Here is a 72089-nt window from a genome sequence, read left to right on the forward strand (position 1 = left end):
CTCCCGCATACCTTACAGAAATTGTAACCATGAAGGAGAGAGAAACAAATTTTAAAAGTCACCAGCTTAAAACACAGGTTTACTCATATGAGGAACTGACAGTCTAACCAACAGTAGAGTTCTCATGGGCACCAGGATACCTTTTCTCCATGGTGCCTCTAAAATAATGTGTCCATTTACAATTCTCCATCTAAATGAAATATTATTCATGACTGAGTCCAAAATAAAGATATTTTCAGATGCACATTGCCCAAGTTTACCAGTTGCATAACATTGATGTAACAAATACAAAATATGAAGGTTTAAGGTAAATAACTAAATACAGAAAATAAGGCCAATCACCAATATCTTTGAAAAGAAAAAAGTAAATGAAGGCTGGGGGTAAAGAGGAAGAAGGTAGAGCAGGTGCAAGAAAGTCTCAACCAAACAGATGGGGAGTCCCTGAACCACCAGAGAAGTCTGAGAATTCCTATTAGGGGCCTTCAAATCCCTGTTGAGTTAAGTCATTGGTTAGAAGCAGCATGGGTGGGGGGTTGTCTTATTGGGAACTTGTCAATTGGCATTGGATTCTTAGAACATCTCCCCCCACCAAAACAATGATACCCTGTCAGATCTGAATAGTGAGGTTCCGTGGTACCCACACTGCCAATGAACTTAATTTGCCAGGTAAAACTTGAATTTGTAATTGTTCAACCTAGGCCTGCAAAAACCCAGGAATACTGTTTATTGATCTCAAATGAAGAACGTTGAGGAAGCAGTCTCAGGTAGGCCAAAAGAAATGTGGAGTTTTCAAAACAGAAAAACACTTTTAGAGCTAAAGAGTTCCTAATGATAGGATTCCTTTCTCCAGAAATCTCCCAAAATTTTAAACCTGCACATACATAATAAATTTTTTTAAAAAATGATACACTATAGGGAGATACTGTTAAGACCTCTATTATATGGAGAAATTATAATGTGCATATTTCAATAAAACAAAATATTCCTAAATTCAAGAATATTTAGACAACACAATTTATAAACTTGGTTTAATTGGCTTATAAAGAATCCTCTCCTAAATAAAGTAAATTGACTTCAAAGAATAGTACCATACAGATCATATTCTCTGATCACAATACGACTAAGTTAGAAGTTGATGAAAAGGGATTTTTAAAAAACATAAAAATTTTAAACCATTCATATGAATAACTATATAACAAAGAAGAAATCACTGCAATTAAAATAGAAAAATGTAATGATAATAAAATATTACATCTGAAAATTTATGGGGCAGAGTGAAAAAGGGAAATTTGTAAAAAAAAAAAAAAGGCTAATGTTGCCAAAAAAAAGGAGGTGAGAATTAATGAGCTAATAATCAAAATAAAATTATTAGTAAATAAGTAGCAAAATAAACATAAAGTAAAAGGGAGAAGCTTAAATGAAAGAACGGATGAGTTAAATTAAGAAGATATAATAGAGAATAATGATCCCCATGAACATGACCTGAACTCTAGGAGTTTCTGCTGCTACTAAGGACAGGAAAAGGCACAACTGGATCCAGAGGGCTGCAGCCCATCCTGGGTCAGGACATCTCCAGTATTTTTGTGGTGCTGTCAGCAGATGCCTCCAGTTTTCAATCACCCAAGCCTCTTTGCGATGTTCAAGTCTCTCAACGAGCTACCTCATGGGGAGTCCCCCAACATGCTCTCCTTTCCTGTCTGATGCACAGAACCTGTGAGCACAATAAAAAGGTTCTTGTTTTACAACTCCAAGTTTGGATGCTTGTTATGCTGCAGAGGATAATGGGACTGTCCCTTATTTATAGAGATTTTAGGCAACACAGTCTTCATCTCTTAGATCATTCCATGACTCCAGCATTCACAAAAATGGCCCTTCTGTTTGCAACCCACTGGACTCCCAATCCCTGACTCCTCACCTACAATGACATCCTGATCTCAGCCATCTCTACCCTCCTCTCTGGTTAATTAAACTTAGGGACCAGGTAAGAGGGACTGGGATGAAGAACAAAGAGGCTTCATCTTACATGCCCTCCAAGAATCTGGTAAGTGCCACTTGGTGTTGTCTACATGCAGGGCACTGAGCAGAGCTGCAGGTCACAAAATCACTATGTAAAGCTTCCTGTCAAACATAAGTGCTGAGAATTTTCTCCCACAGTTGGGGAAGAGCTATGCAGGTAGCTGGTAGGAGGACACCTAGAGACGTTGCTAACACAGTCTCTGTGTTTGGGCAGAAAACATGCTGGACAATCAAAGTGAACAGTAATGATAGGGCAGAAAGGCCTGTGGATCCTGGGCACAGCAGAGGAAGCAAAGAGGCCAGAAGTGGCCTGTGCTCAGCTTACCTGTGACCCAAGAAAGAGATCACAGGAAATTGTAAGAAACAGTGAAGCTGCTCTTCTCTGGTGCCTGACTTTTCATTTTCTTGATTCTGCTATCTCCACCATTGTTCATGTCATGGATCCCCAGGAACCAAAGTCCTGACTGAAGAAACTCAAATGGATCTGGCCTGGTGTTATGGTTCAGCTGTGGTGTTCCCCCTAAAGCTCACATGTGAGACAATGCAAGAAGGTTCAGAGGAGAAATTATTGGATTGTGAGAGTTGTAAACCACTCAGTGAATTAATCCCTTGATTGGGATTGACTGAGTGGTAACTGAAGTGGTAGGATGTGGCTGGAGGAGGTGGGGAATTGGGATGTGTATTTGGTGTATATATTTGTAACTGGAAAGTGGAGACTGTCTATCTGCTTCCTGATCATCATGTGAGCTGATTCCCTCTGCCACACTCTTCCTCCATGATGTTCTGCCTCACCTTCTGTCCTGAGGAATGGAGCCATTTGAGCCCTTGAATAAACGTTTCCTCCTAAAATTGTCCTGTTCAGATCTTTAGTCACAGCAGCAAAAATGCTGGCTAAAACCTGGCCTCTAGAAATTCTCAGGACCATGAAGGAAAAAGAACAAGGCGTAACTATTGCCTAGGGGAGCAGTACAGGAACCATTCCAAGATGTCTCAGACATCTACTTTATTCTGGACAAGTGAGTGGCCCTTCTGTTGCTCCTCCAGGTGGCCTTAGAGAGCAGCAGGACCTCAGTCACTGCAGGAAGAACATGGCCTTAGGGGACTGCAGCTTCTGCAAGAGGACAGTCAGGGCTTGTCTGTGGCCAGACACCAGGCATGATCCTCAGGAGATTACTTATAACTCACAAAGAGGAAAGGCAACAGAGGAGTCCTGGGTGGATCTGTCCCTCCAGCCATCTGGCCCATATCTGTCCCTCAGTCAGCTGATGAATAGGAGCTGCCTTCTCAGCTATGTGGGACGCTGACTGCTGGCTTCTCTGGAAAGAGTGTTCTGTGGCCCCTGCAGTTCAGTTTCCCAGTGCCACTGCTCAGAACCTCATGGGTTTTGCTTATTCCTTCCCCACAAGGACTGCCAAGGCACAATCCCTGCACTGACAGGAGCAGGTGGCTTTGCCTCAGTGTGGCTCTGGAAAAACTAGTTTGTGCCTTAGGCACCTGCTGGCTGTCACTGAATGGAAGAGAGGTGGGTGTTTGGTCCTGAAGAGATGGCCTCGATTCCATTCTCAGCCCTGCCTGCTGGTCTAGAAATGAACATGTACTTCACCAGAGCAGTGGGGTAACCCTCCAAAGCTTGTGGAGGCGCTTGTTGGTCTCCAAGACCTTCTTTCCCCTGCATGTTGGGCATTTTCTAAACAGCCTGATGTGTAGATGTTTTCTGTCTGATGTTCCCATTTGGAGTGTGTTCCTAGGTTGATCACATTTCCAGAGGCTGTTAGAGGTGATAAGACCTGGGATGTCTGGGCTGTGCTCTTTTCACCGTCCCAGTCTCAGCTCCCCTGATATTTATCTTTCTCCATGGATTCTAACCATTCCTTGAATATGGCCCCATTCCAGCACTTCTAAGCAAAGTCAGTCACCTAGGGAGCCACCCTGCCCACAGAGAAGAGAAGCCCTCCTTGCTGTCCAGCCTGGAGTCTTCTGAGATGCCCTCTGATTCTTAGCAAAGACAGAGGGTGGTGGTTTCTATTTCAGCACTGGGATTAGGAGAGGAATGGTCATTATGGAATGACAGTCTTTTTGGACCAGTCCTTTCAGTGAATGATTATTATTCCTAAGGATCCTCTCAGATGCTATCCCATTGCACCTGACCTGCCCACTCCCCTACCAGTCTACTGTGAGGTCAGTGAGATCCAGGGCAGCTCTGGGGTAGATAGAAAGGGCTATGACACAGGTGGCGGATGTGAACTGATACTAATTGAACTGAATATGTATAATTGCTCTGGGCATGTCTGTACATACCATAGGTGACATGCAAGTTCAAGAGCAGACTGAAGATAATGGGAATGATCCTGCCAAATGTTCCTTTAGCCCCATACTTGATCAGATATCTTTGACCCATCTCTCTCAACCCTGCTGCATTATAAGGCCATATACTAGGCCCTTGTTAACCTGATGACCAGGCTCCATTTTCTCTTGGCCAAACTATTCTTATTTGTCCACTGGCATCTGGGACTGATGAATTAAATCACCCTCCACCTTTAGGTCTCTATCTCTCATATGAATGTAAAAGGAGAAAGGGAAAAAGTCAGGCTTGTCACCCTGAGGGGCAGTTAGAGTCCAGACCAGCCTTTGGCTCACATTTAAGAACCCTGATGTGAGACACTCAGATCCCCTACAAACTATTTCTGATCCCTTGCAACATGCTGTCAAGTGCTAAAGGAAGTTTCCTCTCTTCAGAACCAATATTCCTGATGAATAACTGGCTCTAAGACAAGGCAGAAAGTCTATCACCTGAGTCTTAGGACCTGTCAGTATGCTAGTCACTTTTAATTGGCTGAAAAGTTGTTTAAAGAAAACAAGAAAAAAAGAGTCCAAGAAAAAAAGCACAGAGAGGATGGGGCAGCTCTCTTGTTCTTATTACTTGCCATTCCAGGGATCCTGGACAAGTCCATAAGATGCAACACCAAGTGTGGCTGTCAAGTGAGCTCTTTGCCTTGTGAATTCAAAGAATGAGATCCACAGACAAATGGAGGGATGACTAGTGAGATTTATTCAAAGCAGAGAAAGGGAGGGCAGCCCTAGGACTCTTTGTCTGGGGGATTTTACTCTTTGTCTGGGGGCTGTAGTAATGGGTGATGCTAACATGGACCATGGAGCTCTTGAAGCTCTGACTTTAATAAGTCAGAGTTACAAGTGCATAATTTCAATCCCTTATTCACATATTGAAGAAGACAGGTTCAACTTTGTGATTTGACATGCCTGTGGAGGAAAGGAATTGCTTTAGGAAAGGGTAGATTTGGTGGTCAGCTATTGCTAGGGGTAGGAGTAGGGATAGGAGTAACTATCCCACAGTAGACAGAGCTACTGTGGTTGAAACTATCAGGAACAGCAGCAGGTGATAAGGAGCCCTTGCAGTTGTAGCCCTCGGGGGCAGCAAGTAAGAGGATGTATCTAGAGCCTAAGTTCCCATCCAGGATGGCATAATGTTCTCTACCCTATTTTCCTTCCTGAGGCATTTATCCTGTCTTCCTGTGGAAGGTCTACCTTCTTACCTCATTCCCTCATTTCCTGGGGCAGAACCATTGTGCAGGGCCAGAGGTGGGGTATGCCACTTTCTGAGGACCAGCCCAAACTCTATTCCCACTGTGGTCCCTTGAGGACAGGCAATATAGGCAGAACAGGGAGTAGAACAATGGGAACTTGAAAGGTCACTCCCAGGTCCTTCCCAGGCATCTGCCACTAGAGCTATGTGCTGGGCTTTGTCACATAGTGACCTCCTTCTCCTATAGACAGCAGCCATGGTGAACATATGTTTTCTACATGGGCTCCAGCTTACCATCAAGAAAACTGCAACTTAAGAAACTTCTCTGAACTTGAAAACTACTCTACCCTGGACACAATTCCACCCCAGAAAATGTTCTACCCCAGAAATTGCTCTACTCAAGGCCACCAATCCACCCTGGGTACCAGTGTCCCATGAGTTGGGCCAAGTCAAATATTACTGCTTCTCACAATTGTACTGGCATTGCTATTAAACCCTATGCTTAGGTGGGTCTGGGAGTTATGTTGAAAGATGCTAATTACCCTTTGCCCAAGCAGGGACAGGACAATGATTCAGCCTGTGGGCAGTTTCCATCTGCATTAAGGCAGCACAGACACAACTTCCATCATCACAAACACAGACCCTAGACAGCTTGGGGTCCCATGGGGCATCTGGCTCAGGCTTGCACAGGGCACTGGCCAGGCATGCCTGGACTCTAGCTGAGGTCTTCTTTAGAGAGAGGCCACTCCAAAACCCCTGGAACCAGAGCTAGCTCTCAGGTTCTAAAGTTCTCAGGTAAATAAGGACACATGGGTGGGCTCTGTGGGAAGTGAGGAAGAGAGGGTCTCTCATGAAGCACTGATGGTCTCAGGTGTGGGGTAACACTGACCAGGAAGAATCAGTAACCTCTGGGGCACAGGTACTGTTAAAATTAACATGAATCTGTACACATTTTGAGCACCTTCCAACATTCCTTCATCTCCTTACTGAGCTCAGCCTGACTCAGGAAGTAGAGAAATGAAAAATCTGCCATCTTAGGGGGCTCATCATCCTGCAATTATACAGAGAATGAGAGTAAAATGCCAGCATCCTAGGATGCACCCACTATCCTAGGTAAAGGTGAGCAATACCAGAGGATGGAGACTGGCACCTTGGAGGCAATGAAGAAGGCAGAGGCCCAGGTAAGTTGGGATTGAGGGGAATATTCCAGAGAGCTGGAGGACAGAAGCATAGAATAGGACACAGCACTCAGCGCAGAGCATCTCAGCCTAGGGGAGCAGTGAAAAATTATTTGACTATTCTGAAGGGCAGGGAGGCCACTGAGGGCTCCAAAGACTGTGAAAGTCTTCTAGAGAGGGGAGATGGAAGTGTGTTCTAACTCCAGGTGGCCTTTGGCAGATGGACAGGACTCCAGCAGCTGAGGTTCTCCAGGAGCCTGCAACTTGCCATGGCTCATCCTGCATGACCCTATAGGTTAATTGATTTGGGCACAGGATCACAGGTGCAGGGAGGCCACATGGACACCCCTGAATGTGTTCTGTCACTGCTTCTTCCTGTCTCCAGGGCCGAGCCTTTTGTTGCTGGAATAAATGTCTGAGATAATCACCTGAAGAATAGGCAATATTTATTTTGACTCAAGCTTTGTATCTTTCATTCCAAGTCCATTTGGTCTGTTGCTTTTCATCCTGGTTGAGGCAGCACATCACAACCGCAAGATGTGTCAGAGAAAGTCCTTACCTTATGGCTGACACTGAGAAGAAGAGGAGAAGCACAGAGTCCAACAATCCCCACCCCTACCCCCAGGGCTGGTCTCCAGTGATGCACTTTCTTCCCATTAGGTCCCACTTCTCTAGGGCTCAACCACCTCCCAAGGGCACCATGCTATTGGAACATGTCTTTTGCAATGGGCATACTTATTCAAATCATAGCAGCACCCCAAAGCCTCAGCCTTATTTTGTTTCTTTAACATTCTAGGTTAAGCAGCCTTCTGTGCATAAGCCAAAAAAAGTGAGTAATTCTTTAGAGCCTGACAATGTCACATGCCCGAGGAAGGATCAGCAAAGGAAGAAGCATCATGAAGCATCATGAAGCCTGTACCTAGAATTTCCCACCTCCTGTGGCAAAGGAAAGGGACAGTGTCAGGCCCCTCCCACATTCTTTCTTGGGCTAGGTAAAGAGTAAGCTTGGGGCATTTGCAGCCAAGATGTTGAACAGGGGTGGCATCTGTGACCCTGGGCTGGGCTCATATAGACAAGTACATTAGGGCACACTTCAGAAGCCCAGGACTGAAAAGAGATGTCACTTGTAGCACTGGGCTTGGATTTCTTGGTGCTTGAGGACAGAGGCCTCCCTCAACTTCAGGATCCAAGTTTGTCATCACATGCGAGAGCTTACTTCCAATATCTGCAGGCCTGTCCAGCCCAGGGGCCCCTCTTTCAGAACAGCGACCACTGGCTGGCTTCTGGCCAGTCCCTGGTCCTCATAGACTTCTCCAACATGGCAGTATCTCGGGTATCAACCTCTGGATGGTAGAAAATGAAAACACTGGGCACAAAGAAGTTCTAAGTGTTCAAGGACAATAAAAACAAAAAGGATCAATTCCAATCCATAATTTGTCCATCATGAAAAACCGGTAATATCTTTGACCCCAGCCAATTCTAGCTTGCAGCTTTTTGTGCAGAGTGGGAAAACACTACCACCCCACGATCCTGATGCCCAGTTATGTGAGATAACAAGAGCCACAGGGAGGGGGAGCAACGTGGCAACATTAAAAGTTGTTACAAGCTCTCTGAGCAGGAATTAGGGCCTTGGAAACAAACAACAATTCATCCAGAGAAACCTCCCTTCACCCAGAAGTGTCAGGGACCATCTTGGTGAGGAAGAAGCTGGCCAGGCAGCAGCCAGGGATGCACAGGCTCCACAAGAATGGTGTGCAGGAAGAAAAAAAAAAAACAGTTTTCACTGGCTTTGACCCCTTCATTGCTGGTCCTGCTTCTGTCTGAGTTGTATCTATAGCTTCCTGCTGGGACCTTCTAGCCCCTCTATAGCCTGTCAGGTAGCTGAGAGCCAGTTCTGCACCTCCCCTGACTGTGGGCCAGACAGAAACCAAAGCACACCTCCAGAGCGGGAGGATGTCACTGCCAGAGGGCAGTTTCAGGCAACAGGTCCTGGCCCCCAAACACTCAGGGTGCAAAGGGGCCTGAGCTTCAGGGTGAGGATATGTGCTGACTACCACTGGGCACAGAGCCTATTTCTGACCTCCTCTCTGTCTTCCTCTTTTCATTGCCCTGGTCTCAGGCACCTGTCAAAATAGCTTATATTTGTACCAATAATGTTGGTATTTTTCAAACCCTAATAAGTTTGGACAACTAACAGTGACCCAAGCAGGACATGAGGCCCAATTCTGGTCTCTCCTTTTGATGACCTCTAAATGCAGGCCCCATCCTTTTCCTGGAGCTTCTGCCCAGGACCCCGGGCTCATTTCATGTTCCACACTAAGGACCTCTGCTTGCCTGCCATACATATCTCACACTGTGGAACCTCTCTTCTAATGGCAGTTACTGGCTCCTCCTACTAAAAAGACTGTTTTGTTCCAGATCCAAACACTGTCTGTCAGTGATCACCCCAGACATACAAATATGCCAGGTCTCCTTCCACAGTAGGTAGTTTGAGCTTTGCCTCAGTATGTCCCTGGGAACAGTGCGCCCTGGAGGTATGAGGTCCTGGCATCTTCTGGAGATAGAATCCATGCTGCTTTCCTGCCTCATCTTCTCATCTACTTTTCAGGGTAACATGACCTTTGAAATTTTGCCACCAAAGTCATTGATGTGGTCTCAGCTCAGGCAGAAGTTGAGCTTGAGGCAGGGATGATTTCTTTGGGTGGACATTTGCCCTTGACATTTGCCTTCTGTGATGGTGGTTCAGAGCCATGGCCATCAGTGTGTTAAGGAGGAATGCCCAAGACATGGTACCTGGCTCCCTGGCCACCAAGCTGTTCATACATTCCGTTGGTCCCTGCCAATAAGCAGAAGGAGAACAGTGAAGTGGTAGTGGTGGCCTGGGGGTAGGGGTAGCTGAAGCACAGGCAGCAAGCATGGGATGCTGGGGGGAGCCTGTCGCACCAGCTTGGGCCTGAGGTGCAGTAAGGTGAGCCAACCTGTCACCCAATGCAGCCCAGCCTGCACATGGTGTATATGCCTGCTGCAGAAGGGCATTCCATGCAACATCACTGCAGCTCTAGACCCTCCAGAGAGAACACAGAATTCAGTGACTTCAGGGTGAAAATGAAACTGGGCCAGACCTGTACTCAAGAGTAGAATAATAGAGTCAGTACTTTTCCACACCCTAAATAGCTTATATTTGTACCAATAATGTTGGTATTTTTCAAACCCTAATAAGTTTGGATAACTAGCAGTGACCCAAAGGCCACATAGAACTCTAAACAAGCATAGGCAAGCAGAGAAAACCTGATATCAGGTCCCATCTTGTACTGTAAGAATTTCTGTTCCTGTTTCTGTTCTTCAATAAATCCTACTCTTACATTCAGTCATCCTGGTCAGTGGATTTCATTCCTTGAAATCAGGATAGAAGAACCTAGAAAGAAGAAGAAATGGATGAAGCAGAAGCAGGCAGTTTAGTTTCATCTCAAAACGTTACTTTCAATGGCATAGGGTGCTGCTCAGCCTACTGAGAATTCAGGAGGTTTGGTGTGTGTGGTAGACAGTGCTGTCTTGGCCAACACTGATTGGATTACCATTTTGAAGCCCCCCCACCCCTGTGAAATGTTGACCATGGGAAAAAAACACACCATTGGGGATGTCCTATTTGTAGTGTCCTAATACTGGTTGGCTAACTACTAATACTCTGGTGTGGCTACTAATCTAATGACTTTCCACGTGTCTACATTTCATTCCTCTCAGTAATTGTATAGTAGACACTAGTATATCTCAGTTTACTCAGGTATCTCTGAGAGGTTAAGTGACTAGCCCCAGGTTAAAATCCTAGAAGTAATATAACTGTGTTGTGTTTATGGGTCTGGATCCTACATTTTGTAACACTGACACCTGTTAGTCACCCTTGGGAACACATGATGGCTACACCAAATCCTTGGAAAGGCAGTGGGCTCAGACCCAGTAGCCCCAAAGACCTGTTCTTAGATGGCCTTGTGCTCATCTACCTGGCCCCTTTATAAAAACAGAGCCTGGGGCATGGAAAATGGTAAATCCTTATGGTCTCTGTGAATATATCACTGGCCACATTCCTGAATCAGGAAAACTCAGATCACTGGACAGCACCACCCAGCTGAGAAGCCCTCCATATTCCCAGTTTGAGATTGGGTTCCACTCAGGGTTGGAGTATGGGGATATTGGGACCCTGTAATAACTTACACCTCGGTGATGCCTAATCTGTGGCCTAGGATATTCTGATGATGTGGCCATGGCTGTGATTAGTACTAGAGTTAGTACTTTCCCACACCTTAAGTTGGCTCATGGTCAATGGGGCAGAGGTGGTTAGTTTGGCTAACTAACCAGAGGTGGTTAGTTTGCACTTGGAGGCTTCCCTGAGCCCTGAGAGCAGATAGAACCAGGCCATCCTGCCCTCTTTGAGTCAGACCCAGGTGAATCTTGTGGCTATTACTGTGGGCTCAACCCTGAACTGGTAAAATTATCTGGGTCAGGAAGGGAGAGAAAGAGATGAATGATAGATAGATAGATAGATAGATAGATAGATAGATAGATAGATAGATAGATAGATAAAAAAGAAATAAAAAAGTTGAAGAAATAGTCAAACTCAAATAGTCTGGGTTTGGGGAATAGAATGCTCCTTCTAGGCTGGGTTTGGAAATGGCTGCTTGGAACCACCAAATTGAGGCTTAGACTGAGAAGAAGGAAGAACTTGCATAAGTTTACTGGGAGCTGAGGAGAAGCCCACAGAGGAACACATAGGGTACAGGGAAGACAGAAGCAACTTAATGCTATAGAGTAAACTTGGAATCCACTTCAGAAGTAAAAATTCCAAGGATTGCAGTCACCTTTTAGATAGGCCTTTGGGCCATTTAAGTATCACTCATAGGATAGGTGAAATGGAAAATTCATCTTTATGAAAGCAAGGCACTATAGTATTCCCATGATCCCAGGCCCCCAGAACCCACCTCAGCTTTGGGGTCCCCTGCACACTTGGGACAATATCATGCTGGTAAACCCTGTTTTCCTTGACCTGACTATAGTTCCATTCAATCTAGATGTTACACAACACTGTATCCACCTGCAGTTCCTACCTCACAGAACAGATAGCCTCTCATTCTCTGCACCTGTCAAGGGCCTCTACATGCAGAATTGTGAAATGGATTTGATGAACAGAAATCCTGAACTACATCCCTGCTGAGGTTCTGGGACAATCCATTTCTTTGCATTTCCCATCTTCTAGAGCTGTAGTACCAGCATTCCTTAGAATGTGTTCCCTTCCAGCAAGGTAGCAAACATCTCCCTACGTGAATGCATACATGGCCTTCTGCTCCTGTCTTAAGTCTCCCTCAGGCTTCCTTTACATGGACCTTTGACACTCATGCCATCTACCTTGATCATCCAGCATAATATCCAGCCCCTAAATCCTTATGTTAATCACAGTCACAAATTTTTTTCTGCCAGATAATGAACTGGATCCAAAAATTCAAAGGATTAGGGCCCACAAGGGCCCTAATGTTCAGTTACATAAAGGGTCTATGTTCAGTTTCATAAAAGGCAAGTTTCAGTTTCCTGAAATGAGTCTAGAGGAGCAGCAGATGTTGAGGACCAGCACCCAGTGGGGAGCAGGAGCTTCACCAAGGCCTATCCTCTGGTACTGGTGATCTTGACCTGACCCCAGGAGCCTGTGGACCAATTCTAATGGCTTTCCTTTGAGTTTGTCTCTCTTTTATTGCCTACAGGATTGTTATACTAACTTGGCGCTCATGAGGCCTCTCTACTCACAGGCCCCTGTGGCCCCACAATCTGCATTCAACCCAGCCAGAAGTGCCTACCCCTGCCACTGCTCCCAGTGCCACCTAGTCCCAGCCAGGTGCTCCAAGCAGGTTGCTTCTGTTGCTCCCTCCCCTGTCCTTCTCTTTCTCTGCCCTGGAAAACCTTTAGAACTGCATTGTCACTCCCAACTCCAAGCCCAGCCCTATCTTAAGCCAAGATGAAGAGGTAAATTTGCTGAATTTCATAAATGTGTGGAGATTGGTATTACAACAAAAATGGGTTGGGGTTTGTTGTTGATTACAGTGTGTCACCTGAGGAGATGCTTTACTGAATGTATTGATGCTCCACCTATGAGGAGTAAGCATCCTGTTGTCCTTGGGACTCTAAGAATGGATGTGTTCTTCTCCCAACAGTTCTGTCACCAAGTGGCACGTAAAGTGACTTATGCCAATTTCTTTATGATAAACACCTCTGATACATCTATACAATAAAATGAAACTATGGTTTTCAGTTGAATTTCTTCAAGCCATTTAAGGGTTAAAATATGCAAGTTTTTTTAATAATCCTTATTGATCAAATTGGGTGTAGAGTGACCATTTCTGCAAGGAAAAAGGGCTTGCTGGAATGGCTTCTCCTCTGCGTATTTAAGAATTTTTCTTATGCAAGGAACTTTGGCTTTCACAACATTCATTCCAGGAAATGGTATATTTTATTTATGCCACCCCACCTCTCTGTTTTGCATCTTCCTAAGCTGCCATAATGTGACCCACCACTGGGTGCTGTAACCCAGTGGTGCAATCAGTGCTTTGATTTTGCCCCATCATTTGGAGATTCATTTCCAGAACAATAGTAGGTACTTTGGAGAACCTGCAGCCCCTCCACTCTTCACTATCTAATATTTGTCGTGGAATATGAGACCTACCTTCAACACATTTTTTTGTTGTTGTTGTTCTTTAAACAGATTTTGCTTTATAAAGAATAAAAGCCCCTGGAACTTCAACTGAAGAAATTTTTAAAGAAATACCTGAGCATTTCTAATTTACTACTAGACAGGTAGAAGTATTTAAGTTAATGGCACCAAGAGCCAGTCCAGCAGGTGGTGCAGACTCCATGTGTAGGCAATGAGATCGAGTTCAGGAAGTGGGTCACAGATACTAGTGCAGGGCTGGGGTAGGATGGATATTTCCTAGCAGTACAACCACAGACTCAAGATGGCCTTTGCCCACCTGCAACAGCACGTCAACTATGGTGACCTATGGATGAGCTCAGAGTAACTACATGCAGCTTACAAATGGGGCTGGGACTAGGTCTCTTGAGACACAGGAATAAATATTCCTGGTACTCGTGACACCAAAAAAAGCCTGGACTTATCTTGAATTAGGCAGACAAGGAGTGAAAATAACCAGCTAGTGTAAGAGGGAAATCATTTCTTTTTTAAATGTGGAGGATGTGCGTCCTTCCTAACTGGTGGAGATTACTGTGGTTAAGGTTTAACCCATGTTTTGAAGAGTGACTTTAATTCCTGCACATCTTCATTTGGAAGAACCACAGTGCCTGCTGCTCCAGGAGCCCTATAGGAGGCCATGCATGGGCACTTCAGTAAAGAAATTGCTGGGACCTGGCTTAAATGAAGACATCAGTTCATTAATTAGGGTGAGAGACTTTGTCGTATAGCCACATGAACTAGAAATAGGGCCCTACATGGAGGAAGATGGTGTAGCTCAGATGGATAGATCAGACAACATCCAGAAGAGTGGGTCCCTCCACCCTGGCACATGCAGGGATCCATATCAAACTGTTTATGGTGAACTGTGACCAGTGAGAGGAGCAACAGGAAGAGGACACCCCATCAGTCAGCCATCCCTAGGCTCACCATCACCTCCAGCAAGGCTCCTCCATTCTACCATGTCTGGTACCTCAGTGTTAGCATAAATCATGGTGTTCTGCCCTAAGGGAGAGGGAGAGGGATCTGGGATAAAGGCTCTGTTCCCACCTGACTTGCAGGTGGCTGCATTTTGCTCTACCACCTTCCCTCTGAATCCTTGGATAGGCAGAATAATTTTAGAGAAAAGTTTCATATTGGAGCTTCCACAAACAGAACTGGCAATACTTCTTCTTTTTCATTTTCCTGGACACTAGAGATGCCCTGCAGAGCCTGCAGACTCAAAAGAAGCCATCATGGAATGGACACATACAAAAGAAAGAAGGACTCTTCTCACTCAGGGAGAAGGAAGGGGTTCCAGGACACCAGGAGTGCTTTACATCCATTGGACTTTCAAGGAGCCAACATCCAGGGGACAGCTCCACCACAGGGAACCATCTGAAATGGCCTTCCAGGCAGCCAGAGGGAAAGGTCAGACTTGGCTGGCTGGTGTGCATGTCCATGTTGCCCTGCATTGAGCTCAGACAAGCCTGCTGAGCTGTTGGAAAGTCTGCCATTTAGTGAACTTGAGGTCCAAGAAGGAGTGGAGGTACGTTTGTGGGCAGTTCCAATCTGTGCCAGAGCCCCAGTTACTAAGAGCAAGGGACCTGGGGTTTTATGTCCCCTGGTACATTCCTGATCTCCTAAAGAAAAGTGCCTTGGTGGCCTTATCTGCACACATGTATAAATTTATCATCTTAGGGTGACTTAAATCTCAATCCCTCCAAGAAACAGACTCAGAGGGAAGATTTGAAGGTCCAAGCTCATGCAAACCAGAATGAAGGCAGTTCACCTCATGTATGCAAAGTGCTCTGGTAGTTTAAACTCATGAATTTAATTTTGAAATGTGGGATATTCCATAAACCTGAAAAATTCCTGTCCTATTTCTCTGCTCTGTGTTGATGGTAGGTGTATCCTAGGAAGGAATCTCTGGGTCCGTTTGCTGGTGGCCCTGAGAGGGCCAGAGATAAAGGATCATTTTATAGAGACCTGATCAAACTAGCAGCAAAATGATGGCACTCAAGGGGCCCCTAACTTGTGGCACATGCCTCTAGGCACCTCTCAGTCAATATGTCTAATACAAACTTCACAATAAATAAATATGGCACAAATCAATGTCCTTTTCAATTGATAATGAAGGGGAGGCACAGGTAGGCTAGCCAAGTGCTCAGGGCAGGTACACTAATAAGTCTAAGGTTTTGGGATAAGGCAGTGAACAAAATTTCAGAATCCCACATATGGAAAATTGTGTGTGTGTGTGTGTGTGTTTATGATTAAGAACAGGTTAAGTTTTAGTTTGAAACAAGGAATCCAGGACAGCCCCTAATTTCACATTCATGAATGACCCAGGATACCCCATGACCATGCTGAAAATAGGACCTGAGAGTTAGTGGTCAAGGGGTTTCATCTAGAAAACACTCATCCTGAGAAATGGTCTTAGAAAAACCACGAACTTCTCTGAGCTAAGCTCCTTCTTCAGATAGATGAGATTTAAGTATTTATATCCCATAGTACTGTTGAAATAAAATGATTGACGAATGTGAAGTGCCTAGTGTGGGCCACACAATGAGGCCCCTTTGTTGGTCTTTCCTGCCCCACCCAGTGATCACAGGGGAGGACAGATCTTATAGCATCAGTCACCTTCTGCACAAGATCTTTCTGTGGACAGCTTCTGCAATAGGCAGTACTTAATGGGGCTGGAGGTGCTGAGCCTTTATGGATTCATCAATGAGCAAGGGGCTTTGGAATGTCACTTGGGAATAGAGGGGGTACTTTGACCCTTCAGAAGTATCCAGGCTCCTGAAGGTGGCGAAAAACATGATCTGAGAGGGTCTAGTCTGCATTGCTAGGATGAAGAGGCAAGAACTAAGCTGCGTCCCTGCTGACTCTCCCCACAGAGCATCCAGGTCCCCACATCCCTGGTTTCCCTCTGTAGGCTGGAATGAGTGAGCTCCAAGTATCTCAGAGGTCTCACCATCTATGCTTCTTAGAGGAGAGTATGTGTCCTGGCTTTCTGGGTGATTCCATCTTCCTGAGGCCTGGATAATTGGGTTTTTCCTTCCCAAAGGGCAGAACCACAGATCAGTACTTGTTGATTCCTGGGCACAGAGTTGAACCACAGGCTGGGTCAGAGGCTGCCATCTCCAGCAGGGGAACCATGCCCAATGGAAGCTCCATGCTTCAGAGACACTCTCAGGAGACACTTCCCTAATGATGGAACTAGTTTAATGCTTGCTGTTCAGTTTTTGTAACAGGCTTGTTGTCTATTTAAAAATGCTCTGTAGTTTTTAAAGGAGAGGCAACTAGATGTCATTCCTTGCCTACTTCAACTCTAGAGAGCTCTCAGATCCAAAATCAAGAAGTAGTCTTCAGTCACATCTCTAACCTCTCAGTGTCTCTATAGTCTCCTTGACATCTGAGGGCACCTTCTTGGAACTAATGTGTCTCATGAAGAACACTTCTGTGACAACCAACAGTTTCTTCATCCCACTTTAGCAGTTCTTTTTGACAATCCCATTTAAGTAAAATTAAACTTATTATGGAGTATTTCCTTTTGGTTTTAGGCATGATGTTCATGTTCTGTACCATCTTTGTTTTCTATGTATCATTGTCAGTAAAAACATATAAATTCACAATAAATGGAAAAGTAACCAAATAAAATTTTACAAGCCAAATTCTAATTTTCATATAAAAGGAATTTCTATTACTGTGCTGTTTTCACACCTCAGAAATCTTTAACAACCACAGGTATAGGTCCCTAATTCAGAACTGTCCACAGTGCCCAGAGGTAGGGATTTAACTCTTTTCTCCTCAGCACTAAAATGAGGACATGTGGTCTTCTAGCAGGAGGAAACATTGGGTGTCAGGATCCTTCATGATATTAAAATAAAATAATAATCCACATAAGAAAATGGTTTATTCACAACATAAATTTATGTATTCCAGAAGCTTAACAGATTTGATTTCATTTAGTACATGAAAGAAGTTGTGTATCTGTAATCAAGTACATTGATCTTCATCTCGCCACATGACTTCTTGCTAAAGTCAGCACAGCATACCAGCTTTCTGAGACCACTATGGACACTATGAAATTCAGAGCTAAGGTAGCCTGTCCAAGTCCATGCTCCACAATGATTTAGTACATGCTTTGTAAGATGAAAGAGGAGGAATCAGATAAAGGAGAAGACACAGATAAAACAATTAGCAAGGATGGTGGAATGTGATAGACATCATCATCCAAAGTACATGTATGAAGGCACGATTTGGTATCAACCTACTTAATATACTTTTTGTTGTCTTTTAAAAATGCTCTGTAGTTTTTAAAGGTGAGGCAACTAGATGTCATATATACTTTATATATCACCAGAGATATGAGAAATTGTGCTGTATACATGTAATAAGAATTTTAATGCATTCCGCTGTCATTTATTTAAAAAAAATCAATAAAAAAGGAAAATCAGGAGACAAGAAAAAATACTAACACTGAGAAGTGAGAAGAAAAGAAATAAAGAACTAAAAATAATGAAGAGTAAGAGGAAGAAAATGAGGAGAATATATAGACTGGCTCAAGTGCTTGTCATTCAGGACCTCCCTGAGGGTATCATCTGTCACATGCAACAGGTAAAGTCATTCAACAAGTACAAAGGATGTCCTCCAGACTCTGTCTAGGGGCCTACTCTAAACTCTGTCTACTCTGACAAACCGCAGGAGAAACTGATGTGAGTCTGATGTGGCGTGTTTGCACATCCTAAAGCTCATCTATTCCTTGTGTAGAGACTCTTGGTCCACTGTTTTTCCTAGAGTTCAAAATCAGACTTTTGTGTTTCTTCCATCTAGAGACTTCATCCAGATCTGCCTTGATCTCTGTGGCCTCTCTGTTGACCACTGTGGATGCTGAATCTTATCTCCAGTCATGCCACGTATTGGTCAATAAGTTTTCTAGGTCAGGAGCCCTGACCACTTGCTAAGTGCCATAGCCAAATAGTAATGATGCATGGCATTTTTGGTTGAAAGGTGACGCCAGCAAGCCATTGAGATGATATGATTATGTTAAGATCTGCATTCACATGGATATTAGACCCCTGCTGTCCACCTAGGCCTGCTACTTTGGAGCTCTAGCGGGACTCCCAAAGAGTTCCCATTGGTTGGGGAAGTGCGGTAGGAGGGAATTCCAGAGGAGGGATTTCCTGTTGGGGTAGTGTGGCCCGGGAGAACGCCGCATGTGTGGGTCGGCATATTTCCCGGGAGCATACAGGGCATTGGCGGGAGTTTCAGAAATAAAGTTTGTTCCTGTTTGAGTGGCTCGTGATTTTGAGCCCAGCCAGACTGCAGCAATTGGTGGCCCCGGCGTTCTCCTGGGCCACACTACCCCAACAGGAAATCCCTCCTCTGGAATTCCCTCCTACTGCACTTTCCCAACCAATGGGAACTCTTTGGGAGTCCCGCTAGAGCTCCAAAGTAGCAGGCCTAGGTGGACAGCAGGGGTCTAATATCCATTTGAATGCAGATCTTAACATAATCATATCATCTCAATGGCTTGCTGGCGTCACCTTTCAACCAAAAATGCCATGCATCATTACTATTTGGCTATGGCTCTTAGCAACCACTCACACTGTGCTCAGTGCTGCCTTGCTCTCCTTTCCTGATCAGCCACCACCCTAGCTATCTGCCGGGTCTTTCTCTAACCAGACTTCCTCTCAGAAAGAACGTGCTTCTTCCTTCTCATCCCAGACAAACTACCTTCTCTAGACATGACCAGAAGCAAGAACCAGCAGCTCTTGCTTCTACTTTTTTAGTTACAGACTACAAAAGTAGATCTCAAGTCAATGCTCACAATCTATTTGCCAAATACCTGGAAAAGACCCTGGATTATATTTCAGACTGCTTGGTCAGACTCTTTCTCTTGACAGCAATAGCATCATCGAAGGATAAAAGGACAACAGCATTCTTCCAGAGATGTAGACTACTTAATGAAAGAAAAGAAGTTTCAAAGCATTGACACTGAAGAGTTACTTATTTTTTAAAAATTTGGTGTGGTTACATGTTGTAAGTAAATGTTGTCACCTACTCTATTTTTTAAAAAAAATTTATTTGTTTTAATTAGTTATATATGAGATTAGAATGCATTTGATAAATCATACATAGATGAGTATAATTTCTCATGTTTCTGATTGTATACATGTTCTAGAATCACATTGGTTATGCAGTCATATATATATACATAAAGTAATAATGTCTGTTTCATTCTATTATCCTTCCTATCCCCATTCAACCTTTTTTTTTAAATTGACTTATATCACTTAGCATGATATTCTCCCACTCTTCATTTACCAGCAAATGCCATAATTTCATTCTTCTTTAAAGCTGAGTAATATTCAGTTGATATATATAAGCTGAGTAATATTCAGTTGAATATATATGTACCACATTTTTTTTATCTATTCTTCTGCTGAAGGGCACCTAGTTTAGCTATTGTGAATTGAGCTGCTATAAACATTGACGTTGCTGCATCACTGTAGTATGCTGATTTAAATATTTTGGGTCTAAACCGAGGAGTGGGGTAGCTGGGTAAAATGGTGGTTCCATTGCGAGTTTTTCAAGGAGTCTCCATACTGCTTTTCATAGTGTGTGTGCCAATTAAACCTCTATCTCTTACCCTGCACAAAAATCAACTCAAAATGGATCTGTTCTAGTTAGGCATTAGAACAGAGATCTTGCACCTAATAGCAGAAAAAGTAGGCCCAAATCTTCACCATATTGGCCCGTCTAGGATATGACTTCCTTATCAAGACCTCTAAAGTGCAAGAAGTAAAATTAAGAATCAATAGTTATATATGAGATTAGAATGCATTTATGTATTTGATACATCATACATAGCTGAGTATAACTTCTCATTTTTCTGATTGTACATGTTGTGGACCTCCATCCTATTTAATTTCTGCTCATTCTGTGTAGTTTACTGATTGCCTATCTGTATTAAATAAAAAGTTAAATTAGGTAAATTATCATTGAAATCACAATAAACTACAAGATTGAGTTAAATTATCTCTGAAAAACAAACGTATTAAGCCTCAATTGGTAATGAACCCCTTTAAAAGCAAACAACTTAACATATATGTTTGTGTTGTTTTAAAATGTAAAGGTATATATTGTATAATATATACCATAAAATTACCATCAAAAATGAAATTGTGTCTAACAAGATTAAAGTTTTAACAAGGAACAAAATGTGGCCTTATATCCATTCCTTCCTTATTTCTCAAAAATTCATCAGACTTGCTTTTCTGGATCTCTTCACTTAGGATTTGGTTGGATAATCTTTCATATTAATATGAAATATTTGCACATTGATCCTCCTACTGAATGTATACAAAATATTAATTCCAAAAGCCACATTTATTGCTATGAAATATCGAAAGTTTCATTCAACAGTAATTATGTCATTTAATGTCTGTACATTGGTGGCACTGACAGGCATTTATTTTAGAAAATTACTGTTATTTTCTTCCTACTCATACCAAAGCTTCAAGTGCGTAGCCCAGGACTCCCAGTGCCTTTCCACAACCCGTCTGTGAACCCTGCTCCCTCAGTGCCCCATAACATGGCACTGCACAGCTGTCCCAGAAGGTAGGAGTGGGTGCCAGTGTCTCCTAACTGTTCCTGCAAAGATCAGCTTATTGGTGCCCTGAGAGTGCCTAGAAGGCAAAAAGTTAAAACAAACACCCAAAAAATTCTATCAACATTTTTGTCTCCCCAAACCAGGTTTATTTTTCTTTTCATCCTTATAATTCAGATTTATCATTTTATCACTTATACATTTTTCCCATGAGAGGCACTGGACAGATCTTTAGAAATAATTTAGCTTCATCTAGATCTTGGAAATAATCTGTTGACAAAAGGATCTTGGTCAGGTGTGGTGTTCTCTTCCTAGCACCCACACAAGTCCTGGCTGATAATGGGGAGTGTACACCATGAGTAGGGGAATGCCTACCTGGATGGCTGGATGCAAGAAATGTAGCCCAGAAAGGCAACTTAGGAGAGAAAAACAAAGAAACAAACAACAAAAAAAAGAAGAATTTCCGTGTGCTGAAATGAAAATAAGTGACAGGAGAAAAAGAAAGAGAGGAAGAGAGAGGGGGAAAGAAATGAGATGTATTTCTCTGCCCATACCCCTCTTTTGGCTCTGACAGGCAGCACCCAAAGGCACATCTTTCTTGGCTGCTCAGTCAACATCTTCAAGGACAGAAAGGAGACTCTGAGCACACAATTCTGCACTTGGCCCAGGAGCACTCTCTCAGGTTGGCCAGGACCCTCCAGGGTGGTATTTCTAAGCAGCTTTGCATCAGGACTGACTGGTGAGCAGAGCCAGGCAGAGAGATTCCAGGATCTGGGAACCCAAAGTTCCCTATCAATGTGGTGCGGGTTCCCTATCAATGTGGTGCAGTGCTCCCTTGGCTGCTGATCTAGCTTGCCCCAAGACACAATTCTTGTGACCCCTCTTGGCCACTCCCAGCAGGCTGGAATCATTGTCAGAACCAGATGTCAGTGGCACACTTAGGTGCATGTGAATTCAATTCACAGCTATGGAACCTGAAGACCACTCTTACATCTTTTCTCCTGACCAATGCACCTTTACTCTAGGCTCAAAGTACTATGGTGCTCCTGAGCACCGTTGGCAACCATTTTTTGGTGCAGGCTGACCCCTACATGCCTCCCAATGGCAGCAGAAGTTCTTTATCCTCCTACACAGACTGAAAGGAGTAGTCTGGGGAGCTGGGTACAGGTCTTAACTGAAGAGATTCTGCTACTTCTCAGCCTCTTTCCAGTCCCATTTCTACCTCACAGTTGTGGTATGGCAACACTTTGCCAGATTGGGTAAGTTCCCTGACCTAGGATAATCTGAAGGTGTCCATAGCATAAATGCCTTGGGCAGGTGGGATGATGTCAGTGTGGAAAATAACAATTTATTGCAAATTTTTATTGGCTATTACCTTCTCAATATTGTAACAAAATACCCTAACAAGGAGAAAAGGTTCATTTGGGCTCACTGTTCTGGAAATTCCAATCTGTAATCAAGTGGCCCAAAGATATGGATGGTATTTGTTAAGGGTAGTATCTGATGCATTGGCTTATACCATAAGCCGGCAAAAGTAAGGAAGAGATGGAGGTCCCACAATCCCCTTCAAAGGCCTGTCCACAGTGACCTAGTGACTCCTACTAGACCCAACCTCCTGAAGATTCCACCACCTCCCAATAGTGCTGTCTTAGAGGGCAATCTTTTACCACTTGAATCTTTGGGGGACATTCACCCCAAAAATGGTCTTCTGCGTTAAAAGTTTTTTTTTTTTATTTCAAAATTCTAAAGTGAAAAAAATATGCCACACACTGGCAGAAAATATTTGCAACAATTGATAAAGAATAATTAGTAACAAGAATGCATATGTTAATGACCAATATGAAAAGGATAAACGCCCCAGTCAGAGAAGGGACATGAAGCCATGGATAGGCTTTGAAATGAAGGGGGAAACATGAATGACCAAGGGTCATGCAGTAGACAATCAGGAAGTAGGAAAGACAATTTCAGTCCACAGTGAGATGTCTAATCAAAAGCACAATGTATGGCAATATCGAGGCTCATTACATGTGGAAAGTAAGGGGACCCTGAGATGCTGTTGGGGGAGTATACCAGATTTCACCAACTCTAAAATATTATTTATTCAAGATAGTTTGTTCTTTTAAAGTTAACACAAAAGGAATAAACCCAAAATCTCAGAACTCAATGCTTTTATCACATTGTTAATTTTATGTTATACATAAAATTATATTGAAGTCTCTTTTTTAGGTATTGAGGAAGGAGTTTTAAACATAAATCATTTTTATGAATATATACTCAAAGAAAATAAAATTGATCAAGGTATTTCTAAAGCTGTTTCCCTTCATGATCTGCGGTTTTGGAATTCCTTTTTAATGCAATCACTGCACCACTGTTTCCCCACACTGTGCCTCACTCCAGGGTCCAAGTGCTGGGATGCCTTAGGGTCAAAGCACTGGGTGTGTCCTTCCACCCACACGCCTCCTTGTGAAAGCAGGGGTCTGTGGGGCTCCATCTGAACCTTGACAGGTCAGTGACTGCTTTGACCAGAATACAGTGGAAGTGACAGTATGTGACTTCTGAGGTGATGTCATAGAGGGCGCTACAGTTTCTGCCTTGCTCCCTGCAAATACTCTCTGAGCTCTGGGTTCAGACCTCTGAGCCACCATAAAAACGGTGGACTCACCCTGGGAGCTCATGCCAAGAGGAAAATTGAGTCCTGAGGAAAAGCCACATGCAGGTTCTCTATGATCAGTAGAAGGAGTCATCCTGCCCAGGTGTCATACCTGGGGAAAAGAGTGTGGAAGCCACCAGTTATCTTCAGTCACCAGTCACCCACGTCTTTCCCTGTTGCTCAAGTCTCCCCACAATGTACCTCATAGTGACCCTCCCACTTTGCCATCCTTGCCTCTCTGCACATAACCTGTGAGCACAATAAAATGGCTCTTGTTTTATGTCATAAAGTTTGGGTGCTTGTTACCAGGCAGTGGATAATGGGAATGGCTCCGATTCTCAGAGAACTTAGGCAACTGCCGCAGTCTGGCTGGGCACAATCAGGAGCCACTTGTCAAAAGAAACTAACTTTATTTTTAGAACCAAACACGCCAAACAAAACAGCCTCTCAGGAAAAACCCTCAGAGCCTCAACTGCCACCACCGGCTTTTCACAAGCCTGTCTCTCCCCCCACAAGCTTCTCTCCACCTCCCACAATCCTCCTGCTCTTGAGGCCGATTGGCTGGGTCACGTGGGCGGAGCCAAAAAAGTCCCCCAATGAGCAGCTCCGTGGTCTGAAAGGGCAGGGAAACAGTCCAATGAGCATCACTGCAGAGGAGCCAATCAGCTAGATGTTGCTGGGGCCGAGGAGCCAATCAGCTAGATGTTGCTGGGGCCGCTGTGAGCCAATCATCAGCTGGCAGCTGGAAGTTTGCTGGGGCCCCTTCGGCTGTGGCTCTCAACATCTCCCCCTCTCTGTTTAAACAACAAGCATGTGGTTTAGGGACCGTGCCTGTTAGGCAGTCCAATTCAACATATGGTCCTTACCCGTCATCGGATGAACTGACCTCTAGGCGTCAGCCTCCTGTCTTAGGTTGGTACCACTGCAATTGGATCATACCCGTCACTGACTACCGGTCCAGCATACAGCTATACTTGTGGATAGGCCTTTGCACCAGTGGGGGGGGGTGAGGTTCTTTGCCTCACCTCTGTTGGCCCCCAAATTTTAGACCATCACTAGTAGAGGAGGATGCAAAATGCCATGACATTAAGCCAATTGAGGGCTCCTTTGAAAAATTGTACCACCGGTGACATCATCAGCAAAAATACCCCAACACTACCACAAGTCGCTGCACCAACAGATAGTTCACAATGCATACAGGTGAGCTCACAATGTGTCCAGGCAAGTTCTGCAAGCAGTTCAGTGATGGCTATTGTAGAAGCTGTAGACTGGTTTTATCTTTGACTTCACCAGCACTGGGATGAAGATAGGAATTCTAGCAATAATGGCTAAAGAAAAAATTATGTAACAATTTTCTTAACAATTTACATTGTCTTCACCGGCACTGGGATGAAGATAGGAATTCTGGCAATAATGGCTAAAGAAAAAATTATGTAACATTACAGAAGGCACTAAAAGAAAACACTTTTCTTAACAATTTACATTATCTTTAAGAGAATTATTAAATATAATGAAAAGGAAAGGTGAAAGTAAACAAACAGATCTGTTAACCTTCTTTTTTGTTTACATATTAAAACAATCCTCAACAGTTGTTTACCCAATTTAAATTAAACCATATAAATCAAGTGAAAAAAAAATATTTGGATCCATTTTATCATGAGCGCTCATCATATATGATATATGGACATACGTACATTCAAACATATAACACAAAACACAAGTGTGCACACATAATATAATACATACAACACATAACATTATAGTAAAGGCCTTATAACTTTTTACAGGTGAAATCTCCATTGCAATGTTTAAAAACTCTATAGTCAAAAAATAGAACTGATCAGCAAAACATTAACCTAGGTCTGTATGAGCTCAAAAAACAAAATAGAACTTCATGATATGGCAAAGGGCAATAATAAAATAGATATTGAAAAAAGCATCCTGGTTCTGTTGCAGATGTAAGAATAGCCAAACTGGAGTTTTGGATATCAGTTGTTATGGATTTGAGCCAAATCATCTTCTTTTTGGTCTGTAGAAATCGCTTTAGTTAATCTTTCTGGAATCCAAATCAGCTGCTGTTCTCCCTGTGGAAACACATAAACAGACCCCCGACTCCAGACAATCACTGGGTCAGGACCTTGGTTAATCTCTCTGGAATCCAAATCGGCTGCTGTTCTCCCTGCGGAAAAACACAAACAGACCCCCGACTCCAGACAATCACTGGGTCAGGACCTTTCCATTGTCCTGTTAGAATATCTTTCCAAAGTACTTTAGGCTTATGTACATTTTTTGGATACATATGCCTTTCTGCAGCACTAAGTCCTGATGAATCCAAATTTAAAAAGTTTAGAGTAAAAAGCGTTATTTTAAGTTTATCTTTGGGGGATATATACCCCTTTCCAATCCCCTCTTTTTGCTTTAATAAGTATGTTTTAATAGTTTGGTGAGCTCTTTCAACTATGCCTTGTCCCTGTGGATTGTATGGGATTCCTGTTATATGAGTAATGCCAAATGATGAGCAAAATTGTTTAAAAGAGGTAGAAGTATAACCAGGACCATTATCTGTTTTTAACAGTTTAGGAACGCCCACAGTGGCAAAATTTTGTAAGCAATGAGCTATAACATCTTTAGTTTTTTCTCCGGCATGAAGGCAGCCCATCAAAAATCCAGAAGAAGTATCAACTGTAACATGCAAATATTTTAATTTTCCAAATTCTGGCAAGTGTGTGACGTCCATCTGCCAAATATGGTTAGGTATCAATCCTCTAGGATTGACTCCAAGATTAACTTGTGGTAAAAAGGTCACACAATTTTGACATTGTTTTATTATTTGTCTAGCTTGTTCCTTAGTTATTTTAAAACGCTTTTGTAAAGTATTAGCATTGACATGGAACTTTTTATGAAAATTTATAGCTTCTTCTAGTGTAGAGAAAATATGTATGTCATGTGTAGTTTTATCTGCTAAATCATTGCCCAAACTAAGGGCTCCAGGCAATCCTGTATGTGCCCTGATATGTCCTATAAAGAATGGATCTTTTCTGTCCCAGATTAGACTTTGTATAGTGGAAAGCAAAGAGAAAACAGTAGAAGAAGGGGAAATCCTACCAGCATCTTCAAGAGATACTATAGCATTAACTACATACTGACTATCAGAAAATAAATTAAATACAGAATCTTTAAACATCACAAAAGCTTGTAAAACTGCATTAAGCTCTACCTTTTGAGCTGATTGTTTGGGTACTAAAAATGTAAAAGTTTGATCAGGGGTAACTACTGCTGCTGTACCATTATTTGACCCATCAGTGAATATATTTGGAGCATTCATGATAGGTGTTTTTCTTGTCATTTTTGGAAAAATTACAGGATGCAATGACCAAAAAGACAATAAAGGATTAGATGGTAAGTGGTTATCAAATGAAACATTAGATTTGCACATGATTATTGCCCAAGTATTTAACTCATTAGCTAACTCATCAATTTGATTCATAGTATATGGAGTAATAATTTTATTGGGAGAAATTCCAAACACTCCCTTTGCTGCTTTTATTCCTTTGAGTATTAATTGTCCTACAGCCTCAGGATACCTAGTAAGAATAGTGTTAGGAGAATAAGATAAATGTATCCATAATAATGGACCTTCTTGCCAAAATACTCCTGTAGGAATATTTTTTGTTGGTAGTACAATAAATAATAAAGGCAAACTTATATCAATTCTATCCAAATGCATATTTTCCATATATGTTTCAATGATTTTTAATGCCTTTCTTGCTTCAGGCGTTAACATTCGGGGTGAATTTGGATCTGATGGACCTTTTAGGATATCAAATAAAGGTCCCAACTCTCCTGTTGGTATACATAAATAAGGCCTTATCCAATTTATGTCTCCTAATAACTTTTGAAAGTCATTAAGTGATTTGAGTTGATCTACTCGTATTTGAATTTTTGGTGGACGGACCATGGTTGAGGATAATAGAACTCCTAAATAATTAATTGGAAAATTTAATTGTACTTTATCTATTGCTATCTCTAGATTATAATTTTTTAATAAGTTTGTAAGTGTGGCATAACATTCTAGCAATGTGTTTTTATCTTTGTGTGCTAATAATACATCATCCATATAGTGAAATATTTGTAGTTCAGGATTTTGATTTCTAAGTGGCTGGATTACTTTGTTAACATAAATTTGACACATAGTTGGGCTGTTAGCCATCCCTTGAGGGAGTACTTTCCATTCATATCTCTGATCAGGACCTTCATGATTCAGTGCAGGGATAGTAAATGCAAAACGTGGACTATCCTCAGGATGAATTGGAATTGAAAAAAAACAATCTTTAATATCTATAACTAAAACATACCAGGTTTTTGGCAAAGCAGACAACTGAGGAATCCCTGATTGAGCAGGTCCCATAATAACCATCTCATTATTAATGGCTCTTAAATCTTGCAATAATCTCCATTTACCAGATTTCTTTTTGATGACAAAAATGGGAGTATTATGGGGAGATACAGAAGGTTGTATATGTCCTTCTGCTAATTGTTGTTTGACCAGGTCATGGGCTGCTTGTATCTTTTCTTTAGTCAGGGGCCACTGAGGAACCCATACTGGTCTTTCTGATTTCCAAGTAATTTTTATTGTCTCAGTGTCCCTTTCTGAAAATCCAACCCATGTCTGTCTGTTCCTTGATCTATTTGTATTGGTGCTGCTATACCTTGTTCTTGTTTTTCTAATCTTTTTCCTTTCCTAAAACCTTGTCTAGTCATAATAGTGGGTGCATTTTGGTTGATGTTATTTGTTAATGTCAACCCTAATTGATCTAGGACATCTCGTCCCCATAAATTTACGGGAAGATGATCCAATACATATGGCTGTATAGTTCCTTCACATCCTTCAGGATCCTTCCAATCTAATACCATTGCACTTCTATGGGGATTAGTCGCCACTCCTAGGCCTCGAAGCGTTTGAGTGGCTTGTTGTAATGGCCAATGTTTTGGCCATTCTTGACGAGAGATGATGCTAAGGTCTGCACCTGTATCCAGTAGCCCATTAAATTCATGTCCTTGAATATTTAGTTTTAGCATGGGGCGAGAATCTAAATTTAAAGAAAGCATAGCCCAATCTACACCTGTGGAACCTAATCCCTTGGAACCTCTTTCTACAGTACGACTGGAAAATTTATCATGTAGGCTGGGTATTATTAGTAACTGTGCTATTCTATCTCCTGGTGAAATTACTGATATACCCTTTGGAGAACTGGCTATAATTTTTATTTCACCTTCATAATCGGGATCAATTACCCCAGGACTTATCATAAGTCCTTTTAGAGTAGAAGAGCTGCGTCCCAATAATAAGCCTACTGTTCCTTTGGGAAGAGGTCCTTTCACCCCTGTGGGAATGATTTGAACTCCCATCTCTGGAGTTAGTACTGCTCTGGCGGAGGCGCAGATGTCCAACCCTGCGCTCCCTCTGGTTTGTCTGATGAGGGATCTGATGGACAATGTGTCCTGGGCACTACCCTGATGGGGTTGCTGGGTTCCTCCAGTGCTCCGTATATTTGTGGTTTTGGGCCCCGGAGCATTGGGCCCCCCTGTCCATTTTTTGGCAAGGGAGCCCAATGCCTTTCTCCACGATATCGTGGATAAACACCTGGTCCTTGTTCGTTTTTTGATAATGGAGTACCCTCTATGGTGGTTTGAGAACGGCATTCATTAGCCCAATGTCTCCCTCTACGGCATCGTGGGCAAATACCTGGTATTCTACTCCTTTGATACCTAGTTTTGTTAAACCCTCCTCCAATGGGGCAATTCCTTTTAAAATGTCCTGTTTGTTCACAATTGTAGCATGTTCTTGGCCTGGCATCTAAAGCCTGTTTTACTGCAGCTGCCACAATTTGCCCTTGTTCATTAATGTCTCTGGCATCTAAAGCCTGTTTTACTGCAGTTGCCACGACTTGCTCTTGTTCATTAATGTCTCTACATAATTTAATATATGTGTTTAAATCTTCATGTTTCCATGGTCTAATGATATCTCTGCACCAACGATTCGCTTGCTCATAAGCCAGGTGTTTTAGTAATGGCATTGCTTGTTCTGTATTCCCAAAAACTCTGGTAGCTGTTTGAATAAGCCTATCTACAAATTCAGCATAAGGTTCATTAGCTCCTTGTATTACCTTAGATAATTGACCTTGTAAACCTCCATGTCCTTGTAAAGTCTTCCATGCCTTAATTGCATCTGCAGCAATTTGTGCGTATACGCCAGGATCATATGCAATTTGTTGCTGCTGATCCTCATAAGGTCCCTTTCCTAACAACATATCTAGATTTCTTTGAGGATAACCAGCTGCTGCATTTCGCCTAGCCGTCTCCTTGCAAAATTCCTCATTGGCAACCTTCCATAACAGGTATTGTCCTCCATTTAGCACAGCTTTACACATATTAGCCCAATCTGTTGGCGTCATGTTCAAGTTGTTAATGGATTCGACCATGCTTACAGTGAAGGGTGCTTGAGGACCATAGGTTGTTACAGCCTCTTTTAGCTGCTTCACTGTTTTGAAATTTAAAACTTGGTAAAATCGCTGCCGTCCTGCCTCAAATACAGGGCATGTTAATATTTGAGATCTTGTCTCAGGATCCCAACTATCAACTGCGGGGGTTGGGGACCTCCCAGCATATGGAGGTGGCCTTGTTAGTTGGACACTTACGTCCTCTGGTGATAGAAAGGTGTTAGTAGCAGTCTCCTGTAGAGGTGGTGCTGTTGGTTGGACACTTACACCCTCTGGTGATAGAAAGGTGTTAGTAGCAGTCTCCTGTTGTAACTTTCCCCCTGATGGCTTTTTCTGTTTTACACTTTCTTTCTCTGTCTGACTAACTTGAGAGGCCTTCTCTTTTACTTGAATCTTTTCCTCTGTCTGACTAGCTTGAGAGGCCTTCTCTTTTACTTGAATCATTATGTCTTCTCCTTCCTCTACCATTGTCTGAACTGAAGGCTTTGGACTAAGCAAACAAGACACCAACGCCCACAATGTCAATGTGCCAACTGGCAGAGTCCCTGGGCTTTTCTTTTCTATTCTTTTTAAATCTTCACCATGATGGTTCCATTGTGATATATTTAACAACTCCTCCTTAAAAAGCCATGGGCTACATTTTTGTATTGTATCAACGTATGCCCTGACTGCTATTGATTTTACTGGGATGCCTCCTTCCTCTAACAATTTACTTAACACTCTTTCAGTTTGTTTTTTACTAATTTCTGATCCCGTATTTCTACTATAATACAACCCAACAAGATGACGCCTAACAAAACTGAAACAGAGTGAAACAAAATTGAAACAACACAAAATCATTATAATAGCCTCCTGAAATGTCCATCCGTCCTTTCTCCCTATCTGTTCCTCAGATGTGAGCGGTTTTTCTTCCATCTTACACATCTCCAGGGACAGGCAACTTAAAACAAAAGTGAAACAAAATAACAAAAGAAGAATCTTAAAATGGCTACCCATCCTCTCGCCCTGCCCTCAGGGGCGAGCAGTTTCACTTACCCTCAGTCGCTCCCCGTGCGAGCCACCAAATGCCGCAGTCTGGCTGGGCACAATCAGGAGCCACTTGTCAAAAGAAACTAACTTTATTTTTAGAACCAAACACGCCAAACAAAACAGCCTCTCAGGAAAAACCCTCAGAGCCTCAACTGCCACCACCGGCTTTTCACAAGCCTGTCTCTCCCCCCACAAGCTTCTCTCCACCTCCCACAATCCTCCTGCTCTTGAGGCCGATTGGCTGGGTCACGTGGGCGGAGCCAAAAAAGTCCCCCAATGAGCAGCTCCGTGGTCTGAAAGGGCAGGGAAACAGTCCAATGAGCATCATCGCAGAGGAGCCAATCAGCTAGATGTTGCTGGGGCCGAGGAGCCAATCAGCTAGATGTTGCTGGGGCCGCTGTGAGCCAATCATCAGCCGGCAGCTGGAAGTTTGCTGGGGCCCCTTCGGCTGTGGCTCTCAACAGGCAACTGCACAGTCTTAATCCCCATCTAGATCCTGACATCCCATGGCTGATTTCAGAGTTCACATGAATGTCCCCTCCACTTCCTTTGTCCACACTAGCCTCCCAATCCCTGACTCCTCACTCACAGTGACATCTTTAGCTATCCTTCCTGGTTAATTAAATTTCCAAGTTTCTATAGGTGGCTTAAGGACCAGTTGTGAGAAACTGGGCTGAAGGACAAAGAGGTCTCATCTTATATGCTGTTCAAGGATCCAGTGACTGCCACTTAGTATTGTCTACATGAAGGGCATTGAGCAGAGTTCAGGTCACAAAGTCACCATGTCAACCTTCCTGTCAATCATAACTACAGGGAATTCTGTCCCAGGGTGGGGGAAGGGCCATGCAGGCAGCTGGTGGCAGAGTACTCAGAGCTGCTGCTTCCCCAGTCCCCATGCCCAAACAGGCTCCTGGTAGAGTGCTACAGTGATTGTTGGTGATAGGGCGCCAAACGGCTGTGGCCCCTGGGTACAGGTGGAGGTGGCAGAAGAAGAAGCCAGAGGTGGCAGAAGAAGAAGCCAGAGGTGGTCTGTGCTCAGCCTACCCGTGACCCTGTACAGCTCTCTAAAAGCTAGAAGGATCACAGCGACATCAAGAAAATGGTGATCCACTGTCCTCAAGTGCCTTGCACTACACTATTTCTGCTACTGCTGCTACCTCCAACCCTTTTGAGATCAGGGAGCCTTCAGAACCATGGCCCTGGCTGGAGAATATTCCATCACCTGGGCAAGGGCTCAAGAAGCTTCTACAACCGCCGAGATCCAGGTGCAAGGCAACGATGGTTCCCAAGGCAAGCGGAAAAGGAAAACAGTTGCCAGGGGATCTTTGACCTCTACTTTATCTTGGACAAGTAAGTCACCCTTCTGCCCTGTCCCCAGATAGCCCATGGGGATTAGCTTTTAGCCTTAGTCACTATGGTCAGAACATTACAGATCATGGAAGAGGACAAGCAGGGTTGTCTGTGGTCAGACCTCAGGTATGATCCTCAGCAGCTTACTTACTGCCTACAAGGAGGGACACCATCACAGGGATCCTGGATGGCTCTGCCCCTCCAGCAGATCTCACTGGCCCAGATCTTGCTCCTACATGCCTCTCAGTCGGCTTATGGTTAGGATTCACCTTCTCAGCCGTGTGGAAGGCTCACTGCTTGCTATTCTGGAGAGAGTGCTCTGTGGCCTCTGCTGGGCACTCTCCCAGTGCCACTGCTCAGAAGGTCCTGCACTTTGCTGCTTCTCATGTTTTGCTTCTTCCTTCCCCACATGGACAGCCAAGGCACAGTTCCTGCACTGAGGAGCAGGGGGCTCTGCTTCACTGTGACCCTGGGGAAGCTGGACCTTGCCTTAGGCTGGCTGTTAAGGAAGGAAAGGGAGTGTGGGTGTTTATGTTCTGGGTTCCATTCTCAGCCCCTCCTGCTGGTCTGGAAATGAACATTGTACTTTGACAGAGGTAAGGAAACCCCAGAAGGTTGTGGAAGCACGTACTGGCCTCCAAATCCTTTTCCTCCCTAGCATGTTAGACATCCACCAAACATCTTGAGCTGCAGATAAGCAAAGGTTTTTTTTTGACATATGTCCTAGTCTGGGTTTGGCACCTGGATTGGGAAGGTGCCCAGAGGCACTGACAATATCACCAGAAAGAGGATCAAGGAGGTCCCCATAAGGGAAAAGAGGAACCTCAACTTAGCCCTGGAAGATTGTTGACTTATGCCACAGAAAAATATCAGCATGTTTCAAAATAGCCACAAAGATTTATTTTAAGAAGCAAAGAGAATTATTTAGTAAAGCAAGCAAAGGAACAGGCTGCCCATTCCAAGAGAGAAAGAATGTGGACATTTGAGAATGAAATGCCTTTTGGGGGTACTTGGGGTCTTCTTTTATAAGAAATTTTGTAAATATTGAACATAAGAAGTGTGTAGGGGATGAGTGATATCAGCCCAAGAGCTCAATTCTCTTTATTAAGGAGCAGGGTGCAGGTTATGGTTATCTGGTTCTTTCCAGATCTCTTAGTTGACATCATCCAGTTAATAATATAAGAAATACCATTTTTTTCTGGGGCAACATTATCCCTGTCTTTATTTATTCTAAAGAAAAGGTGTTGTATAAAATGTATAAACTAGTAATGTAGGTAGGAATTAATCATCTGGACTCATAATGCTAAAATATTGAAGGCCTTCATAAGAATTGAGGAAAACAGAATTGGGGGGGGTAAATTTGAGGGGTTTTATGGAGCTTCTTAGATTTGAAGTTACTGTTTCTTTTCCCTTCCCTGTTAGTCTCCTTTCTACCTTACCCTGGTGTATTTTATACCACCTCAACAAAACCTGGGCTTCCTGGGCTATTCTCTCTTCATTGTCCCAAATTTAGTTCCTCATATTTTTTTTTTTTTTTTTTTGCTGCTGTGACCTGAAAAAAACTGTAAACCCCCATATAATTTTTTCTTCGACTAAAAAATAATTCTTGTTGAATCTTTTGTTCACAGCAGCAAAAACAGCTAACTAAATCAGCCTCCTAACATCTTGAGGAGTTAGGTTATCCTTGCATTTTAGGAGGGTTAAAATGTAGATTGGAAGTGAGCTGATGATTTGCTCGAGGTCAATCATAGCTTGATGCAAATTATCAGAAAGTGAAAGATTCTCCCCTTTCCTTTCTGCAAAGGCATGAATGGGGTAGGGGGCCTAGAGAAGGCCAGAGAAATTGTTTCTGAGTCAAAAATGTTGCCACTTGTCAACCCTCCTCCTCACCTCACATGGATCCCCACATGGCATCTTCAATGCTGGGAGACAGGGCAGTTAATCTGGCCAGACTTGGCTGGGGCTGGAAAATGAGCTGAAGACTGGGAGGCCAGGAAAGAAAGGGAGCAGCTTGAGTTCCCTGAGCCCCAGGTCAGGGTCCAGAATTGAGGCTGGTCTGCTGGATCCCCCTCAATTCCTAATGTCAAACTTGCCAATTGTCAATCCTGCTGGCCTCAGCAAGATCCTGTTGGAATTTGCCCTTAGGAGGAGTCCTAGAGGAGCCCCTCCACCTCCATTTCCCTGTGTTTTGTGAAGTTTTGTATCTATATTCAGAGGGAACATTGGCCTGCACGTTCCTAGAGTTTCTCTTTCTGACTTTGGTGGTAGGGTAATGCTGCCTCATTTGTATGAGTTTCAGAGTTTCTCCTTGTCTTCAATTTTTGGAAGATTTTTTAAAAAATTGATGAGATTTCTTCCTCGAAAGTTTGCTTGAATTCACCAGTGGTAGAATTCACGGGTGATTTTGTTGGTAGATTTATTTTATTTTATTTTTTACAGATTCAATCTTTTAAAAGTTAAATTTCTATACATATTTTCTATTTAATTTCATCATTTCTTTTTTTTAAGAGAGAGAGAGAGAGAGAGAGAGAGAGAGAATTTTAATATTTTATTTTTTTAGTTTTCAGCGGACACAACATCTTTGTTTGTATGTGGTGCTGAGGATTGAACCCAGGCCGCACACATGCCAGGCGAGCGTGCTACCGCTTGAGCCACATCCCCAGCCCCAATTTCATCATTTCTTTAGGTAAATTGAGTGTTGCTAGGAAAAAATCTATTTCATCTGGGCATCCAATTTATTAGCCAAAAGATGTCTGTCCATGGCATGCCCTTAATTTCTATAGAATTGACAATAAAGCTGACACAGATTTTAATCATTGTTTTGTCTCTCTTTTATTTTAGGTCAATAAAGATGAAGGTTTGCCAATTTTATGTTCCTTTCAAAGAATAAGGTTTTGGTTTAATCAAAATTTCTCTACATTTCTATTTTCTATTTTATCTCTTCTATAATGTTCTCTATTTCCTTTCTTCTGCCAGCTTTAAATTTATCTTTTTTCCCACAAGAGGAAAAGTTGATTTACTGATAGGTCTTTCTTCTTTTTAATATATTTTTATAGCTATAAATTGTCTCTTAGCACTGCTTTAGCTTCATTCCATGTTTTTCTATGTCATCATTTCATTTTTATTTGTCTCAGGTATTTTCAACCTTTCCTTGTGATTTCTTCTTTGATAATTTTCTCCTTGACAAAATTTGTTGTTTAATTCCCACCTACTTTTGAATTTTTGAGTTTTCATTCTGGTTGACTTCAAGCTTTCTTTCACTGTGATAACAGAAGATACTTGGAATGATTTCAAACTTTTACATTTGTTTAAAGATTTGTTTTATTGCCTAACACATAATCTACTAAAAAGAATCTTCCATATGAATTTGAAAAAAAAAATGTGTATTCAGTTGTCAGGTAGAGTGTTCTGTACATACTATTTCACACAGTGTTTTTCCTTCTTATTGGTGCATTATAATTACACATAATAGTGAAATTTATCATGCCATATTCGTGCATGTACATAACATAATTTGAACAATATCATGCCCCAGTATGGGTATAGTTTTTTAAAATAATTATATTAGAATATTCTATTTTTTCATTTCTCTATTTCCTTATATCTTATATAGTTCTATTTATGATTGAAAATGACATTTTAAAGTCTCCAACTATAATTTAGAACTCTTTTTTCCATTTAACTTTGTTGGTTTTGCTTCATAAATTTTGGAGTTCTGATTTTTGATGCAAGTCTATTTATTATTGTTTTATCTTTCTTTGAGAATTGACATTTTTATTAAGAATAAAATATTTTTTTGTCTCTTCTGTCAGTTTGTACTTAAATTCTAATTAGTGGAATCACCCCCAGCTCTCTTTTGCCTTATGTTACATGAAATATGTTTCCATCCTTTCACTTTAAACTATGTATCCCTTTAGGTCTATCGAGAGTCTCTTGTAAACACTAGACAGTTAGATCATGAGTTTTGTTTGCTTTCTTTATTTTAAATTCCATTCTAACCATCTATTTCTTTGGATTAAAGATTTTAATCTGATTATATTTGAAGGGAAGGGATTTTGCATTATGTTTGTTTCCTGTATGTTTTCTGCCTTTTCTTTTTTTCCTTTTCTCCATGTCTCTCTTTTTTTGTGCTTAGTCTATTTGTAGGAAATGACACATTTTGTTTCTCATTTACTTTTGTGTATATTCTATTTGGGGTATTTTCTTTATGATTACGTGTGGATTGCATGTAGCCTTCTAATGTTATAGCAACCCAATTTGAATCACTGCCATTTAAATTTGATTACATACAAAAGCTCTACATTATGCAACCTTTTGTTACAATGTCATAAAATACATCTTTATATGTTGTTGTCTCAAAAAGTATATGATTTTGTGCATTTGTCTTATAGATGCTGCAGAAAAGAAAAATAAGTGAGAAAACAAGATTACAACAATAATGGAACATATATTTGCTCTTGTATTTATATTTGCCAGAAATATTTCTATGTTCATATGGCTTTGAGTTATTGTCTGGTTTTTTCCATTTTTGTTGAAAGATATTTTGTCATTTCCTGGAGTTCAGGTCTAGAGCTTCTCTTCTGGTTCTTCAATAATCTATTGTACATCTCCACCCAAAACCTTTGGCCCAGGGCATCTATGATTTGCTGACTCCTGTGGCTCAGTTGTAGCCATTAAGTAAAGTGCCCGCCTCCTTTCCTACCTATGTTCCAAGTTATGCAAGGAAAAGTTGAGAGGTAGTCAGCCCATGAAGTATCCCCAAGACAGGTGAAAACATGTATTCAATAATTTGCAACTGCTCCTTTTAATTGAAGGACAATATTTTTAAAATGGGTCTACTGCTCAAAATCAAAACTGTCTATATACTGGAAATGGAGTAGTACAAGGGTTAGCAAAACAGCACATTCACACAAAAAATTTCTCATACTTTGAAGATGGCGTTTTCTCATACAGGCACTTACATTATTGCTGTGGAATTTTTTCCAGAGACTTTGCAAAATTGGCCCAGAAGCAGTTGGGTTTTTTGTTTGTTTGTTTTTTTGTTGTTGTTGTTGTGTGTGTGTGTGAGTTGGAAAGCTTCCATTAGAAAAAGGGCATTGAGATTTAAAGACACCATTTCTCTGAACAAACACTCATGCTACTGGTTTTTAATTATAATTCCTTTTTTTAAATCACAGAAATACTTGACGATGCATTGAAATGTCAAGCACTCAAATGAGGCTCACAATGATAAAAAAATTAATAAATAAGTACTCCTGCCCAACTCTGCAAGACTGCAGATCCCACTCCCTAAGGCAACCACTTGCAAACTTATCTTTCATTTGTGATATTATCTTTTGTTCTAAGAATAAGCTTGTTCTGGAGAGTGTTTCTTGCTTTTTGTTTCTCTTTTCTTACTATAGGGATAAAGCATTGGCTTCCTCATAACCAGCTTCCATGCGTGTTTCTGTAACATCTTCTTCCATCCCTTCTACATGATGATTCAATCAGTGATACAACTGTGATGTTTTGGTCTCAAACTGATATTAAAAGTGTCCTCAAGAGTGTAGTGATCTTGTCTCTCGTGGGCACTAACATGATTGGAGCCCTGTGTGCTGGAACTTCATACAGTTTTCACTGTTCCTTGTTGTCTCCTTTCTAGGGAAGGAAATCTTGGTCCCTGTATTCCTTTACTCTTTCCCTGAACACTCCCTTCCTTCCATGTTCAGAATACACACCCTCTTTGACAATCATCTCAAACTGAAACTCTTACAGAACATGTGAATGTGTTGAAGACTCTGACTCCCAATAGTCTTCAGTGGAGGATACTCCTTTCTACAGGGGAAAAACAGGAGAAGAGTAAGAAGAGTAAGAAAGAAAGCAGACAATGTTACCTTTAGTTAGGAAAAAAAGCTGTCTTGCACATTAGCCTGGGAGCTGCAGAGGGCAAAGTTGGTGTTTTGGATGGGCTTGCTGTCTAGAGCTTAGTTAGCCAGCTAATGATGGATACCACAACATCATTCAGGTGTCAGTGAAACAAGTGGTGTGTGGGATTTGAAGAAAGATCTTGGTTCAGAAACACGCTAAGCATAAATATTGTCAAGAATTTCTTGACCACTCAGTGCCTCAGTTTTCTCAATTGTGAAATGGGTATCATAAGGAATGCATGCATATCAGGTTCCTAGCATACACATTCTCAGTGGAAGTTGAACCTGATATTGTTAGGGTTATCTAGATCTTATTTCATCATCAGCTACATGTAGTTTTATATGAAGCCTAGAGGAGGTAATAGGATGGTATAGAGAGAAGGCAGTTGCTATTAGTATGTGACTCAGCACATATAAGCATGACCTTCCAGAAACTCACATTTAAGGGCACAGTGATAACTGGAGAGAAGAAATGGTGACTCCTAGTAAGGGTTCTGACTCTCATAACACATGAATCACATGAACCACCATGGATCCAGGAAAAATGTCTGAGCAAGTACACTAACTTCAGTTTTACCATGGACCATCTCTCAAAACTTGGACAGAAAGCATAGCAGTTAAGCTTGACGTTTCTCTTTCATGCTTAGAATCTAGTTGCTGTCCCTTGGTGCAATGGAGGCTGACGGAGATGTGGAATTGCAAACACCTTTGACCCTGGGAAGTAGCACAGATGGGAGTGATCCCCACAATGTGGAATATCAGGAGGTTCCAATTCCCTTTACCTCCTCCCCAGAGATCCAGGGACTAAATGTGAGAAAAAGAGAGCAGGGACCTGAGAGTCAGGATGGGAAGGTCCTGTGCCTCTCCCTCCTAGTTGGAAATGATGACAGCTGGACATGCTGCTCCTCTGGCAGTGCCTACTAGAAAAGGCCTTAGCACTAAGAGTGGCTGAGCTGTGCAGGCTGATGGGAAACACTGGGTATAAAATAAGCTCAGGTTCCCATCTACGCAAGATGAAGTTTAGATTCCTATTGAAAATGACTCCACCTGCTGCTCACAGTGAGCTCTGGGAAATTTGAGTCAGTGAGTGGAATCTGGCAGCGTCATGGGGTTGCAGGTCAGATAGGCCTGAGTAAATCTCCAATCTGAGGGGAAGGAGAATTGCAGGTCAGGACTTGTCACCTTCTGGGATTTGACTATTCAAGTGCCTCTGATGGCAGTGATGCCAAAAGCCCTTCTCTACCTGCCCATAGAGAGAACAGGAAATGGTTAAAACAAGGGCAAATGGCAGGGAGTTGGGTGGGCAAAGGGAACCTGCAAATCAGAAAAGATAATGGACTTTTCCATCCAAGATAACCTTCCCCATTCAGAGTCTACACAGATCCCACCTAGCATGACCAGCCACACTGGTAAATTACCAAAGTTACCTCATCTTGGAATGTCCTACAGTCCCAGGCCAAAGGCTTGACCACCCTCTGCTACTCCTGGCCCTGATTAATGTCACCTCTCAGGATGATGCACTATGGTTCTTGGTGCTGAGATGCACTTGTTAAGGAGCCTGCTGGACAGCGGGGCAAGGCAGAAACTGCACACCCATTGGATATGCCATATCCCCAACTCTTACTTCCTTTTTTTCAGGTCTGCCAGTGTGAACAACAATTGGATTTACGTTTATAACTTGGTGGAGGATTTGGTGAACAAATTCAAAAAGTACGGCTTCTCCACACTGCTGGCTCCTCTGTGCTGCGGGGAATAGTCCCTGGCAGGCAAAGGGCATGACCGTTAGATTTGGTGAGCGTGGGAGCACCTCATGTAGGGAGCACAGAGCCCAGGGTGCAAGGCAAGAAAGGAACAAACCACACTGCACCTGTGGGGTCTCAGCAACACTGGCTGGCCCCTTCCTGGGAGACAGGGTATAGTGCAGAGACACAGTCTTCCCTCCAGGACCTCATAGGCTGGAAATAAGTCAAGACCAAAAAGGGCTGGGGTTTTGTAGCACAGTGGTAGAGTGTTTGGCTAGCAGGTGTGAGACACTGGGTTTCATCTTCAGCACTACATATAAATTTTAAAAATAAGGATATTGTGCCCATCTACAACTAAAACATTATTTTAAAAGAAAGTACAGTAACTCAGTAACTGGCAGAGAACTTGACTTCCTTGGAAGGTTAAAGGACAAAGCAGGAATACCAGAAATCAAAGATAGTTTCCCTCAAAAAAAGGTGGATATTTGAACTTGATCTTGAAGGATAGAGAAAGGGATAGGGTCACAGCAACCATAAAGGTGACCTCTAATGAAGAGGTTCTGGAGAAGCTAGGGAGTGAAAGAAACTCAGAGCCAGGCTCAGAGATGAGACAGCACTGACCAGTCTGGGGCCAAGCTATAGGGACTCATCACGCCAGGTCAAGGGACTTAGAATGTACCCTGTGAGCCATAAAGAAGTCATTGAAGATTCATGGATTTGGGGAGACAAGATCAAGATTGGGAAAAAATTCAATAACTATGGGTGAACTGAGTCAAGAAAAAACAAGACCACTGGGGAGTTCAGCCAGAGAGGCATATAGCAATCTTATTATAAGGTCTGAGGGTCTTGGGTTATAGGGCACTGAAAAGAGAGAGAGAGAAAGGAGAGGCAGGTGTGTAAATGGCTGCCAAAAAAAGATGAACTCTTTGAGCCAGGGAATGAAGTGGGGACGAAGATACAAGCAAGGTGACAGTAGAAGACAGTCCAGGTGGGTGGGAGGCCCTCATGGAGGAGTGTAGATATGTCTGTCTCTTTTCATGTTCAGTGGGTGCATGATTGTGGGATGTGTGCTTATGTGTTTGTGCGTGTGTGCATGCACATGCATGTGTGTGCAAGTGAAAGAGAGAGAGTTGGGGTGTTGGGAATACAGAGCTGAAGCAGGAAACCTTCAGCACCCTCTTTTTCCTTGGACACTTTATCTCCATAGTCTTCAGAATCCCTCACCAAATGCTTCTGAACCCCTCCTTATCTGAAATGACCCCAGTGCAGAAGAGACGGGGTGGGGATCAGGGAAATATGGCTGCTCACTGATATCCGGTAGAACCAGTGCATTGGCTTCTCATGAACTGTGCTTCCTCCTCAGCCCAAATATGCGGATGTCCTTCGTTCTCTACTCAAAGGGTGCAGAAATTTTCATGCCGCTCACTGGAGACAGGTAGGTGCTTCTGTGAAGCCCAAGGCAGGCCTGATGAGCCTGGCAAAGGATCAGAGAGGCTCACTGAGAGCAAGGTGGGCTGGTCCTGACAACCTTAAATACCCACATTGGCCTCCAGCCCTGGCTTGCCAGTGTCCCTCTGACGACTGCTTCATTGATACCTGCAGATTCTGTGCTTTCAGAAGTTCATCTACCCTGCCCTTTATCAGTCCTGAATTCTTCCCTGGAGGCTGGCTGTGTCAACCTTCCCCATCCCTATTCTAAAAGCTCTTGGGGCAGATAGGTAGGTCCCACCAGAACTCTGGCCTGGGACCTTCCATGGCAGGTAAATGTCTGCCCAGGCCAGTGAGGCAGCCTGGGAACCAGGGGAAGGTGCTTTGTAGAGGATCTAGACCAGGAGGGGCCCTGAGTCCAAGGCAGGGATGGGTGCTGCAGAAAGGCATGAGGAACAAACATCCAGGGTGTGGAGGGTGGGGCACCTGTGCCAAGGGGCCCAGAGGTGGGAAGTTGTGGAGCTTCTGACTGACTAGGAGGTGAGGGAGAGCTTTGGATGCAATGTCCAGTGCTCTGCACAGAGTAGGACAGGCACAGAAGAGAGGTGGAGACACTGAAGATGTCTGCATGTTTGTAGTTGTGGGGCATCTTTTGTCCAGTGTCCCCCACAAAAAAGCCAGAAGCAGGGAACGAGGAGGGACAAGCCAGCCCTAGGCAAGGGGAAGGAGGTCAAGGGCATGTGGACAAATTGGCCCCCACATATTGTTGTGGCACGTTTTAAATAAATCACAGGGTCAGTCTTGAAGCCAGACATAGAGACTATTTTCACTGGCGGGTCAGAAGGGCAGCAGACGAGTCGCCTCTACAACCTTCCACCCCTTGCAAAAGGTAGGGTGAGTGCACTCTTACAGCAAAAACACCCAAACCACTATGTTCCAAACCATAGCAACATAGGGAATGGGTCTGAATAATCCAGTACAGTCAGGGTACATTTCCAAAGAAAAAATGGGAACAAAAAAGAGAAAAATTTTACATTGTATAGGAACAGAAACATTTTCCAAGGCCGTGCATTTCTAAGCAGGCTGTGTTAAGCAGGATCAAGTTGACAGAGGCAGAGTTTTCTCAAGGGAGAAGCATTTCTTATATGAAATGGAGTGTCAGGGTCCAATGGAGTTTGTTTGGTCAAGACACATATATTCTGGCCCATAACAGTACAGTGTCAAGGAAGACAGGGAGGTGCTGGGCCCATGGACACAGGGAAGACCTGGGTTGTTGGTATAGGTTTGGGAGAGACCTGAGTGGGTGTGAGGTGGTAGAGAGGAAGGATGTGGTAAGGATGCTGACAGGAGTCCCTGAGGGACAATAGGGCTGGGCTGGAAGCAGGAGGTACTGGGCTGGGCTGGGTGGACCCTGGTTTGGCCTTCCCTGGGCAGGGCTGGGTATGACCTCCTCATCTCCCTTGGCAGGGCCAAGCTTAGGGCCCTCAGTTTTCACACAAGGAACTTCTCTGCCTGTGGTGGAAAGCCACACCCAGGGTCTATTCTCTAATTTTGCTGACTCAGTCTGTCATGTTTATTTAACCCAGGCCTCAGTATGCCCCTTCCTGTATCCTTACTGCCAACAGAGCCCTCCCTGCCTGTCCTAATCCTGTCTGCTTTAACAGCACCTGACAGGCCAAATCCCCCAGCCAGTTCATGGAGCTAGGCTGGGCACCCTCATGGACAGCCTGGAGGGCTGCTACCCCAGCTTTGGGTCTTTTGTTTTAGTAGGTCCTGGAGCCCAGCTCTCTAATTGAGTAGACTGGCCAGAGGTCTGTGGCAGTGGGGGATAGTAGCTGGCAGAGCTTAGTCATATGACTTTTTCTAAACTCAGCCTTCCCTATGGGGAGCACAGTGTTCAGGGGACAGTATTCTAAGATTTAGAGATAGAGGCAGGAATGATGAGCCCCCATGGTGTCTCTCACACACAAGCACATCCCTGTGAGCCTCCTCCTCTAACAAAAATTGGACCAGGCAAGCCCATGGTGAGCTCCCTGAGGCCTGAATACCCTCACATGAGCTCAGAAAATGGCCTATATTCTCAGCAACCATCATGCCTCACCTGACCTGCCACAGTGCTCATGACATTAGGGTCAGAGAAGGCTGTAAAACTTCCTGTCCAAGACCCAGTGCCAAACGGAGGTCACCATGATGCTTGCCTTGTGTCCTCTCGTGTCCAGGCAATTCCACGGTAGACAAAGCTGTGGGACAGTTCATAAGTTGGTTTATAATTGTCAGTCTTCCTCACCTTAATCTTTATTTTCAACTTGTTTTTCAGAAAAGTAATTGAAGAGAATCTTAAGAGACTTGAGAGAGTGGTGCCTACAGGACAAACAAACATGCACGAAGGATTTAAATTGGTACGAATGGCTGGGACCTGGAGTTGAGGCTCCCAGTTCTTAGAGTATCACTAAGGCATCTCACTATTATTGTCCAATGTTTCTTCATTCCTGGGCAGGTAAATCAACAGATGGAAAAAGTCATCGCTGAAGGTAAGCTGCCTGCTTCCTTCTTTGTGGTAGGTGGGGCATATAGCTGGTGCCCCTGGGAGACATATGTGCAGATCTCCTGGGCCTCTTCCAAGCTCCTACTCTTGGAGCCAGTTACTGGAGCCAGAACTGCAAGACCAGCCTGTGCAGTGAGCCTTGTATAGGATGGTTCTGAGAAGTACCTATATTTGAGGCCCCAGGTATCCATGCGTGGATCTTGGTCACTCTGAGGTCCTTGACCTACACTTGATCCTAGTGAACAGAAAGAAGAAAAACTGCAGGGACTTTGAAGAAACAGGCCTCTTTGTAAAGCCCCAACCCACAGATTGTTTTTCCCTGCCAAGCCAGCCTTGCTTTTCCTTCTCCCATCTGTGTCTTCCTTCTCTGAAGGGCCTCTTGGACCTGTATCTCAGACAACGCAAACAGCTTTGCACCCCCAGAAAGGATGTCCCTCTGGACTGTAGGCTTGAAGCTCCTGTCAGGAATATGTGGGGCCTGGTGCAGAACAGCACTGAGGGCATGTGGGATCCCCTCCCCTAAGCCCAGTGAACAACAGTCTTAAACTACCAGATCTACAGATGGCCCAAGAATTCCCACAGATTGTGCCTGAATCAGGTGCCTGGCCTTCATCAGCCTCACGGGCCTCTGCAGGACGGACTGTCTGACTGCCGCTCCCCTCACCCAGCTAATAGGCTAAAGCTTATGGAGGAATGTCTGGGCTTCCTCAGGGGCAAGTGTGCACAGATTGGGGGTTAATGAGAATTCAAGTCACCTTACCCAAGATGCTGAGGTGAGGGGAGCACCTGACCTGTCTGCTGTGGTCAGTGTAGGGCCTTGGAGGCCTATGGCAGCATAAACATGGATGGACACTTGCCAACCAAGCTACACTCTTTCTTGATTATTCTGTAGGCAGTAAAGCTACCCCCATGATTATTGCTATGACTGATGGAAGACTGTTACCAAACATATTTGAGGAGACCAAGGAACTGGTGAGTTCAATCCATGGTTCCCTGAACCGTGCCCCGCATAGTCTGATGATTTACTCTTGACACCTTTTTCTTAGGCTAACAAGTCTCGGAGTATGGGGGCAACCGTTTACACTGTGGGTGTGCTGGATTACCAGAAAGATCAGGTACTTCAGAGCAGGTTCCCAGGTGTCCCTCTGCAGCCTAGTTGGGAAAGGTCTCACGGGTGGCTTCCCAGGGCCTGGAAGAAGCTGGTCTTCTCACCTGCCTCAGGGAACTTGCACAACAGGTGACTGCGGTGAAAGGACAACCAAAGGGTGTGAGTCACCAGCACCATCTGTGCTAGGTGGGTGTGGGGGGAACTTCCTGCTCCCTAAGCCTGGGCTGTGGGCAGAAGCCAACATCTGACCCTGAGCTCCTGACACTCCACTAGCCCCACTGCAAGAGGGCATGACACTCTGCCCTGGGTCTGGGAACCTGCTTTTTCAAGACCCTGGGCTAGCTGAGGGGCTCAAGTCACCTCTTTTCCTTTGTAGATGACAGCAATTGCAGACTCCCCAAAGCACATGTTTGGGGTGGACACAGGATTTGCGAATCTGAAAACCGTTGTTGAACCAGTGAGTCTGGCTGAATGTGAGCACAGGTGATCTGCATCTCTCTGGATCCTGAGGATCACATTCCTAGCCCCCTTTCTCCCCTCTCTCTTCCAGCTTTCTTCCAAGACCTGCATTGAAGTCACATCTGTAGAGGCTTCTGATCGATGTGCAGGAGGTAAGAACTGAAGGGGTCACTGGTGTAGACAGATTGTTTAATTGATGAGTGTGCACATTGCATGAGTATGCATGAATGGGGTGATTGTGTGATATTATGTGTTTGTGTGTGTGATTTGCTTGATATGTGTGGTTCTTCCATGGTGTATGTTTTGTGTGTATAGTGTGTGAGATGTGTATATGGGAATGTGTGTGTATCAGGGTGTATGTGTATGATATGTGTGAGTTTTGAATTTGTGACATGTTCACAACCAGTGAATATATGTGTGACTGAGTAGGAGTGGGAAGGTGTGTGTAGGTGTAGTATTTTTGACTGTGGGAGGATTGGTGAGATATGTATGTAGAGTGTGCAGTGTGTGCTATGTGTAGTATGTGTGAAGATATCTACACGTACCTGGTCAGTGGTGTGTGTGGTATACATATTTGTAGTGCAAATGCTGTGGTATGTGGGGGAACTGTGTGTCATGTGCAGGTGTTGTACATGTGTGTGTGTGTGGTGAGTGTGTTGTGCAGGAGGTGAGAGGGCATGGTGTGCATTGGTATATGGTGATAATGGTGTCTGATGTGTGTGGTATATGTGTGGTGGATATTTGGTGTTTTGTAGTGTGTAGAAAGATATGAGTGTATATGTACTGTGTGGTGTTTATATGATGTGTGGTGCATCTCAGAATTTGTAGGTGGTATGTGGCATGTGTGATTTGTAGAAAATCTTTGTGGTGTTTCCAGTCTCTAAGAGTAGTATATGCTGTGTTTTTCATTTGTACATTGTATTGGTGTGTAGGTATCTATGTGCATGATTCGTGTGTAGTGTTTTGTATTGTGTAGTGTTTGTGTGGAGTTCTTTATTGTGGTGTGCATGTTGTGTGCACATGTGTGGGTGTGAACTGTGTGTATAAATTATGTGTGTTTTGGTATAACTTTGTGGCGTGAGTACGCAATATATATGTGGTATGTGTCATGTAAGTTTGTAGATTGTGGGTGGCATGAGTTATGTTACAACAGGAAGTTTGGTGTTTGTGTATGTTTATGGTTTCTGCCTATATAGGTCATGGAGAATATGCATGTGTACACAGTGTTGTATGGTATGTGTACCAGAGTATGTTGTATGTGAGAACAGTGGTATTTTGTGGGGTATATACTTGTGTTGTGGGTATGTGGAATGTGTGTGCAGGATATGTGTGATATATGTAGTGTTTAGGGAATGGTTTGTAGTATGTCAGGAGTATTGTATGTTGCATATGTATGGGTTTTTTGGTGTGTGTATGGTGTATGATTTAGTGCCTGAAGGTGGAGTGTTTTTATATGGTATATGGAGGGGTAAGTGTGCATGGGATATACAGTATATGCATGTGTATATGTGTACCGAGATGTGTATTTTGTGTTTATGTGTGGTGGAGTGTTTGTGGGTGTGTGGATGTTGGGAGTGTGCATGGGTGCATGTGTATAGATATAGTGTATATGAAATGTACATTTTGGGTGTGTGTGTGTTAGAACGCATGGTGTGGGTATGTGTGCAAATATTATCTATCTAACACAAAATGTTTAATTGCAAAAGTAGAAAAACATATTTTTAAAAACTCTCAAGGAAACACTAGCAAATGGAGTGAGCAACATTTAATAGGCCAGTAGGTCAAGGGAAATCAGGGCTCATTCCAGGAGGACCAGTCTGATGGGGGATTTGAAAAATATGTGGAGTTTGCATATCCACCAAAAGGGGGTGATTATATAAATGGATGAAGAAAAAGAACTGGACATAACTCAACTTCCAGGGTCCTGATGGGAACAAAGGAAACCTCCTTACCAGATAGAAGTGTCCACCTTGACAGCCAGGGCTCATGTCACCCAGTGGGGAAAGGGCCACGTCAGTCCATTGTCCCCTAGGATTGGACCTGACCAGGATGCCTTTGTCCACCCTGCATTCCTGCCTCAGTGTGCTGAGGATACAATTGTATGGTCTTGGAGGATGGCCACCTCTCCTTGTCACAAACCCTCTATGTAGCCCTGGTACCACATGGTTGGTGTCCCCACACTGTGGTTGATGGAAACAGAGCCCTCAGCCTCCTTTTTCCCCTGGTGGAGCTTAGGAGCAATGTGGACTCTAGTCAGGCAGTCCTGGCCTCCCTACCCTCCACAGGGAGGCTCCATGGCCACAGGCTGTTGGTAGCAGAACTGTGTGTACATCTGTGCTCTGCTACCTGTGGCACCAGGCCTGCAGCAAAGTGCCAGATATCTGGGACTTCAGTGTGGCCTAAGATGGATAGAAATAGCACTGTCAGGACTGTTGGGAGACACAGAGGTGGTGACTGGATTAGCACTTGGAAGCTGATGGGTCCTAAGGACAGTGGCAGGTCCTGATATTTCCACTTTAGTTCTTGGTTCAACATTCCCCCAGCCCTTGCTTGTGTTGGGCAAGTACTAAGGGGTGGGGGTGGACTCAAGGACCCCCATTCTCCCATATGGCCTCTTCTGCTTCTGGTTTAAAGCAGCCCAGGTGGCTGGTGCCTGTGTGTCATTATGTGCCCCGGACACACAGGCCTTGGCATCTGAACAGTTAGGACAAACCCCATGTGGGGATGTGAGATGTCACTCCTTCTAGCAGCTGAATCAGTGTGACAGATGTGTCCGAACATAAGCTCGGCCAGTGACCTGTTCATTTACTGGCCATCTTACGCAAAGGTGCCACATACAGAGTGACAATCACTCAGATGGGAAACCCAAGACAGGATCCTTGGAGCCAAATGACACAGAACAGATGAGTTCTCATTTTATCCTTGAGAGTCTAATGAAGGAGGCCAGGTGAAGAATAAAGTCCTTGGTCAACTGACCTGGGCTGAAGTGCTATTCCATACTGGAATGAGTCAGACATGAGCCAGGAGGTGACTGTACAGGTGAATGAGCTTGAGGACTACAGGAATCCTGACTCCTTTGGAGCTGGACACCCTGCTCTCCTCTCTGTCCCTTGTATTGGCCTTAGGAGAAGGAGGCTACACACTGGTAGAAGGAAGTGCTTGCTTACACACAGGTGAGTGGCTGTGCTCCTTGGGTGTCAGGAAGAGACAGGAATGAGGGATGATGTTCTGGCCTCAGGACCCACAGTTGGGAGTGGACACATCCTGTGAGGAGACCTCCTGGGGAGGGTAGGGGCCTCTCCTGTGCCACACCTGTGTTCCTGCCCTGCTTCTAGGGTCTCCACTACCACAGGCACAGAAACACAGGAAGGAGGAGGAGGAGAGAGTCCCTGAACATTCAGGAGCCCCACAGGCATAAGGCAGGGCTTCTTCAGCCTGTGCATCAGAGCTCCTCTCTGCCTTCCATACGGGAGGGCTGGCTCAGTGCACAGCCTGGGGCCCTGCAGCTGAGGAAGCACTGGAGATTTCAGGGTACGAAGACTTCCTCTGAGTTGGACCCTGTGCATGTACTGGCTTGGGTTACAGTCATGAAATTTTTGGATCAAGGGTGATGGGAGGAGGATCACCAAGTGTGCAAGGCCCTTCAGCCACCTCAGCCACACCAGGTGAGAATGTGTCCAAAGGGACTCACGGATGCTGATTCAGACATACCTGCTGCCTCATCAGGGCCTTGTGGGAATCACACCTTGGGGGTTGGACCCCCATGAACAGTGAGTCAGAGAGAATGCAGCCCTCAGCTCTTCCTCATTCAGATATTTAAATGTTGTTCTTGCAGCTTCTTATGATGTGTTCATTACTGGACAAGGTTTTCATAATGCAAGAAGTAAGGACCAGATTATTTGTAGATTCAAGTTCAAGGATAAAACCGTTATTGGTAAGTACACCCTTTGTGCCTCAGGCCACATTTACTAAACAACAGAGCCCCATCCCTCAACCAGCCAGTTACCAGTCCCTGCTGACCATTCTCAGTGGGTATTGTGTGGTTAGAGGCAGTGTGGACAAGTGGAAGGAGAGACCTGCTAGGATGCATGGCCATCTCTCCTTTCATCTAAACATGGGAAGTAATAAACCCTCAGCAGCCCAAGAGTGTCTTGGAGTAGGGATTCACACCTCCACAAGGATGAGTTTGTGCTGGGCTGCCCTCACAGCAGCATTTGCCCCACAGTGTCCTCAGCTCCCTTTCCCTGATGGCCGATGTCCTGAGCTCAGGAGGCTTGTGGAAGGGAAATGTAGCAGTACCTAGACTCCGAGCCTGTTCAGGTGCAGCGAGCCTTTCTGGGAAATTATTCATTCCTGCAAGCAGAGGAGAAATCAGAGACCTTCATGAATCCCCAAGGCTGCAGATACAGAGTGGGCAGCCCTTCTTGGCTCTCATACTTGACCACAGCTAAGGAGGTATAAAGAGGAATTGGGCTCAGGGCAGAGAAGGTTCCATAGTTGCAAGTTATAAAGCTCTTTTCAGGCTCTCTAGAGAAAGAAAGGAAGGGAGAAGAGAAGAGAGGAGAGGAGAGGAGAAGATAGTAGAGGAGAGGAGAATAGGAGTATGAAGCTCTTCTCAGTCTTCCTAGAGAAGGAAAGAAAAGGAGAGGAGAGGGGAGGGGAGGAAGCCCTATACCTTCCTCAGGTTTCCCCTTCTCAGATGGCACTACCATCCACCCACTCCCTCTGGTCGAAAATCCCAGAAAAACCTAGTGTCATCTTTGATTTCTCTTAGTTCTATCCCCATACCCAGTCCACCATAAAATCTTGCAACATTTATAGCTAAACAACGACTAGAATCTATGCAGCTCCTGCAAAATCCATCAGACTTGAAATAAAACACAACCTCTTCCCAGGTTCTTCCCACTCACCTTACCTACCTCTCTTGGCTCACTCCTTTCCAACTCAACAAGCTCAGTAGTTCATGCCTCAGGTCTTTGGCAAATGCCACTCCCATAGCACAGAAAACTCTTTATTCTGCTATTCCTTGGATGCTTATTGTCTGGTTGGTCTCAGCTCAAATATCAGCTCCTCAGAGAGAACTTTTTTTTTTCTTTTAATGAACATGGTCCATAGCCTACATAAGTAGCAAGAATTGTCCATGAGTTTAAAGCACCCATCATCTAATCTCCATCATACACAACCCATACCATCTGGTTTCCCTGACAGACAGAGGGGTGACAAATTAGATGTACAGATCCATTGACATAGTCGTGTCATTTTCTCTTCAGTTAAAAAACCCAAGGATTCCAATGACACTTCCATAACTTGTCCTGGAGCAGAGATAAAACAACCTGATGAGTAAGTACCCCTGCTTGAAGATCTTAGGGTGGGAGATCAGGTGCTCAGTGTTTACCACCACTAAGTGTAGAGAATTTGGAATGGCCCCTCTGTCAGGATGCATGTCTATCTGTGAGTGGGCTAAGGGTACCTTCACCACCTGCCCTTTTTGGTGACCAACAAGGGGTTCAGGGATCCACAGTAGCCCAAGCTCTGATGAGGGAAGGATGCAGGAGACAATATGTGCAAAGACTGTTACCCTTGTTTCAATTGCCTTGCAGAGCAAAGACTATATATTCTGTAATAAAATTAAGGATGGTGACGCCATGCACACCTCTCTGGTTCCTTAGTCTATGGTCATGATGACATTAGATGTCATGAGGATGAATCATGGTTTGACCCATAGTCTTCTTCACATTGCTGAGGTCTTCCTCCTCATGCTTTGTGTGATGAGCTCTCAATATCCCCCTATATACTCTCTGGGGGTCTTAAATGCTGAAATGTCAGATTTATTATAATGAGGATTTTAGTGGGCTACGGTTCCCCAAGGGCCTGAACCGAGTCTTTCTCGGCTGGTTCTCAATATCTGCCCTTTCTGTGCATTAGGGAGGTATTTGTTGAAGTCAGCTTGAACAATGGTGAGAGCTTCCTTGGGAACAAACACAGCATTAACAGCACTAAGTGTGGCGTAAGTACCTGGGTGGGGATTCAGCGCCCCCTGTGCTGTCCAGAGCCCCTGTTCTAGATGCCAATGCACCCTGGACAGATCAGAGAGGCAGAAGGTCCCAGATAGGCCTACAAAGCAGCTTGGGCAGACAGGTGCCTCTAAATTCCAGCTGGGCCAGTGTGGGAGCCTGGAAGGTTGTCTGTTACATGTGAGAGTCTATACCATCTAGGGTGCCCACCCCCTCCACATGGGAATGCCTAGACACAGGGATCTGGGTGGTTCTGCCAGCTGAGGTAGGATGTGTGTGTGCACTGAATTGGTGCCTCAGTCATTGATGTGATACCAAATTCATTCTGGACTTTGCCTTGAAGCCTGCTCAGTAGCCCTTCAGGCATTCCTGGGTCCTCAGTCTCCTCTCTGTCCCAGCTATCTTCCTCTGTGAGCTCTCTCTCACCTGCAGTGCACACCTCCTCCTATCCCACCCCACTATGGTTGCAAAACAGCTACCAGTTGTGTGTGGCCTTCTCAGCTCAGCAAGAGCAATCTGAAAATGAGGGTGTTACCCACCCAGTGTGTCTTTTCTGAGCTTCACATCATGCCAGCAATTTAGCCAAATGTAGGATAATAGGAGGCCTGGAAAGAGGAGGCTTGTGCCTACTTATCACTCACCCTTACGTTCAGTGTCAGCTTGTGAAGACCCTACAGGGTTGACAGTCCCCCTCAAAGTCTGCCTTGGCTTACTCCTGCACATCCATGCATAGATCAGCAGACTGAACCCACATCTGCTCATCAAGAGGCAACCTGTTCATAGCCCTTCCTGCAGTAGGCACAGTTAGGAAAGAACATGATTAGCAGTCCAGTGACTCCAGCCCAGCCAGCGCCCATCACTGCTGCTCTCTGCGTCGCTTCTCCTTTCAGCCACCTGTTTTCTTGGCATAGGCTCCTCCCCCATATCCTCTCTTAAGCTTCACTCTAAGCAACCACTTGACTCAGGAGATAGTGGGGAAGGCTGTGTTCCCAGAGGGTAGCCTGGGATCCCTGAAATAAGAATTAAAACCAGAAGAATAAACCCCAAGTGAACCTTAGCCCAAGCAAGGATATTTTAAACTCTCTGAATTGACAAATGCCCATAAAGGAGTGGTGTAGCTTCCTCTTGTTGTAGATGTGCTAGCTGAGACTCAGAGAAAGGAGTAGGTAAGGTTACGGCTATAGAGCTAGGAAGTTGGGAGAGTTTATAGGTTGATAGACAGCTGTCTCCTGTTCCTATCTTGTGCCTGTACCTCTCTGGGGTCCCCAATCTGGGCACTTATACTTTCTGTAGTCTTTACAAGGTCCTGAATTGTAAACTGAGGTGAACAGTGAGGGCCAGGTTCATCAGATATGAAGCTTCTGGGTTATTGTATGTCCAGAATAAAGACATCAGATACCATGAGGACAAATCATGGTCTGACCATACTCCCCTTCACATTGCGGAGGTCTTCCTCCTCATGCTTTGGACAATTAGATCTCAATATCCAGAAGTCTTTCAGCAGGACCAGAGGCAGAGTTTACAACCCTCTATGGAACTGCTCACCCCCTTCACCCCATGATATCCTTGAAGGTCAGGCAACCTGAGAACTAAAACCGGAACAGATGGAAAGCAAGGGGGTAGGCAGTTAGAAAAAAGCCCTTAAGTCTTTCCAGGGCCTCCGCCATTAGTATTATAAGCTACATTATTTTCTTCAGGGTGGCGAGGGTCCCCCAGTCAACCCTGAAAATACTGTCACCGTTATTGAGGAAAAAACCTATGACCTGCAGTTTCTTGCCTTGCTGCCACTCTTGCTGCTGATCCCACTGTTGCTGTACTGTTGCTGGAAACTATGCCTCAAGGTGAGTATGCCCAACCCCCAGCACATACCCTCTATGCGAGGGAGTTGCCCATGAGTTCTGAGATGTATGCAAGGTCCAGTGGAGGCACAGATTAACCTCACGTTCCCAGACTCTAGACACAGCCTGGACTCATGACATGATTCCTTCCCAGGCTGGCTCAGAGAGTTGGCCTGGGACACGTGGATGCTTGTTTCAGGCCTGCCCTAGGCCCTGGAGAAGGATATCAGAACCTCTGGTACCAGGGGAAGCTCTCAGAAACTGGACTTCAGCAGGCCTTGGATGGACAAGGACCCAGGGCTGGCCTCTGTGTGGAAGAAAGAGTAGGAGAGGGAACCCAGGAAGTGTTGATGGCTCCAAATGCCGAGTGATGCTGGCCAGGGAGGAGTAGCAACTTCTGGGCCAGAGGAGCTGTTAAACCAACATGGATCTCTGCACCTTTGTAGTGCCTTCTGCCATTTCTTCATCTCCCATGGCTGAGTGCCAGTGATTAGAGGTCCATGATGGGATCCAGAGGTAGAGAAAGGAAGCAGGTACCCTCCTGGCCATGGGGAGCTCCCAGACCTGAGTTCATTCAGGGCATGAGAGTGAGATGTCACTCTAAATAGGATGCAGTCAGTATCCTGAGTACAGCAAAGCAATAGCAAAGGACTGAGACTGGCACCCTGGGGGCATTAGGGAAGGCAGAGGCTCTGGAGAGCAGGGTTGGAAGGAACATCACAGAGAACTAGAGAATGGAAGCAGAAAGAGCTGATGTGGGAAGGACAACAGCCAGCACAGGGCAGGAGGGTCTTCATTGTGCACAGTGGGAGCAGTGAGTAGAGAAAGCCTATGACTATCCCAAGGTGGGGAGGCAAGTGAGGGCACCAGAGACAGAGAGGATCTCCAGAGGAAGAGAGGCCAGAGTGTGTTCTGGCTCCAGGTAGGTTCTGGTTAGATGTGCAGCACTCCAGCAGCTGAGCCTCTCTAGGGGTAGGCTTCTTGGCCTGGCTCATCTTCCATAACCCTTCTAGGAAGCATGAGACACCCATTGGGTCAGGTGGAGCCTTCTAGACAGAGCACCATAGGCACAGGGAACCCCTGCCCCCCACCACACTCACATACACACACACACACACACACAACCAAAGCCAAGCCATGTTCCATTTCTTTGCTCCATCCCAGTGTCCCCTTTGACTGCAGAGCCCAGGCAGAAACCATGACACCCCCTCCAGTTCCTGATTTTTGTCTGTTTAACATTCCAGGATATCATGAAGCCACTACCAGAAAAGGTACGAGCAGGTTTGAATCATGACTTTGTTACTTACCTGAGAACAACACTGACCTTCAAAAGAGGCATCATGAAGCCTGTGCCCTGGAGCTCAACCTACCTGGGGAAAGACAATGGGAACAGAGGGTCAAAGAGGGATCTGGGAAGGACATTGACTAGGTTGATATCTCCCATACAACACCCCTCCAGGCACCCAGAAATTCTTAACCATGAATCTGTGCTACAAAAATAGTGCCTTGGAGGCATGTTCAGAAAATGTGATGATTTCTACTGAAATAAGTGGGCTTTTTGTGGGACTCAAAGGACTTACTGTAGAATGCTGAGTAATCAGGGAGCCTTTTGCAATAGGAACCTCAAGTTTCAGGTGCTCGTTCCCATCTCCAGACTCTGGAGATTGGTTTGGCTCCTTTGAATGAGTCTTCATCCCTGTCTCCTGGCAAGGCTGAGGGTTGGTCTGGGTCAGGGGCACCTGGGTCTGGAATGTGGTAGGAAGCTGGCCTCCCTGCCCAGGTGGAATCTGTGCTGGCTTCAAATTGGCCTGGGAAGGCTGCATCTGCACCTGCCATACCAGCTGGAGTGACAGGCATCTGCAGAGGCAGGGCCACTGAACAACATCCTCCAGGCCAGGCTTCTTCCAGCAAGGGACTATCTGAGAGCTAAGAACACAGAAGTGAGGTCAGTTTGAGGAGGATCCAGATGTATGAACAGGGAGAGTTTAGCTGTTCTGCTTGTGGAGGGTACTCCCCTTGCTATGGGGTACCACTTACTTGTCTTTTCATGTATCCCACAACATTAGCTGAGTGGCCCCAAAGTGCCAGGTGCCTGTGCCAGGGACACCATGTTCAGCTCCTCAGCACCTATATACAAGGTTGCAGAGATGTGCTTTTCTCTTCTAGAAGCCAAAAGAAAAACCACCCCCTCCACCACCAGCGCCACCACCTACAAATCCTTGCCCCACAGTGATCATCTCCTGTTGTGGGTGTGGATCCGGCATAATGGAGGTAAGAAGGGCCCTTTGATGGGGCTGTTTTAACCCCTTGGTTGACAGCGTAGCTAGTTTATTTCATAAAATCCTGAGCCCTGGATAGGACTTGGTTTTGTGGAACTGGTCCTGGATCATTTCATGCTAGAGGATAACCAGAGGCCCACGGCAAGCTTCTGGCTAGGGAGGCCAGTAGACACAAGGGTTCACTCCATCCCAGATGACTTATTCCAGAAACGATGGCATTTTTATCAGCATTCAGAATTCTGGACTGTGGCCAGTCGTTGACTTCTGGCCAGTCTCTGGTACTCAGAGAGCATGTCCGACTCTGGAAGTGGTTTTGGTGTTAGAGTGCCGGTTTATGGTAGATGAGTCAAGACACAGTGAATCACAGAGAGACTTTCAAGGTCAAGGACAATAAGAACAAAAAGGACCAGTGCTGAGCCACCTTCTTCCCACCATGAAAACTCAAGAAATGTCATTGTCCTCAGAGAAAAGAAAAAGCACAACCCATTGACTCTACAGCTCACTAAGATAGAATGACAAGAGTCACAACAGGAAGAGGCACAGATACAGACCCTGAAGGTCATCACAAGTTCCCTGTGCAGAGGTTGAGCCCTAGGATATAATGTCAAAGCCTGAGGAGCCCTCCTTAGCCCAGAAGTGCCAGGGCCCATCTTGGTGAGGAAGAAGCAGGCCAGGCAACAGCCTTGGGCTTGGGACAAGGATGCACAGGCTCCTACAAAAAAAAATGGTGTTGGGGAAGGAAGAGAACCCAATTACCACTGGCTTTTTGCTCCTCCTCCCTGGTTCTGCCAGTCTTGATTGGATACATTACTCCTCCCGGGAGCTTCTAGCCCCTCTAAAGCCTCACAGGCAGCTGAGAAGCCAGGCCTGCAACAACCCTGATAATGGGTCACAAAGAAGCCAAAACATGCTCTCCAGAGGACAAGGCCACTACCAATGGTCTGTTCCAGTCTGCAAGGCCTGGGCCTGTCCACTCAGGGCCAGAGAGGCCTGAACTCCAGAGCTTGAGGCCATGTGCTGCCCTCTTCTGGCCTCCTCACTGCCTTCCTCTTCTCTCTGTCCAGGTCTCAGGTACCTGATCATGAGAAGGACATTGATACCTCTTTTCTACCCTCTCCCTGTGTGCCCCCTCCCTTTCCTGGAGCTTCTGCCCAGGACTCCAGGCCCACCACATGTTCCCCTTTGAAGACGTCTGCTTGCCCACCACACATCCTTCCCAATATTTGTTTTTCATGGCAATACTGACTTATGATGCCAGTATTTCCACCCAAGCTGCCACCCAATGTCATTGACTTGGTAATCATCCCAGGGACCAGGTGAGCCAAACATGGGGATGCTCCCAATGGGAAGAATGGCCACCGTTTTGGCCCTTGAACAGTTGCCTCAGAGCCTCAGAGCTTCAGAGCTATGATTAGGTATATGCCTAGAAGGAATGCCTAAGACATGGGACAGGTCAGGTCCCTCATGAGTTTCCCTGACAGTGTCTGTGGATGGCCCCTGTGCAGTCCACCTGCTATTCACTGGAGACCAGCAGGGCTGGTGGATGTGGTTGATAGTGCTGCATGGCCAACACTGACCCCTTTACCAGGTGTTAAAGCTCTGGTCTTCTTTCATCATCTGGTGACAATAGGGAAAAAACACATCACTTAGTTGTTTTCCTTGGGATGTCACAATACTGATTGATGGCTGTTATTTAGTGAGTCATCCTGTGGGCCAAAGGCGAGCCTCAGAACTTTCCCTATTTTCATCGTCCCGGTAACTGTACAGTAGGTGCTAATAGATTTCCAGTCTGACCTGGGGAGCTAAAGCATAGAAAAATTGAGTGACTTGCCCATGTTCAAACTCAAGGACTCAGAGAGTTGGACTTGATTTGATGTCTGTTTCACTTCCTTCCCCTGCCCAATCCCCTATGAGATCAGCTTTATGACCTTGTGATGGTTACATTGATGAGGTCACTGGAAGGCTGCATTGATGAGGCCTTACCTTTGAGAGTCCTCCCGTGACGGTCCTGGGACTCATCTGCCTGGACACCCCATTCTCAAGCTCTCCATAAAGATAGGGTTCAGGGCTTGGAGGATGATTGTCAGTGCCCAGAAATTGTGTGATTGCTACCCAGGTGAAACTTCCTGAATCGAGTCAAATCAGGCCCTCATTGGCTGGCGCTTTGTGCATATTTAGTAGGTCCATGCTGGCTGAAAGCCTCTGGATACTACTGATAAGAAGTGGATAAGGAGACCTCTGTTGCCTTTTGACTTGCAGCAGGGCATAACCTGGTGATACAGGCTCTGAGATTCCTCCAGGAGGTTGTGGAGCCTCTCCATATTGCAATACCGCCCCCCACCCCCGCACACACACACCAGTCTTGTGCTCTGAACAAAAGGAGACACCCACCCTGAGAATTCCATTCAGTCAGAAGGGACAGAACTAGATGAACGGCTGTAAAAATGGGGCACCTCAAGCTGAGAAAGGGCCAGAGGCCAAAATTGTACATAGAAAAGAAGCCAGAAATGCCTTCCTGTCCAACAAAGTATGGGTTTGGGATTGGTCAGGCCTTTGAACAAAAATTTGGAGGACAGTGGTCAAGTGATTGCATATAGAGAGCACTTAGAGCAGCCTAGCTCTGTGAGACTCCTTCACTATCATCTCAGCATGTCCACCCTGAAATCTGATGGGTAAGAATGTCCATCTGGTGACACTAAGGTCAAAACAAATGCTCACCTAGAGAGAGCCAGAGGTTTGCCCACAGCTACTCAGTCAATAGAAACATCTAGAGTTATGTGAAATCAACCCCATCTCTCACCTAAACCCAAGGAGATCCATAGCTATGCCTTACAGGACCTCTCTTCTGGCTCACTGCCACTGTCCATTTATACATAGCCCCTCCAGTGCACAGTCTTAACGACCCACTGAGTGCCATGTAAGGCTTCTTTTGGGTTCCACGTAGTTAGGGATGTTGGGAGGATTTCTAGGTCTCTCCTTTCAAGCTTTCAGTGTACTGGTCCCAGGGCTTAAAGTGAGCCAGCCAATGAAGCAGATGAGTGGGTGTCAGGTGAGATCTGCAATCCTCTACAGGGCACAGGCAGGCTTCAGCTGCAGTCCTGCATATATAGAGTAAGACATGGCCCAGCCTGCTTGGCAAGTTCATCCTGGTCCCTCCTTGAATACATCTGGTAATATATCAAAATTGCATGACCTTTCTGCATGAGCAGGAAGAGAGCCCTTCTAGTGGAAACCTGCTAAAGATCACTTTGAGTGACTTAAATCTGGCTCAGTAGCTCAAGTCCAGGTGTTATATATGGGGATACCAGTCAGGGGTCCTGCCTAGGACAAGTGTCAGCTATCTATCATTTCAAGCCAACCTATGTCCCCCTTAACCTCTCTTCCTGAAGTTCCTCTCAGGGCTTCATAAAGGCCCTTTTGCAAGGTTTGGCAGGAAGTGGAAGCAGTAATGTTAAAATCCTGATAAAACTAGTGGTGCCCTCCTTCCACCCACATTCCACCCAGAGGGAAGGCTGTTTCGAATCTCCTCTTCCTGACATGGAAAGGCAAACAGGCCTGGGGAGATGGAGCTGGTCTTGAATTCACAGGAACTGCTATCTCTTAAAGCCTCATTTATTTGCTTCTTTCAACAAATCCAGACATTTTTGCACTTCAACACATCATAACCCAGGAAATTCTAAGAAGGCTCAGTTTACCCCAAACCTTTGCATTTTCATAGTGAATGCAGTCCATCTTGTTTACTTTCAACTTTTTTTTTTAAGTGTGTCTCTGCCCCATGGCCTTCAATTTCCCAAAGGAAGTTTTCTAATTGTAACCCCTTTGAGACCAACTTTTACATACATACAAAATGAAGCAACAAAATTCAGTTCCATTTCTTAATCTTGAGCCAAATCATGCCTCCCTTCAAGGGTGAGATTCTCTTCCTTCTTTGCCTTATATGGCAGATCATTAAGTTTGTCGAAAGTGTACCTCCAAAATCAGTTAGGAAAATCAGGCTAATGTGAAATCTCACTCTCGCTCCCTGAGTAGAATACCTACAATAATGGCACAGGCTTTCCAATGTACACCCATCCTGTGCCTGTCACTGAAGGAGGCCTGTCAGGATCTGGATCTCATTTCATTCTCACAGCAGCCCTGGAGGGATAAGAGCTGTATTGATATAGGCACTGTTCTAAGTACTCTCCACAAACTGAGGCTTAACCAAACCATCCACTCTATTGTTGGAAGGAAGCTACAGGCCCTACAAAGTCAAGTAACCTGGTCACAGCCACGCAACCATGAGGCAACAGGGCCAACATCCAATGGCCTGACTCCAATCTATTGGCCATATATGTGACTCCATCTTTGTCCTTGGAAATAGTTACTAGTCTGCATTTTTCAATGGTGGAAACCGAGACTATAATGTTTAGTAATGGGCTTAGTATGGCAGGGTTGCTAAATGGTATGACTAGGTTGTGAAGTGACCCCAGGGTAGGCTCACTTCCAAGTCCTCACTCAGGCATGCTTCAGCCGCAGTCCTGCATATATAGAGTAAGACATGGCCCAGCCTGCTTGGCAAGTTCATCCAGGTCTGTCCTTCCTTGAATCCATCTGGTAATATATCAAAATTGCATGACCTTCCTGCATAAGCAGGAAGAGAGCCCTTCTAGGTGGAAATGAGGCTTTAGGAGATAGCAGTTCCTGTGAGTTCAAGACCAGCTCCATTTGAACAGATTCATTAACTTGCTGAGCTCATTCATCTCCCAATGTCATCTCATTCCAATGTCGTGTTATCAGAGTGATCTATGGAAATACCTGGAAAGTGCATCTTTTTGCAGTGCTAAATGTGAATGATAAAAAACATTTTTGAATAATCATACTTCAATTTTCACATCACTTACCATGCTCCTTATAAATTTGAACTCGTCCATGTCTGTAGGTTAAAACTGTTGGTCTGGGTAGCAAGGTGAGCTTGATAACAATGGGCCACGGGATGCATTCATGCCTGAGCGACTGCTGCCTTCTTTTCTGTCTGACTCTGCCCATGGAGAAAGCTAAACCAAGGGGCAGGTGTGATAAAGCTGGAGTGGGGTCTCAGCTTTCCAGGACTCTTAAATTAAACACCTGTTCTGTAGGAAAGTCTTACTTTCTAACTTTGGGATTGTGGTGGCAAGGGTTGGCCTCTTACTCCTCACCACCCTATACACATACAGGTTCCTTCCTATGAAATATCAAGAAATCTAGAAATAGAGCTGAAACTTAAAAACACTGGCAGTAATGACTATTGATCAAACATTTGCCAAACACTTTGGGAAATGCCCCTTCATTGTGAAGTGGTTAAGCCAATGTGATAAATAATTGGTTTCTGGCTTGGATCTCTGAAATCAACAAAGATAGCAAGAAATGAAGGCGCCCTCTTGACTTCCAGACAACCTTCTTCATCCCATTATGCTTCCTTCATAGATTCAGGGTCTCTGTAACTGACTAGACTCTATACTCTGCTGTTTGATGTCCCCTGTCTCCTCTCCATCTGTCCACCTGCTGATCCATACCTCAGTACTAGTGCCCTGTGACTCTGCTCTTGAAAAAGTCAAATGCCTCCCACAGAAGATGATGAATACCAGAACTGTAATGATTGCTCATGCTCTGGAGTAAATGCAGGGAGTGGGGAGCTAGGAACAAACAAAAGTATAATAAAAATGTACCTACCTATGATGAGAAGAAACCACAAAACTTTATTTGTTGTTTGTGAGAGAAGATTGGAAAATTTAAAATCCTGAACCACGATGTTGACTTTTCCTTGAGAAATTCACGCACATAATACTACTGTAGCAAAATTTGCAATGAAGCATTCTTAAGAAATTTGTTCAATATGATTACAAAATTCACCTGAAATTCTACAAAATTAAGAATAGCTAAGGAATTTTTGAAAAAGAAGAGCAGAGAGAGAAGATTTGCCTTATCCTACAAATATTAAGCCTCAGTAATTAAAATAACTAAGACAATGCGTGCATAAAATGATGCCCCAAACCAACCAAACACTACCTGGACCAAATAGACTGTGTGACCATTGTCATGGCCCTCAGTGGTGATTGTGGGCCAGAGTGTGCACTCAGAATTATGTAAACTACTGGGGAAAAGCACAAAATGAAGTCTTATTCCATGACATACTAATATAAATTCTAAATAATTAAAACAATTAAATATGTAAAAACCTCACTAATATTATGTAAAATCAGCATACTATCGAAATACAGCTACATCAATGTTTATAGAGTGCAATTCACAATAGCCAAGTTATGGAATCAGCCCGGGTGTCTGTCCATCAGCAGATGAATGGATAAAGAAAAAATTGTATATATACACAGTGGAGTTTTACTCAGCCATAAAAAAGAATGAAATTGTGGCCTCTGCTGGTAAAAGGATGGAACTAGAGAACATCATGCTGAGTCACATAAGGCAGGCTCAGAAAGTCAAGGGTCAAATGTTTCCTCTTAGATATGGAAGCAAGGGGGAAAAAAGTGGGGGCAATCCCATGAAAACAGTAGGGAGATCAGTAGAGTAAGGGGAATATATTTGAGGGGAGGAAAGAGAAATGAGAGGATCTGTGGGGTGAAATTGACTAAACTATGCTATGTGCATATATGAATATACCATAGTAATTTTTATCTTTTTGTATATCCATAATATATCAATTTAAAAAATAATAAATAGAATAAAGAGCAGTAAAATAGAAGAAGGAGAACAGAGCGTGATGAGGGAAGAGAGAAGGGAGAAAGGGAGCACAGGGAATTGAAATGGAGCAAATTACATTCCATGCATGTATGATTATGTCAAATGAATCAGACTATTATGTGTAAATATAATGTACTAATAAAAACATTTAAAATAGAAAAAATGTTTTAAATAAAAACATTTAAAATTTTAAAGTTACAATTAAATATTTGATTTTAGCACAGCAGTCATGAGAGTTGTGGAAAGAACTCACAAAGGAATAGATTTCCAGTCTTAATTATATCCGTTAACTCGGCAAAGATGATTCCACAGCAGGTGTTGGGGAGATGGAGTGAACCAGAAGAATGTCATACCATCATGACATCCTTACATTTTCTTTGGAGAATGTTTGAGAATGACAAATTGTATACAGAAAATTCAAAGTCACTAATATGTCAGCAAATATCTGGTTGACTAGAGAAGACTGAAACAAATTGATAAGAAGTCAATGAAGAGAAAAGCAGAGGAATTCCTTCCAAGCAAAGGAAACAAACACTGAAAATGTCCTGGGGCAACCTGGACCTGGTGAAGCACAATGCAGAAAATCAAATACTATCTTTATCAATTCAGTTGTAAAGCTGTTTGTGACAGCTCTCATTGTTGCACAGGTGTGGACTGTGGGAGACAGACAATGCACCAGCCTTACAGGTTGGACTGTTAACAGAAATAAGATGTCCAGAAGAAGTTGTTGTTTTGAATCTAGGTCCACAGATATAGAGCTCTCGTTGATGAATGTATGAATGAATGAATACTTCTAGTTAGACATGGTCCTGTAAATAATATATTTTTGCTCTTTTTTCTGTCACAAGGAACCATTTTAGATCCAACATGCATGAAGGCAAAGGAAAGTGTTTTGGAGACCATGGATTGGGTATTGAGATGGTCTGTAAATAAATACAGTCATGCTGTGGTAATGATAAGTGATGGACCAGGTGATCCATGTAGCCATATGACCAGGAGTGCCTGGGTCCTCTCTCCAGATCCAGTTCTGGCCCACCTTCCAGTTACTTGCTCCTAACAGAAGTTGCCCACTCCAGTATCAGGATAAATTTGGACAGTCCTGCTCCTTGGCTGTGTGGTAGGTCAAGAGAGTAGTCACATGTCTAATAATCTCCTGTGATTATAGGATTTTTCCAGAGCTCTTCTTTCTTTTCCTGTGTTGGTTGTTTTCTTCTTTGTTTCTCAGTGTAAAGCCCTATAGCAGGACATACTGGGATACAAGCTGGAACATGTGATGGGTGACTGGCACCTTTCAGGGGTTAGGTACTGAGATGGTGATCTTTTCAAGTCTGGGGAGGGAGGGTGAAGCAAGAGGCTAAATAAGGACATAGCAGACAATCTCTTCTTCAGAACTGGGGCAGGGAAAGGGATAGATGACAAAGGATGGCTTCCCAGTCTCCAGTATTCTCCTAGATCAGCACTGAAGCCTTCCAGTGGCCTCATATTGTTTAGCCCTATAGTTGTAGTTTAAGAATTTATTCTTGTTTTTTTATTGATTTTTTAAAAAAATAAATGATAGCAGAATACATTACAATTCTTATTACACAAATATAGCACAAATTTTTATATCTCTGTTTGTATATAAAGTATGTTGACACCAATTTGTGTCTTCATACATAACTTTGGATAATAATACCTATCACATTCCACCATCCTTGCTAACCCCCTGCCCCTTCCCTTTCCCTCCCACCCCTCTGCCCTATCTAGAGTTTGTCTATTTCTCCCAGGCTTCCCCTCCGTACCCCACTATGAGTCAGTCTCCTTATATCAGAGAAAATATTTGGCATTTGTTTTGGGGGATTGGCTAACTTCACTTAGCATTATCTTCTCCAACGCCATCCATTTACCTGAAAATGCCATGATTTTACTCTCTTTTACTGCTGAGTAAAATTACATTGTATATATAATGCCATATTTTTTTTATCCATTCATCCACTGAAGGGTATCTAGATTGGCTCCACAGTTTAGCTATTGTGAATTGTGCTGTTATAAACATTGATGTGGCTGTGTCCCTATGGTATGCTGTTTTTAAGTCCTTTGGATATAGACTGAGGAGAGGGATAGCTGGGTCAAATGGTGGTTCCATTCCCAGATTTCCAAGAAGTCTCCATACTGCTTTCCATACTGGCTCCACCAATTTGCAGTCCCACCAGCAATGTATGAGTATACATTTTTCCCCACATCCTCACCAATACTTATAGTTGTTTGTCTTTGTAATAGCTGCCATTCTGACTGGAGTGAGATGAATCTTAGAGTAGTTTTGACTTGCATTTCTCTAATTGCTAGAGATGATAAGCATTTTTTTATATATTTGTTGATTGATTGTATATCTTCTTCTGAGAAGTGTCTGTTCATGTCCTTGGCCCATTTGTTGATTGGCTTATTTGTTTTTTGGTGGCTTAGCTTTTTGAGTTTTTTATAAACTGGAGATTAGTGCTCTATCTGATGTGTGAGGGGTAAAAATTTGCTCCCGGGATATAGGCTTCCTGTTCACCTCACAGATTGTTTCTTTTGCTGAGAAGAAACTTTTTAGTTTGAATCCATCCCATTTATTAATTCTTGGGCCTCAGGCCAACATCATTCTAAATGGAGAAAAATTAAAGGCATTCCCTCTAAAACTGGAACAAGACAGGGATGCCATATTTCACCACTTCTTTTTAACATAGTTCTTGAAACACTGGCCAGAGCAATTAGACAGATGAAAGAAATTAAAGGGATACACACAGAAAAAGAAGAACTTAAATTAGCACTATTTGCTGATGATATGATTCTATACCTAGCAGATTCAAATAACTCCACCAGAAAACTCCTAGAACTAGTAAATGAATTCAGCAAAGTAGCAGGATATAAAATCAACACCCATAAATCAAAGGCATTTCTGTATATCAGTGACAAATCCTCAGAAAGGGAAATAAGGAAAACTACCCCATTTACAATAGCCTCAAAAAAATAAAATAAAATACTTGGGAATCAACTTAACGAAAGAGGTGAAAGATTTATACAATGAAAACTCCAGGACCCTATAGTAAGAAATCAAAGAAGACCTTAGAAGATTGAAAGATCTGCTTTGTCTTGGATAGGCAGAATTAATATTATCAATGACCATACTACCGAAAGTACTATACAGATTTAATGCAATTCCAATCAAAATCTCAATGGCATTCCTCATAGAAATATAAGAAGCAATCATGAAATTCATCTAGAAAAATAAGAGACCCAGAATAGCTACAGCAATCCTTAGCAGGAAGAGTAAAGCAGGTGGCATCACTATACAAGACCTTAAACTATACTACAGAGCAATAGTAGTTAAAACAGCATGGTCTTGGCACCAAAACAGACTGGTAGACCAATGGTACAGAACAGAGGACACAGAGACTAACCCACAAAATTACAATTATCTTATACTAGCAAAGGTGACAAAAACATGCATTGGAGAAAAGATAGCTTCTTCAACAATGGTGCTGGGAAAACTGGAAATCTACATGCAACAAAATGAAATTAAACCCCTATATCTCACCATGCACAAAACTCAACTCAATGTGGATCAAGGACCCAAGATTTAATCAGAGACTGCATCTAATAGAAGAAAAAGTAGGCCCTAATCTTCATCATGTGGGATTAGACCCCAAATTCCTTAATAAGAGTCCTATAGTGCAAGAATTAAAACCAAGAATAAATAAAAGAATTTATCCTTGGCATAAACTTCCAATCCGTTTAAAATTGTGCACGAGAATGAATCATAATGTAGCTAGCGGAATTCCTGAGGCAGAACCTTTTTGACATATTTGGAATTTTGAGATCCCACTTTTTTTTTTTTTTTTTTTGCTATCTTTTGGGAGGAAAAGAAAAATCCTTAAGTCCTGTCAATAAATTTTAATTTTTTAAGCAAGGTGTCTTGTTTTGAGGAGTATACTTGTCACAGATTTGTTTGGTGAACAATCTTTGCTATAGTTTCTCTGACCAAGTGTTCTGTAAGTGCATTGAAATTGCTTTAAGACAAGCAGCTTCTCTAGTGGTAATCTTGCCTATGCATGCCCAGATTATCCTCATTCTAGGAGACTTCTTCAGAGATTAGAATCCCTCATAGATGGTGACAAATGCCCTAGTGACTTTTCAGTGGCCATAGCAGATGTAATGTTTAGAATGTTCAATTTTGTTCTTGAATGAAGTTCAGAAACAAATAGGGAGAAGAACCGAATCATTTACACATCATGCAAACAAACCAAAATAGAGAAAAAATAAAATTTCCCACCAAATTTTTAAACTAAGTGTACAGATGAAATGAAATATTTAATCAGGCATACAAAACAAAGAGTGGATTCACCAGAAAAGATATGAAGAATTTACAGATAAAATTTAGGTTCTTAGAAACCACAGCACTCAAACCAGAAGGATGATTATCCTTACATGAGGAAAGACTTGCAAACAGTCTTTCATAATCCTAAGAGGGATGAAAGATTCTTCACCTAAGTCAGTCTTATTCAAGAAAGATCTCAGGTAAAGTCAGTAGAAACTCTATCAAAAAGAGAGGGGCTCAGTTTCAGAAAAAAAAAATTCACCAGAATGAAAAAAGACGAGCCATAAAAATGGATAAAAAAAGGAACTCAGTGTTGGTGCCATTCTTAGTTCCAGGAATCTCTGATCACCTCCGATGATGGTCTTGCTTCACATCCCACTTCCAACACCAAACATGCCAAACTAAATAGCAACGAGAGAGAGAGAGAGAGAGAGAGAGAGAGAGAGAGAGAGAGAGAGAGAGAGATTCTTTAAACACAAAGAGTTATATGGTAGTGGCAGAGTACTGCATGGGAATCACACCATATTAAATTATGGGCATATAAAGAGGATTGGAGAAAGAGGAACTTCAAAGGGAAAAAAAGGCATACTACATAAATTATTTTGGAACAACCGCTGTCCACAAGAATTTGGAAAGTGTATAAAAGGCCAATAACAAGTGTGGAACCAACACAATGTTGAAAAGAAGTCCTTACAGAAGTATTTTTTGTGTCAAGGATTTAAAAATGAATTAGACAATAGGCATCTAGGTCATTGACTGGTATGGAGCTGTTATATTTGGGAAGTCATTAATTTTAAAGCTTTGTGGCAGGCTTTACGCAAAGTTGTGATTCTGGCAGAATTTTTTGGGATAGCTCTTGTTAATCAGGCACATGTACATGAAATCTCCTCCTCCATAAACTCTCAACTTCATGTATCATATCTTTCATTTTTGTTAGAGGTTGACCCAAGTGACTCCATCTTGAATATGATTTGATTTGATTAACAGAGAGCATCAACAAGGCCACTCTGTCAGTCCTGACTGGTCCTGACTCCACTGCCTTAATCCAGGCAACTTGTGTCTTCTGGCCCAATTCCAGAAGCATCTCAGTGACTTTCTCTTTCTTCTCTTCCCTACAGAGGAGTTGCGGCAACTTTGCCCTGTTGAGACCTCCATGTGCACAGATCCCCTGCAGCCCAAGGATTGTCCTGCAACCCAGTAGGGAATGTTTCCACTTCACACAGGCACCCTGTTCCCCAAATATCCCTGCCCCACAAGAACTATGGACCCCAGAGTTCTATCTTCAACCAGCTCGAGAGTGCTGCTCCATGCCACATACACTGTGCACCCCAAGGATACGCCTGCAACCCAGCAGGGATTGCTTTTCCCTCAACAGCTACCCTCAGTGCCAGCACCCCCCACCTAGGTACTCCCAGTCTTTCAGAATACTGCCCCTGCTCCCTCCCTCTGCCCGGAAATCTATAGACTCCCTAGGTCACCCCTACCACCCTTGCCCTACTTCTAAAAGACCCAAAACTTAAGAATAAGAGGTCTTTGTTGCTGAATATGTATTGAGTCTTGGTTTATAGTGAAGAGGTTTTGGGGTTTGCTGCTGATCAGTATAGGTGTGTCACCTGGAGAGATACTACCCCATTTACAATAGCCTCAAAATAAATAAATAAATAAAATACATGGGCCTTAAAGAAAGAAATAGAAGAACTTAGAAGATTAAAAGATCTACCTTGCTCTTGGATAGGCAGAATTAATATTATACTTATGATGCACCAGCCAGAACAAAGCAGTCTGGAGTGTGGCATGCATGAGTCCCATCCCCAATAGCCTGGTCACCAAGAGCTGAGAAGAATAGGGCTTATGCCAAGTTCTCTATAAAAACAAAAGTCCTAGAAGTCTTTGAACACAAACATTATCCTCAGTATTCTTCCCTCATTTTTTGCAAAATGATGTAATTGAATTTTTCATCCCCTGTACTGCACATCTCTGGTTTTTATTTTTTGACTCCCAGAATTCTGAATATGTCCTGCATGGAGACAAAAATTTATTCTAGAAATGAGACTTCTCCTTTTAGATACCTCACAATGACAGCACAGGGGATTTCAAAAGATCCTCTGAATTTCAGTGAAGGAGGTAAACCTCCCTTGTGGGCTCTTCAACACCAGAGAAGAAAACTAGTCCCACACAGCTAAGTTCACCATGCAGCATCTTGCCACCCAGAGTGTACACCAGTGTCAGCATGGCCTCCCAAAACCCCTCCCCTCCCACAGGCATGGGAGCCCTAAGGGGCCTTGATGTCCTCAGGAGGGTGGGAAATTATGGCCCAGGTGGCCAAGTCATTTCTAATTCATCTTGATAAGTTAATTTAGTAGTAGCCTTGCAACCTTCCACATAAAGTACATATTTATATTTTCAGTTGTGGTTTTCTAAGGCAAGATCAGGGAATAATAAGCCACATTTTGGGTTGTAATTAGTATTGATTGATTTGGATGAATAGTGGAAGCCATACTGTCCCTTACGTTTTCAAAGAAAGAAAATATGCTGGAATAGATTATGTTGTGTATGTAGAGGCTCTTTGCAGAATTTCAAAACATCCCTTCCAGGAGTTACTATTTTTTTCTTCAATTTGTTTTTCCTACACTGTCTTGAGTTACCACAGTCTGTGCCCCACATCTGAGTCCTAACAGCTGATGGTACCTAATCATCTCCCAACCCTTCGGGCCTCTGGCAACACATCTGCCTCCCAGCTGAGTAGAGGAGGCATCCAAAAACTCCTGGAAAATAAGTCAAGTCAAAGCCAAGAAAATGGACAAGGAAGCTCCAAACCTGAGTGTGCATTCAGTGGTTGATTTGGTCCCATTTGGAGGGTCATTCCCAGAGCAACCCTGAGTGCTTCAGAGAATAATCAGCCCTTCTACATCTCACTTCCTGTCAGTTGTCATGGGAGGTAAGCCTTACTGGGTCAAAAATTTATGTTATTCTGTTTTGTTTTGCAACAAATAAAAGTCTCTCATTGTGTATATACAGAAACACCCAAGTGTTCCCACTTGACTGCTGGTCAGGTAGAGGTGTTTAGGCAGAGGGTACTAAAGTCTGGCTAGCACTTGGCATGGTCCCCATGTGCATCTTCATCTGACTGGGTCCAGAGAGAAGGGTCACAGACACACATGCAAGGGTAGGGTGGGATGGGCATTTTAGAGCAATGCATCCACTTCTCTCCAGCCTATGGATTCCAGGATGTAGCTCCTTTGGCTGGAGGCTGGCCATGGCTCCTGGCTGGGGAGAGCCTCCCTCACCACTGATAGTGGAGTAGCCTGTCCCCCTGGATGGATCCTCCTAAAATTTAGTGTTCAACCTCTCCCTTTATCCCTCAGTGCAATCTCCAAAACTAAATGGACGCTTGAGCTCCCTGAAGCTAAGAGCCTCCCTCTGACACTTAGTGCGGGGAGTTACAGGCCTCCTCTATAAGCACCAGTGCACAGCACGTGCCTCTACACCCCAGTTGGAGCATATGTGCCTATACAAGCTGTGGCCTTAAAGAAGCACCCCCAACCCTTTGTCTATGACCAGAACCCCTAAGTAGGCCCAGAATGTAGAGAAAATCAAGGTGAAAGAAGGTAAGCCCATTTACCACTCGAGTGCTTGCTCCTGTGATGTGCTAGACACTTTGCACAGATAAGTAATCTATGGACCCATTCAGTTTTGTATTCTCTCTCTCCTCTCTGTTGTCCTGTTCACATTTTAAGTAAGCAGGTAGCCAGCCCTTGCTAGTGTCACATGTTTAGGATAAGTTCACATTTACATAAGAGGATATTTATTACAGGTTTACATGGAGACAGAGAAGTCCCACAATCTGCCATCTGGGGAGGGTGGGGGCAGTGTAAGTCCACATGCTAAGGTCTGAAAGTGTTTGCATCCCCTTAAAATTCCTACGTGGAGATCCCTATGCCCAGGGAGATGGTATTGTGTGTGTGTGTGGAACTCTAGAGGGGGATTAGGCCATGAGGGCAGTGCCTCACCAATGGGATTTATGTCTTATAAAAGAGGCCCTGGGGCACTGCTTTGCCCCTTCCACCATGGGATGACAAAGCCCAAAACACCCACAGTGAACCAGATTCTCACCAGACTCTGATTTGTTTTTGGATATCCAAATCTCCAGAATTATGAGAAATAGATTCCTGCTGTTTGTTGGCCACTTGTTTTGTGGTGGTTTTCTGGAGCCCTATGAAGTACCACTAAGTGGGAAGCAAGAGGCATGAAGTCACCTCCCTCCTGCTTATATCAGGCTGAAAGTCCTGAGTGGTGACAGTGAGTCTCTCTGAATCAGGGGGTAGAGTGGAGCCAGAGACAGGAATGGAGGAGTTAGAGAGAACACTTACGTATCAGTAGACTCCAGAGGAGAGGTAGGGCAGTGACCAGGCCCAGGCGCTCAACTTCACCATAGTAGCAAGGATCAAGGACCCACACAGGCTGTATACTAGGTGACTTGGGAAACCATAAGGACTGTAACCTTCTGGGGCCTTCTGGCCACAGGACTTTACCACAACCATGCAGAAGGAGGATCTCCTTTAAGAGCATATGAAAAATATTTCCAAATATGAGTAAGTCCATTTCTAAATCATGAATATTTTAGATGAAACACAAAGCTTGCAGAAATTCACAGACTACTTCAGAATGTTACCCCAGATTATAGGCAGTATGCTCACTTCTTATGTCAGCTGTAGAATTTCCATGGAAACATTAAAAAGACACCCATTTAAGGTCTGTACAAGCTATATAGAGGGAGGACCCAAGAGGAGACAGAAGGACAAGTTTGTAGTGGCTTGCAAAAATGAGGGCATCCTGGCCTTAGTGGGTCCACACCCTATAAATCCCACAGGAACCACACTTGGCCTTCCCTTTTAGATCTTCCTGGTCTCTGGGTCATGTAGCCTCTGGTATAGAACAATTTCTCCTCACGACACCAGGTTCCTACTCCCACCATCTCTATCTCTTTACGCACATGGCTGTTCATCTTCTGCTTAGACAACTTGCAGAGTTTAATTAGATGCTCCCCGGGAACACATTGATCCAGTCTGAGTCAAGAAGTCTATCCCAGTCAGGTTTGCATTAGTTCAATAAAATACTTGGGGTATTTAACTGATAAA

Source organism: Marmota flaviventris, chromosome 4 (genome assembly GCF_047511675.1).
Source record: "Marmota flaviventris isolate mMarFla1 chromosome 4, mMarFla1.hap1, whole genome shotgun sequence".
Classification (NCBI taxonomy): Eukaryota; Metazoa; Chordata; class Mammalia; order Rodentia; family Sciuridae; genus Marmota; species Marmota flaviventris.